General features: G+C 43.5%; 1 protein-coding gene and 1 long non-coding RNA gene across 6 annotated transcripts in view; both read right to left on the minus strand.

Moving 5' to 3' along the window:
• LOC123137099 (cytochrome b-c1 complex subunit 6) overlaps positions 1 to 588 on the minus strand; it is an 8770-nt gene extending 8182 nt beyond the window's left edge. Inside the window, exons 1-2 of the mRNA XM_044556684.1 lie at positions 456 to 588; positions 308 to 352 (exon numbers count right to left, since the gene is read on the minus strand). Of these exons, the coding sequence (XP_044412619.1) occupies positions 308 to 309 (2 nt within the window). The 5' untranslated portion in view covers positions 310 to 352; positions 456 to 588. The remainder of the gene's footprint in view (positions 1 to 307; positions 353 to 455) is intronic.
• Positions 589 to 17069: 16481 nt separating this feature from the next.
• LOC123137100 (uncharacterized) lies at positions 17070 to 24013 on the minus strand. Of its 5 annotated transcripts, none has more exons than XR_006467739.1 (10): positions 23629 to 24013; positions 23324 to 23544; positions 22433 to 22530; positions 22251 to 22325; positions 22034 to 22166; positions 21730 to 21832; positions 19578 to 21141; positions 18853 to 19023; positions 17444 to 18670; positions 17070 to 17355 (listed from the first exon to the last, which is right to left on the minus strand). It is a non-coding gene; the product is annotated as an uncharacterized lncRNA (long non-coding RNA). The 5 variants fall into 5 exon arrangements; XR_006467741.1 differs by lacking the exons at positions 22251 to 22325; positions 22433 to 22530 and adding an exon at positions 21226 to 21329 and having other exon boundaries at positions 19578 to 19704; positions 21009 to 21141; positions 23629 to 24011; XR_006467738.1 differs by lacking the exons at positions 22251 to 22325; positions 22433 to 22530 and adding an exon at positions 21226 to 21329 and having other exon boundaries at positions 23629 to 24012.
• Positions 24014 to 72089: the final 48076 nt, after the last annotated feature.

Consider the following 72089-nt stretch of genomic DNA (forward strand, 5'->3'; position numbering starts at 1 on the left):
ACAATAAGGCAGGCCATATGAACTGCTGCTCCTGAGCACGGACGCCTCAGCATCCATCAGCGGTTGAATTGCAACAAAATCGTAACACGCATCGTTCCCCAGAACAGATTGAACATAGGCAGACATTCGCAAATCTAAATGCCCTAGAATTAATGCTTAATTCGAGCACGGTAACAGAATCACACGATCAGCAGCACACGGATCCCCACCCACTACAATGCAGCGACCTGCTCAGCCTACCGTGACGCCTGCCCTACAGATGAGCGAGATAATACGGGAATATAATCAGTTGGATCGGATTACTCACATGCGTGCGACGCTTCCGGTGGCCCAAGAACTATCCCGCTTCCAACTGCAGAAAACGAGGACGATTAGCCTCAAAGGAAACGAATTTGGTAAAGACGAAGGGATTTAATCTCTCGTGGAATCGGATCTTGAGGAAGACGATGTGTTACCGGAGAGGGAGTCAAGGACGGCGATGTCGGGGGGCGGCGAGAACGGGAGGAGACGAGAGGCGATGAAAAAGCTTGGGGCGTGTTTGGTTGCCCGTATTAGGCCAGCCTGGCCCGCGCGGAAAGAATTTGGTCTGTTTGGTTTCCTGCATTCACTGTGCGGTCCGCATCGCACGAAATTTAAAGCACGTCCAGGCCAGATCCAGGGAAAATGCATGAATCGGCAGTAGCTCGTGAACCTGGCTCGGGCGAGGCAGGGGAGGGCGACGCGCTTCTCCCCTTGTGCGAGCAGGGGAGATGGCGCAAGCTCGCCCGCGTCGCCGAAAAATCGGCGGGAGGATTTCGGCTCACCTCCCGCCGAGTCCACCCCTATTTAGCCCCTCTCTCACCGCCCCAACTCCCGCCACCATTCTTCCTTCGTTCGAGCTTTCTCGCCGACGCGCAGGTAAGCGGCACATCTTCATCGGCCGACGGTCTACGGCGTTGGCGCTCCTTCATCAGCCGGCGTTCATCTTCCACGACCGTTCCCCCCCCCCTCGTCCTCAAGCTGCAGCCATGGCCTCTGTGAGTTCAATCCCCCTTTCTCTCTGTTCCTTCTAGCTAGATCTGAGGGTTTGATCTAGATGCATGGTTGATTAGTGGTCTGATCTGTGAGCCGATATGGTTGGTTGCTATGTTATGGTTGCAATTTGTGGTAGGGCTAGATGTTCAAGCATGTGGTAGGCTAGATTAGTAGTAGAGTTTGAAGTTCAACCTTGTGCTTGTGTTGAATCATGCTTAGATCTGTGATTTGTAGCTATTGATGGTCCATTTGTAGCATGTTGTTTATTGTAAATGTATGTTCCTGCTCATAGATTGTCCGGTATGCTTAGTATGATAGTGATGAAGCATGTGCTTGCTATGATAGTGATGAACCATGTACATGTATGCTCCGGCTTTCTTGGATTGTCCGGTATGTTGTGTGTTATGCTCACTGTCAATGCGTGCTACGATTGTAGCACATGACCACGCAGACGCAAGATCTTAGTCAGGCCTTTGCCGTGTCTGACAGCCAGTTTGCTCCATCGTTGGTCGAGGACTCGCAGCCTATGTCTGAGATGGCACCTGATTCAGAGGTGTTCGAGTCTGATTCCCTCTATGTGCCAGTAGTGCTCCTTGAGCCAACTCCTGCTGCTGCTGTTGCTGCTGCCGCTGCAATCAAGTTAGCAGCAGCAAAGGCAAAGAAGGATGGTAGGTTGAACAACATGAAGTGACAGCCGTTCATGTCCATGTTCGTGCTGAACAAGATGTGTGAGCTCATCTCTAGTGGAGCTGGGACTGACAAGGGCTTCATGGAGGTGCACTTGAACACCGTTGCGAAGCAAGTGTTCGAGTTCTATGGCAAGAGGTGTCTGCCACCCAGGTGTACAACCACCTGAGGAAGTGGACCACCCAAGGGACGTTGAGTTCCTTAACACACCCATCCAGAACTATAGCCAGATGCAACACATCTTCTCCTTCGGGCTGACAACTGAGAAGCATGCCATGGGCTCGGGTGAGCCTCTTGGTTCTCCCATGCCAGACTTTCCTGGGACACCGGACGTCGAGGTCCTTGATGGCCCTGACAAGCCCGTTGTGAAGCCCTTCGACAAGCCATTTGACCCCGTCCATGATAGGAAGAGGAAGAGAGGAGGCCTGATGGAGGGGGAGATCAATATCTTTTGCAGCATGACTGAGGCGGTGAAGGAGGTGGCAACAGCCATCAGGGAGTGCAAGCCCCTCGACGTCCACCCTAACCTGTATGGCGATGTCATGACCTACGGTGGCTTCAGCGACGAGGCTCTCATGGCAGCTCTCAGCCACCTGCTTGACAACAAGGCCCAGGGTGTTGGGTTCGTTGCCATGGCCGACGTTCACAGGATGCTGTGGCTCAGGAGCTGGCTGGGCAAGCACTACTACTAGAGTAGTGTTGCATGTGAGCGTGCATGATCCCCGACGGCAATGGCGGTGGCGACGACGATGACGATGACGACGTACATTTTGTGTAGCTAGGGCTCAAAAACTATTTGATGGTCTGTATATTTCGGTGAGGTGGTATATATTAACCCTCACGCTGATGGTGAACTTGTGGTGGTAGGACGACACCCTCTTTTGGATGTGGTGGTAGGTTAACACCAAGGTAGTGCTAGGTTGAACTTGCTATGCCGTATGATCATGCATGCTTTACTTCTGTTCTGCTCCATTGTTTTTTGTATGCTACTTTGCTTGCTACTTGTGCTCCATTGATTTACCGCTTCAACTCTTGCTCTTGTGCATTGCTAGGGCAAGTGGTATGCCGTGTTCATCGGTGAGGTTTCAGGGGTTTATATTTTATGTGAAGAAGCCAATGCACAAGTGGCATCGTATAGCAACAACAACTATAGAGGGTTCAAGACTAAGCAGGCAGCAGAACAAGCTTATTCCGCCTGGGTGCGAAAGCACGGAGACAGCTGTGTTGACAATGCCAAGGTTGGAGCTGTCAAAGTGGAAGCTGCTAAGGTGGATTGTCAGTCTGGGCTGAAGCTGAAGAACTTCATCATCTTTGCCCAGTTCGTCACCATTGCTGTGTTGTAGCATTGCTGTGCTAGGTGCGATCATTGTGGGTAAGCTCACCAACTAGGATACAAGGTAAGCACAATATGTACGCCGTATGCAACCAAACGACGTGTTCATGTGCCACTAGGGCCAATGCAGCCAACCAAACAAAGTGCACTTGCGTATTACCTAATGTAGGGACACTAGATGCGGGCAACCAAACTAGTTGCACATGGCGTATTAGGTCCTGTTTTTGCTCAACCAGACTGGGTTGAGAAGTGTATGCAATGCGACTATTGTTCAAAATTTGAACCAAACACGCACTTGGAGATGGTTCGAATAGTCTCTCTTTTTTTCTAGGGATCCGGGATGGCCGGCAAATCGAGAAATTCTAGAGAGCAACTAATTAACAGCGCTCCTTCGGAAGCCTCGCAACGATCAGCACCATTTGGCGCTCTCAGCGATTCGCCACGTGTCGCGTTCTGGGCGCTTCATCCAGATTTTGTTTTTTTAATTTTTCCGCATGCGTTTCTGGCTTTTTAAACAGTTTTTTTCCTGGTTTTTTCGATGTTTTGGTTTTCCACCGGTCTTCCCTAGCTTTTCGACAAAAAAAATTCAGAAAAACAATTTTTTGCACAAAAAAAGGTTTTTCCCCTTTTGCGAGAGTCACGGTTTTGTTTCCGCGAAAGGCACGGTTGTGCTTTCGCGAGAGTCACGGCCGTGCCTCTTGAAAACAGAAAAAAAACGCGTTTTCTGTTTTTTTTTCTTTCGCGAGAGGCAGGGTTTTGCTTCCGCGAGAGGCACGTTGTGCTTTCGCGAGAGTCACAGCCGTGCCTCCTCGGAAATGGAAAAAACACGTTTTTTCTTTTTTTCCTCTTGCGAGAGTCACGGTTTTGCTTCCGCGAGAGGCACGGCTGTGACTTCATCAGAGGCACGGGCGTGCCTCTTTTGGAAAAGAAAAAATCTATGCTCCCGGTTCATTTTTTTCATCTTTTTTTTTCGTGAAAAAAAAGTTTGTCAAAACATATCAACATGAGATCTAGTTTTGAACATCTCGACGCGAGGAATCAAACGGCGAAAGCGCTTCGAGATTTGGTCGCACGGTTTAAGAGATAAAATGTTTTAAATAAACGGGTCTACAAGAAAAGGGAAACTCCCATGTTGCGACAAGTGGCCCATATGCAGCGCGTCACTTGTCGCAATCTGGGGAATTGGAATGACCTTCGCAACGAGTACTCCTTAACTAGTAATTTTGAAAATTCTACTACCTGTAACACACAAGGGCTGCTATATGGCCCGAGCCGATAAGCTTTATAATTCTTTTATACCGATAATATTTTTGTCTCAAAAAAAATCCCAAAAATATTTCCTCAAGAAGATCCCGAAAATAAAATCCTTAACAAATGTAAGAGTGTTTAGATAATTAAAATGGTGATTTAAATGCTCTTATATTTATTTACAGAGGGAATACTGTAATTCTAGCTGTAGAGGATCTTTGTCTAAAAAAAGGTGCAGCGGATCATTTTCTAAAAAAAGCACCTCTAAGAAAAGAGTACCCCTCAGGAAAAAAAAACTGTAGCGGATCATACACGAGTACGATACTCATGTCGGAACAACATGACATCTTATCTGGGCTGTTCCACCCGACAATATTATCTTGGGCCTATATTCGATCGCTGCTAGCACTCACACAACAGAGATCTCAGTGTTACTCAAAAATGAAATAGAGATCTCAGCTCGACATTTTTAGTTGTATAACTTGCACGGGCTCAATCATACAGTGCTTCACACAATGCATTATCACAGTACATGTGTCACTCAAATATTGTGTTCTGAGCCGAAGCGTCGGCATCTGTCGGGGTGTGATAAACTCTTGGGCTTCTAGAACATAAGAGCATCCACAGTGTGCCCTTTTGCTGCCTCTATAGCTGCCTCTAAACCTTTAAAGGCTGCCTTTATACATTGCACACAGCTGCCTCTAACAAAAAATCCATGGCATCGCCTCTAAGCCTAGAGGTTGCCTCCAAAGAATAAAATAATATTATTTAAAGATGGCAGTTGAAAGCTGAACACACCAGCCGTTGCCTAGCAAGCCAAAAGCAACCATTATACAGTGCAAACTGGCAAAGCTCAGTTTGTTCTGAGCATACACATCCAATCCAATACAACCGTTGCATTTAAAAATAATAATAAACAACAAATTATGGCCGTTACAACAAGTGTGTGCATACACACATCTATCGGTATATATACTAGGGCTTTGAACAATAAGTTTGCACACACCCAAACCAACTGGGAGCCTAGACACCTCAAAAAACTTCACATTCATGGAGCACTCTCCAGGAAGTTTCACTAGGATGCTCAATAATTGCTCAAGCCAAGATCCAGAAAATCGAAACTATACCCCATCTGCCACCCCACCTCACCAGTTCACAAGTGCTTCATCCTCTCAGCATGGGCAATATTTGCATCCCATGTATGCACAAAACATGTATCCATTTCCACCTCCACATACCTCAGGTTTCCAAGCAGCACATGGAGTGTATGGAGGAGGTTCATATGGTCATTCATCTTCTGCAGCCGCCGGCTTCACCGGGATTGATCCACATGCTAGGATCAACCAAGATGCCGGATATTTTCATTATTCGCCTCAGCCTCCTGCATCAATACATAGGGCAGAAGAAGTAGATCAGCAAGAGTCAAGTGGAAGTAGTCCCGGTGAAGCAGAAGAACCTATTGCTAAGAGGAGAAATTGGACAGAGGAAGAAAATAAGCGGCTTGTCAATGCTTGGTTGGAAAATTCTCTCGATCCAGTAGATGGTAACTCCAAGAAATCAGACCAGTATTGGAAAGCAGTTGAGAAAGACTACAACAGCGTCACTCCGAAAAAGAGGCAAAGATCTGCCAAGATGTTGAAAGACCATTGGAGTAAGCAAAACAAATTTGTGACTCAGTTTGCTGGGTGTCATTCCGTGCAACACAGTGTGTATCCTAGTGGGTATGATGACAATATGTTTATGGATATGGTAAGAGCAGATTACAAGGAGAAATACAAAAAAAGATTCACGCTAGAATATTGGTGGGATATGGTGAAAGAAATGCCAAAGTGGAAAAATACTTACTTACTAGAGAAGGATGAAGCGAGAAAGAGAGGCAAGACCTCAGAAACAGGGGCTTACATTTCTTCTTCTAGTAAAGATGCTGAAGAATCAGTGGACAGACAATTGGAACGTCGTCCTCCGGGACAGAAGGGCGCAAAACGCAAAGGAAAGGCACCAGCAAAGGCCGACTCTTCTTCAAGCAACCTGCCAGATCCAACTATGCAACTATATCATGATGCCATAGCAAGAAAATCAGCTGCAATAGAGATGGCTGCAGAAGCAAGAAAGGAGAAGGCATCTGCAATGAAAGATTACGCTGCTGCCACACTTGAGAAGGCAAGAACCAAAAAATTGAGCAAGTATATGAAGTTACTGGAGACAGACACATCCGGATATGATGCAGCAAAGCTACAGCGATATAACCAGCTTCTGAATCTTCTAGGCATGGAGCTATCTATTTAATAATTAGTAGTACCATTTAGTTTCAGCCTCTCATCAATGTATCTTTCCATTTCAGCAATGTATCTTTTAGTTTCGGTATTGTATCATTTAGTTTCAGGCTCTCATCAATGTATCTTTCCATTTCTGTCAAAGATATCTTTTAGTTTCGGTATTGTATTATTTAGTCTATCATCAATGTATCAATGTTGAAAAGAGTTGTTGAAACCAGAATAAATGTTGCATGTTCAGAAAACTAGCCGCTGGAACAAGAATAAATGTGCAGAAAACTAGCCGTTGAAAAGAGCTGCATATTCAGAAAACTAGCTGTTGGAACCAGAATACATGTGCAGAAAACTAGCTGTTGGAACCAGAATACATTTGTGAAGACAATCCGCTTGCCCCCAACTGACAAGACAAAATTGTTTGCAAAGATGCAAGAAGGTGCAAGAAAAGATGTTGAACGTGCATTTTGGAGTTCTACAATCTCGATTTGCTATTGTACGTGGTCCGGTTAATCTTTGGTATAGGCAAGATATTGCTGATATCATGTATGCATGTGTTATATTGCATAATATGATAGTCGAGGATGAGCGGGATTCCTATGAGGTTCGCTTCGACTATGACTATGATCAGGGTACCTTTAACAACGAAATAGATAATCTGAACCATGGGCCAATTCATGAATTTGCCAGAGTGCTGGAGATAGGCTCAGCAATTTGTGATCGAGCTACACATCGACAACTCAAAGGCGATTTGATAGAGTATCTATGGCAACGATTCGGGGGTGGTCAGCCTTAGCTTGTATTAGAGGCCCAACAAATAATTTGTAATTTTATTTCTGGACTAGTTTATTCCAGATTTGTTCACCATGTACTCTGTATGCTGCCTGTTGGAAATATGCCCTAGAGGCAATAATAAAAGTATTATTATTATATTTCCTTGTTCATGATAATTGTCTTTTATTCATGCTATAACTGTATTATCCGGAAATCGTAATACACGTGTGAATACATAGACCACAATATGTCCCTAGTGAGCCTCTAGTTGACTAGCTCGTTGTGATCAACAGATAGTCATGGTTTCCTGGCTATGGACATTGGATGTCGTTGATAATGGGATCACATCATTAGGAGAATGATGTGATGGACAAGACCCAATCCTAAGCATAGCACAAAGATCGTGTAGTTCGTTTGCTAGAGCTTTGCCAATGTCAAGTATCTCTTCCTTTGACCATGAGATCGTGTAACTCCTGGATACCGTAGGAGTGCTTTGGGTGTATCAAACGTCACAACGTAACTGGGTGACTATAAAGGTGCACTACAGGTATCTCCGAAAGTATCTATTGTTTTATGCGGATCGAGACTGGGATTTGTCACTCCGTGTAAACGGAGAGGTATCTCTGGGCCCACTCGGTAGGACATCATCATATGCGCAAATGTGACCAAGGAGTTGATCACGGGATGATGTGTTACGGAACGAGTAAAGTGACTTGCCGGTAACGAGATTGAACAAGGTATTAGATACCGACGATCGAATCTCGGGCAAGTAACATACTGATAGACAAAGGGAATTGTATACGGGATTGATTAAGTCCTTGACATCGTGGTTCATCCGATGAGATCATCGTGGAACATGTGGGAGCCAACATGGGTATCCAGATCCCGCTGTTGGTTATTGACCGGAGAACGTCTCGGTCATGTCTGCATGTCTCCCGAACCCGTAGAGTCTACACACTTAAGGTTCGATGACGCTAGGGTTATAAAGGAAGCTTGTATGTGGTTACCGAATGTTGTTCGGAGTCCTGGATGAGATCCCGGACGTCACGAGGAGTTCCGGAATGGTCCGAAGGTAAAGATTTATATATAGGAAGTCCTGTTTCGGCCATCGGGACAAGTTTCGGGGTCATCAGTATTGTACCGGGACCACCGGAAGGGTCCCGGGGGCCCACCGGGTGGGGCCACCTGCCCCGGGGGGGCACATGGGCTGTAGGGGGTGCGCCTTGGCCTACATGGGCCAAGGGCACCAGCCCCTAGAGGCCCATGCGCCAAGATAAAGGAAAAAGGGGAGAGTCCTAAAAGGGGAAGGCACCTCCGAGGTGCCTTGGGGAGGATGGACTCCTCCCCCCTCCTTAGCCGCACCCCTTTCTTGGAGTAGGGGGCAAGGCTGCGCCTCCCCCTTCTCCCCTGCCCCTATATATAGTGGATGGGAGGGAGGGCATCCATACCTGAGCCCTTGGCGCCTCCCTCCCTCCCGTGACACCTCCTCCTCTCCCGTAGGTGCTTGGCGAAGCCCTGCAGGATTGCCACGCTCCTCCACCACCACCACGCTGTTGTGCTGCTGCTGGATGGAGTCTTCCTCAACCTCTCCCTCTCTCCTTGCTGGATCAAGGCGTGGGAGACGTCACCGGGCTGTACGTGTGTTGAACGCGGAGGTGCCGTCCGTTCGGCACTTGATCATCGGTGATCTGAATCACGACGAGTACGACTCCATCAACCCCGTTCACTTGAATGCTTCCGCTTAGCGATCTACAAGGGTATGTAGATGCACTCCCCTTTCTACTCGTTGCTGGTCTCTCCATAGATAGATCTTGGTGATATTCGTAGGAAAAATTTTGAATTTCTGCTACGTTCCCCAACAGTGGCATCATGAGCTAGGTCTATTGCGTAGATTCTTTGCACGAGTAGAACACAAAGTAGTTGTGGGCGTTGATGTTGTTCAATATGCTTACCGTTACTAGTCCAATCTTGTTTCGACGGTATTGTGGGATGAAGCGGCTCGGACCGACCTTACACGTACTCTTACGTGAGACAGGTTCCACCGATTGACATGCACTTGGTGCATAAGGTGGCTAGCGGGTGCCAGTCTCTCCCACTTTAGTCGGAACAGATTCGATGAAAAGGGTCCTTATGAAGGGTAAATAGCAATTGGCATATCACGTTGTGGTCTTGCGTAGGTAAGAAACGTTCTTGCTAGAAACCCATAGCAGCCACGTAAAACATGCAACAACAATTAGAGGACGTCTAACTTGTTTTTGCAGGGTATGCTATGTGATGTGATATGGCCAAAAGGATGTGATGAATGATATATGTGATGTATGAGATTGATCATGTTCTTGTAATAGGATTCACGACTTGCATGTCGATGAGTATGACAACCGGCAGGAGCCATAGGAGTTGTCTTTATTTTTTGTATGACCTGCGTGTCATTGAAGAACGCCATGTAAACTACTTTACTTTATTGCTAAACGCGTTAGTCATAGAAGTAGAAGTAGTCGTTGGCGTGACAACTTCATGAAGACACGATGATGGAGATCATGATGATGGAGATCATGGTGTCATGCCGGTGACAAGATGATCATGGAGCCCCGAAGATGAAGATCAAAGGAGCTATATGATATTGGCCATATCATGTCACTACTCTATTTGATTGCATGTGATGTTTATCATGTTTATGCATCTTGTTTACTTAGGACGACGGTAGTAAATAAGATGATCCCTTACAAAATTTCAAGAGGTGTTCTCCCCTAACTGTGCACCGTTGCTATAGTTCGTCGCTTCTAAGCACCACGTGATGATCGGGTGTGATGGATTCTTACGTTCACATACAACGGGTGTAAGACAGTTTTACACAGCGAAAACACTTAGGGTTAACTTGACGAGCCTAGCATGTGCAGACATGGCCTCGGAACACGGAGACCGAAAGGTCGAGCATGAGTCGTATAGTAGATACGATCAACATGAAGATGTTCACTGATGATGACTAGTCCGTCTCACGTGATGATCGGACACGGCCTAGTTTGACTTGGATCATGTAATCACTTAGATGACTAGAGGGATGTCTATCTGAGTGGGAGTTCATAAGATGAACTTAATTATCCTGAACATAGTCAAAAGGATTTTGCAAATTATGTCGTAGCTCGCGCTTTAGTTCTACTGTTTTAGATATGATCCTAGAGAAAATATAGTTGAAAGTTGAAAGTAGCGATTATGCAGACAGTAGATAGCTTATGTCCTTAATGCACCGCTTAGTGTGCTGAACCCCAAATGTCGTTTGTGGATGTTGCGAACATCAGACATACACGTTTTGATAACTACGTGATAGTTCAGTTAAATGGTTTAAGTAGAGGCACCAAAGACGTTTTCGAAACATCGCGGAACATATGAGATGTTTCGAGGGCTGAAATTGGGATTTCAGGCTCGTGCCCACGTCAAGAGGTATGAGACCTCCGACAATTTTCTTAGCCTACAAACTAAGGGAGAAAAGCTCAATCGTTGAGCTTGTGCTCAGATTGTCTGAGTGCAACAATCACTTGAATCGAGTGGGAGTTGATCTTCCAAATGAGATAGTGATGTTTCTCCAAAGTCATTGCCACCAAGCTGCTAGAGCTTCGTGATGAACTATAACATATCAGGGATAGATATGATGATCCTTGAAATATTCATGATGTTTGACACCGTGAAAGTAGAAATCAAGAAGGAGCATCAATTGTTGATGGTTGGTGAAACCACTAGTTTTAAGAAGGGCAAGGGAACTGAGGGATACTTCATGAAACGGCAATTCAGCTGCTGCTCTAGTGAAGAAACCCAAGGTTGAACCCAAACCCGAGACTAAGTGCTACTGTAATAAAGGGAACAGCCACTGGAGCAGAATTACCCTAGATACTTGGTAGATGAGAAGGCTGGCAAGGTCGATAGAAGTATATTGGATATACATTGTGTTGATGTGTACTTTACTAGTACTCCTAGTAGCACCAGGGTATTAGATACCGGTTCGATTGCTAAGTGTTAGTAACTCGAAATAAAAGCTACGAAATAAAACGGAGACTGGCTAAAGGTGAGCTGACGATATGTGTTGGAAGTGTTTCCAAGTTTGATGTGATCTAACATCGCACGCTCCCTCTACCATCAAGATTAGTACTAAACCTGAATAAGTGCTCTTGCACCTAAAGGAATGGTTTATTGAATCTCGGTCGTAGTGATACACATTTTCATGCCAAAAGATATAAGATAGTAATGATAGTACCACTTACTTGTGGCACTGCCATGTAAGTCATAATGGTATAAAACGCATGAAGAAGCTCCATGTTGATGGATCTTTGGACTCACTCATTTTTGAAAAGTTTGAAACATGCGAACCATGTCTATTGGTATATATGCATGAAGAAACTCCATGCAAATGGACTGTTTGAACTCACTTGATTTTGAATCACTTGAGATATGCAAATCATACCACATGGGCAAGATGACTGAAAAGCCTCGTTTTCAGTAAGATGGAACAAGATAGCAACTTGTTAGGAAGCAACACATTTTGATGTGTGCAGTCCAATGAGTGCTGAGGCATGCAGTGAATATCGTTATGTTCTTACTTCACAGATGATTCGAGTAGATGTTGAATATATTTACTTGATGAAACACAAGTCTGAATTATTGAATGGTTCAAGTAATTTCAGAGTGAAGTAGAAGATCATTGTGGCAAGAGGATAAAATGTCTATGATATGATCATAGAGATGAGTATCTGAGTTACGAGTTTTGGCACACAATTAAGACATTGTGGAAATTGTTTCACAACTAATACAGCCTGGAACACCATAGTGTGATGGTGTGTCCGAACATCATAACTGCACCCTATTGGATATGATGCATACCATGATGTCTCTTATCGAATTACCACTATTGTCCATGGGTTAGGCATTAGAGACAACCACATTAACTTTAAATAGGGCACCGCATAATTCTGATGAGATGACACCGTATGAATTATGGTTTAGAGAAACCTAAGTTGTCGTTTCTTAAAGGTTTGGGGCTGCGACGCTTATGTGAAAAAGTTTCAGGATTAAGCTCGAACCCAAAGCGGATAAAATGCATCTTCATAGGAAACCCAAAACAGTTGGGTATACCTCCTAATTCAGATCCGAAAGCAATATGGATTGTTTCTTGAATCGGGTCCTTTCTCGAGGAAAGGTTTCTCTCGAAAGAATTGAGTGGGAGGATGGTGGAGACTTGATGAGGTTATTGAACCGTCTCTTCAACTAGTGTGTGACAGGGCACAGGGAGTTGTACCTGTGGCACCTACACCAATTGAAGTGGAAGCTTATGATATTGATCATGAAACTTCGGATCAAGTCACTCCCAAACCTCGTAGGATGACAAGGACGCGTACTACTTCAGAGTGGTACGTAATCCTGTCTTGAAGGTCATGTTGCTAGACAACAATGAACCTACGAGCTATGGAGAAGCGATGGTGGGCCCGGATTCCGATAAATGGCTTGAGGCCATAAAATCCGAGAGAGGATCCATATATGAAAACAAAGTGTAGACTTTGGCAGAACGGCTCGATGGTCGTAAGGCTAATGAGTACAGATGGATTTCAAAAGGAAGACGGACAATGATGGTAAATGTCACCATTAAGAAAGCTCGACTTGTCGTTAAGATGTTTTCCGACAAGTTCAAGGAGTTGACTACGATGAGATTTTCTCACTCGTAGCGATGCTAAGAGTCTGTTGGAATTATATTAGCGATTACTGCATTATTTATGAAATCTTGCAGAAAGGATGTCAAAACATTGTTTCCTCGACGATTTTAATGAGGAAAGGTTGTATGTGATACAACCGGAAGGTTTTGTCAATCCCGAAAGATGCTAATAAGTATGCAAAGCTCCAGCAATCCTTCTAAGGACTGGAGTGAGCATCTCGGAGTTGGAATGTATGCTTTGATGATGATCAAAAATTTTGGGTTTGTACAAAGTTTATGAGAAACTTGTATTTCCAAAGAAGTGAGTGGGAGCACTATAGAATTTCTGATGAGTATATGTTGTTGACATATTAATGATCAGAAATGACGTAGAATTTCTGGAAAGCATATAGGGTTATTTGGAAAGTGTTTTCAATGGAAAACCTGGATTAAGCTACTTGAACATTGAGCATCAAGATCTATAAGGATAGATCAAAACGCTTAATAGTACTTTCAAATGAGCACATGCCTTGACGTGATCTTGAAGGTGTTCAAGATGGACCAGTCAAAGAAGGAGTTCTTGCCTGAGTTGTAAGGTACGAAGTTAAGACTTAAAGCTCGACCACGGCAGAATAGAGAGAAAGGACGAAGGTCGTCCCCTATGCTTAAGACGTAGGCTCTTCAGTATGCTATGCTGTGTACCGCACCTGAAGTGTGCCTTGCCATGAGTCAGTCAAGGGGTACAAGAGTGATCCAAGAATGGCTCACAGGACAGCGGTCAAAGTTATCCTTAGTAACTAGTGGACTAAGGAATTTTCTCGATTATGGAGGTGGTAAAAGAGTTCGTCGTAAAGGTTATGACGATGCAAGCTTGACACCTATCCGGATAGCTCTGAGTAGAGAGACCGGATACATATAATGGAGCAATAATTTAGAATAGCTCCAAGTAGAACAGTTGTTTGGAATAGCTCCAAATAGAGCGTGGTAGCTGCATCTAGGAGATGACATAGAGATTTGTAAAGAACACACGGATCTGAAAGGTTCAGACCTGTTGACTAAAACCTCTCTCACAAGCAACATGATCAAACCTAAAAACTCATTGAGTGTTAATCACATAGTGATGTGAACTAGACTACTGACTCTAGTAAACTCTTGGGTATTAGTCACATGGCGATGTGACCTGTGAGTGTTAATCACATGGCGATGTGAACTAGATTATTGACTCTAGTGCAAGTGGGAGACTGTTGGAATATGCCCTAGAGGCAATAATAAAAGTATTATTATTATATTTCCTTGTTCATGATAATTGTCTTTTATTCATGCTATAACTGTATTATCCGGAAATCGTAATACACGTGTGAATACATAGACCACAATATGTCCCTAGTGAGCCTCTAGTTGACTAGCTCGTTGTGATCAACAGATAGTCATGGTTTCCTGGCTATGGACATTGGATGTCGTTGATAACGGGATCACGTCATTAGGAGAATGATGTGATGGACAAGACCCAATCCTAAGCATAGCACAAAGATCGTGTAGTTCGTTTGCTAGAGCTTTGCCAATGTCAAGTATCTCTTCCTTTGACCATGAGATCGTGTAACTCCTGGATACCGTAGGAGTCCTTTGGGTGTATCAAACGTCACAACATAACTGGGTGACTATAAAGGTGCACTACAGGTATCTCCGAAAGTATCTATTGTTTTATGCGGATCGAGACTGGGATTTGTCACTCCGTGTAAACGGAGAGGTATCTCTGGGCCCACTCGGTAGGACATCATCATATGCGCAAATGTGACCAAGGAGTTGATCACGGGATGATGTGTTACGGAACGAGTAAAGTAACTTGCCGGTAACGAGATTGAACAAGGTATTAGATACCGACGATCGAATCTCGGGCAAGTAACATACCGATAGACAAAGGGAATTGTATACGGGATTGATTAAGTCCTTGACATCGTGGTTCATCCGATGAGATCATCGTGGAACATGTGGGAGCCAACATGGGTATCCAGATCCCGCTGTTGGTTATTGACCGGAGAACGTCTCGGTCATGTCTGCATGTCTCCCGAACCCGTAGGGTCTACACACTTAAGGTTCGATGACGCTAGGGTTATAAAGGAAGCTTGTATGTGGTTACTGAATGTTGTTCGGAGTCCCGGATGAGATCCCGGACGTCACGAGGAGTTCCGGAATGGTCCAGAGGTAAAGATTTATATATAGGAAGTCCTGTTTCGGCCATCGGGACAAGTTTCGGGGTCATGGGTATTGTACCGGGACCACCGGAAGGGTCCCGGGGGCCCACCGGGTGGGGCCACCTGCCCCGGGGGGCCACATGGGCTGTAGGGGGTGCGCCTTGGCCTACATGGGCCAAGGGCACCAGCCCCTTGAGGCCCATGCGCCAAGATAAAGGAAAAAGGGGAGAGTCCTAAAAGGGGAAGGCACCTCCGAGGTGCCTTGGGGAGGATGGACTCCTCCCCCCTCCTTAGCCGCACCCCTTTCTTGGAGTAGGGGGCAAGGCTGCGCCTCCCCCTTCTCCCCTGCCCCTATATATAGTGGAGGGGAGGGAGGGCATCCATACCTGAGCCCTTGGCGCCTCCCTCCCTCCCGTGACACCTCCTCCTCTCCCGTAGGTGCTTGGCGAAGCCCTGCAGGATTGCCACGCTCCTCCACCACCACCACGCCGTTGTGCTGCTGCTGGATGGAGTCTTCCTCAACCTCTCCCTCTCTCCTTGCTGGATCAAGGCGTGGGAGACGTCACCGGGCTGTACGTGTGTTGAACGCGGAGGTGCCGTCCGTTCGGCACTTGATCATCGGTGATCTGAATCACGACGAGTACGACTCCATCAACCCCGTTCACTTGAACGCTTCCGCTTAGCGATCTACAAGGGTATGTAGATGCACTCCCCTTTCTACTCGTTGCTGGTCTCTCCATAGATAGATCTTGGTGATATTCGTAGGAAAAATTTTGAATTTCTGCTACGTTCCCCAACACTGCCACCAAAATATTTGTATTGCTAGATCTTTTATTTTTCCTAATGTTTAATATAAGAAGGCTGTAATGGAGATCTGTGATATTCCCTACTATATTCAGCTCAAAAGCCACCAAAATACAAAGTCACATACTCACGTACAGGGAACCCATGAACAGCACATCTCACCTTGTGCTTCCGCGTGAACCCGCCCATGCTCCAGACCTGCGCCTAGTACTCGCACAATGCCGCTGCCGCCGCTATCAGCGTAGCGCTTCCTCGGCATCGCCGGCGCAGTTGGTCAGCAGGAATAGACCGGCGGCTGCGCCTCGACGCACTTGCCGGCGCATTTGCTGCACCCCCCGCCACCACCAGCAGTCCACATCCAGCTGCTAGATCAACCGCCTCCGTCGTCCGGCCTCGCGCGAGGTATTTGGTTCGCCTGGTCGCCGGAGACGGTCGAGACGATGGCGTGGTTCCTGCAGCCGCTAGGGATTGGAATCGATTGGGGATTTTTTTGCGCGAAGGGAAGAGTGTTCGGTGGTTAGAGGCAGCTGGTGGGCCCATGGGCTTAGAGGCTCACATTGCGGGAAGGATGCATTGGCTTAGAGGCAGGTGTATGGGGCCCACCTTAGAGGCTGGGTTGCCTCTACACACTGTGGATGCCCTAATGATACACTAGATCGAAAGTGCGCCCTGGCGCACGGTGCCTGGTCCAGTGTATTGTCCCAGCGGCCAAGCAGACCTATCGGTGCTCCCAAATAAAACTAATCATACATCGAGGATACACTAAATGTAGAGCATTGCCGCTGTCTGGGATAAGATAATATTTGCCAGTGTCATTGCAATTGCCAAGGCAATTATATATCAAATGCAAGGCAAGCATGACATTTTGTGAATGGAACTACTGACATGAGAGTTAATGGCACGTATTTCCTGCTTGATACTCTTATAAGATGCCAGTGAAACTTACCTCACAGTCATTCCCAAAAGGGCATTTTATATGATCCAAATCTGAAGCATGTACAAAACACATACAAGAATAGAGGAAATGGCATCCACAGGCAGAATGCATAGGTAAAATTTAGCTAATGAAACGTGTAGCAACATCCATAATCATAATAAGTATGGTAATCACACATACTTTCACATCAGCTAGCAACACACGGCTAAACTGATGGGATACATTAGTCAAAGATCCATGTCACACTAACTACTGACTGCAGCATTTGGACATTGACAGACAGTACATTCCACTTGGCCAGGATCAGCAAAACAGATCACTCTATTATAAGCGACAGGTCGCAACAAAAGCGATCCCAGATGGAAAAGGCCATCCATCCGCTAAATCAGCATTTTCTGCACATCGGCAACTGATACGCTACGATCCTGCAGAAATAGAATTCCAAACAAAAATCAAAACATATATACCACAGGGAGCAGTAAATTAGCAAAAAAAAGTACCGAACAAACGAACCAAAAGGGCGCGTTGCCTAAAGGCACTTGGTCTCCAACTTAGTCTTTTTACTTGCAAAGGGCACCTCCTCATTTCCCATCAGGTTTTCAGATACCTTGCTTCAAGTATAAATAAAAATTACATAAAAATAAAATCATGATGTATATACTGGTCCCAGAAAGAATGGGCAACAGTGGCAAATGAGAAAAACAATAAAAATAAAAATAATGGCAAAGCACTATGGATGAAAACCATTAAGTTGACAGGCGCACCTTTGACTGTGTCCCTGTGGGCACATGTTCATTGATTTGCTGGGAAGATCAATTGAGCAGAGCAAGGATTGTGGTTCACATCAATTTAGCAGAGCAAGGTTTGTGGTTCACATCAATTGAGCAGAGGAAGGATTAAACAAATCTATGAAAAAGATAGGTCGCCTAAAAATACTCGCTTAGAGCTTAGTTTTTTTGTTTGCAGAAGGCACCTCATCATCTACTGGCAGTTGTTTACTTGATTTGCTTCAAGGATAAACAATTATTTCAATCTACCCTAGACTACAGAGATAACTACATTATTTTAGCCTCAAACATGAAGGCTATTGAAACCTGCATCTTAATAACACAACATTGGCGGTCCACTAAGACTGCTTAGCCAGATGAATCATGAGCTTACCAAGGAATCCATATAGTTGTACCAATTTATTTTATTGTGTCCCAGTTACATAATTTCTTTTGACACCGTCCCAGTTAAAGATGGTTCTCATGGGTGAGCAAGTGGCACAACATTTTCTTTGCAGAAGAAGTAAGCACTACTTTTAGACATCAGTTTTACCAAGCAATTATATTTCAATCCAACCTAGCCACCAAACTCTGCTATTCTAGCATAAAAAGGCAAACATACTATGATAGGCTCCTGGAATCTACATCTCGTCTACCAAAACATACACATGACCACCATTAGCCAACTGGAGAGAGGGAGAGACCTGATATCTTGTGAGAGCACCTCAAACCAAACTATGTTGTTTTAGCCTAAAAGGGCAAACAAAATATGAGAGTTGTTGTTCTCAAATATTACCACACGCATGGGCTGCTGTATAAATGAAGATGCATATTGGCATGTCTATCTCAAACTATCAATACCTAGACACTAATGTCTGGCTTGTCCGCAATACACTATACCTGATGCAATAGTTTATCTCTGAAATGTCCATGTGTTGTTGGCCCAAAGGTCGTCACTGCAGACCAAGCACACCTGAAGAGAGGTCATTCAATCTTCAGAGGGATAAAACGAACCAAAATCAAGCAAATCGTAGCTATTATATGCACTGCTTATGATGGCACATAATGCGTTGTGCATTCTATGCACTTCAATGGGAACCCAAATTGTTTTTGCTCCATTTACTTGATTTAAGGCCTGGCTGCATGCACACGTACCTATCTGCGTGACGGCTCCGATGAACTGCACGCTAGAGTGGAGGCCACGCTCGAGTTGTCCGACTGCCAGTGTCAGGGCCGTGCTTGCCTTTAGAGCTCAACATACACCTTTCAATATAGCTCATCTTGCTTGGTGTTGTCCTCTCTATAAGCACATTATAGTACTATTTCCTGTAAATACGAGAAGTAATAACATCAGGTTTCATCACATCACAGTCCAAAGGAAAACAATAGTGCAAGTATGCATACAACAGATGTAGCTGCTCTCGCCTTTGGTTGACAGCGTCCTAAATATGTACAGTTCAACAGTGAATCAACCATGAATAGAAAAGAACATTCAGTTACACATTCATCTATTCACATGACAAACAGTATAGTAAAATATGGTGACCATTTAAGAAACACGACACTCAGTTTTTACTTTTTAGTCAAATTATACTTGGAAGAAGCTGGGATCAACTCTTCCTAAAAGGGAAATATCACATTCTTAAAACAATAAATATAAATTAAAAGATAACACTTTTCTGAAATGAAAAGTAGAACCAAGATCTAAAATATGTATAGTTCAACAGTGACTAATTAAATCTAAAACTCAGAACCATGCATCGTTATAACCTCAAAATGCATACCTAATTTGTGGTAATCTAATTGCTGATTAAGACATAGAAGCTTAAATAGATCATATCAGAGAGAGAGAGAGAGAGAGAGAGAGAGAGAGATGGTACCTTGCCTCTTACTGCACATTAACGCCTAGCTGAATTCATGTTAATTACGCAGCAAGAGAGAGAGAGCAAGGCATCCTCTTGCAGACCAACCCGGCGGGCAGCAACTTCCGATCGTAATTTCAGATATCTTGTCAACAATATTATTACGTAACAGAAACGCACACAACAATCATGTTAATAGAGCACCAACAGAATCTCCTATATCATTTGAAGATTAAAAGGAATGAGCATAAAGTACATATGAAACCAGTTGTATTCTTCGTCTTCTTCCTGGACCATGTTTTATATCAGCAAATTGCTTGATTGCTCAAGAAAGTACTTATATTAGCAGTGGTCAATCATCGTTGCCCCAAATCAGAATTCTATTAAAAAACATAGAAGACAAAATGCCTTCCTGAACCATGTTTTATCAATAGACAAACTTCTGGTGGTAACCAAATGGTAGCAAATTTTCATAATTCAAATAGTTGCTATGCCTAAATGAACAAAGTTCAACACTATTACAAGCTTGTCGGGAAGAGTGCAAGGCAAATCGATGCAAAACTATATGTACAAAGAAGGTGGCAACAAAACAAATTAACCCCAAATGCTTACTTAGCAAGGAAATAAGTTACAAAGCTAACAAAACATGCATCCTTCAAAGTTCACTTACATTTAGTCTGGTGCATGATCCACAAAATGCAGTGGTGACAGATAGAATTGGGGAAAGCTTCAGAACAAACCAAAGAAAACAAAAGGAAATGTCCGCTCAATGGCTCAGATTTATGGAAGATGGCTATAAACACTGGAGCATAAATAAGCAACACCTTTAGATATACAAGTAAAAAAGGGTCTATGGTTCATTGCATAGTGGGCTCAGATTCGCCTTTTCTCGATCATATAACCTACCCCCATCATCTCTTATCACCAGATCAATCTGTTTATACAATGGAGCTGCCCTGGTTATCACTCAGCAAGAATGACCATCCAAGGACAGATCAATAGGTATCACAGGATCAAAAAGGATTCCAGAGACAACAGGGAGGATCCAACTTGATACCCATAGGTGCCTTGATTGCTCAAAGGCACACTCATTCCAGCCACAGTTAATCATCATCACCCTAGCACGAACGCCACCGCCACAGACAAAGCGAAATGGCGAGAATGCCCCTGGCGGGGCAGGCTATTTACAAGCGATGGCACGAAACGGGAGTAACTATTCATTCCAGCAGTAACTTTTTTTTATCCGACGGACGAGGTCGTTACAGGGGTCGATCCGACGGCCCAGATCCGATCAAGCCACCCGATCCGACGGCCAGGAATCCCAAATCGCTGTGGTGCGGCCTGAGGAGCTTCTATTCTTATTTCTAGATGGATGTATGGATCAATATAGCCATGGCCATGTCCCATACAGTAGCCGAAGCAGAGGAGCAGGAGGAAGATGGAGCTCACCAAGGGAGGTTGTAGCCGAGGCAGTACTCAGTGCACGCCGGGGTTGCGCGTGAACGCCGTCCAACCGGCAAGGAACCGCGTCGGAGTTGCGCCTTGCACCGTCCCGCCGACGAGCACAAACACACCAAAAAACCTGTATAAGAAAGGCATGATTATTTATCAGAAACAATTATTTAGTAATTACTATTTAGCAGAATGATTAATAGGTAAGACATACAGGTGCAAAGATCTCGTGCTCTCATGGTTGAGCCTCTCTTTTTTGAGAAAAGACACCCCCGAGTCAATTAGATCACCTAGCGGTAGCCCAAGAGCGAGCTTGTCCTTCAATGGGCAAGAGTGGAGTATTACCTAACCGACATTGCTTACCCCATATTCATTTATGAAGTATATTTAATCTATATGCTCTGTACACATTTATTCGATGCGGTTACTCTGTACTAAACATATCTGATCCAACGGCCGAAACAGCCGTAGATTAGGAGCTGGCCTATTGGAAAATGCAGCTGATTCATAAGTAGATCTTTAAGCACTCGTAGGATGGTATATTAGCAATAGTTCTAAGCATTTTTTAGATATCAAGCTTGATGAAATTAAGGATTTTAGGTTACTTTTCAATTATAATGCCCAGGAAAGGTTTAAAGATTTTTTGTTTTAGCTATCCTATGACAATCTGCACTAAAATCCTATTACATCCACGAGCACATTAAAGAAAGAGAGTTACCTAGCCCACGACCGGAGGCGCAGGAGCATCCAAAGGTCCGCTCCATCAGAGAGGAGTGGTAGGTAGGGAAAGCCGATGCTAACGAGGAGCCCACCCAGCCTGCCTGCATGAGGAAGAAACCAAGCGCATGCATGAGAGGGAAGGTAAGTGAGAGTGGGAAGAGCAAACTGAAGCAGCCTGAGCTCTGAGAGAGCTCGGTGGATGCTTCATCTCTTAGTTCTGGATGGATGGATGGATCAATATAGCCATGGCCATGTCCCATACAGTAGCCGAAGCAGAGGAGCAGGAGGAAGATGGAGCTCACCGAGGGAGGTTGTAGCCGAGGCAGTACTCAGTGCACGCCGGGGTTGCGCGTGAACGCCGTCCAACCGGCAAGGAACCGCGTCGGAGTTGCGCCTTGCACCGTCCCGCCGACGAGCACAAACGCACCAAAAAACCTGTATAAGAAAGGCATCGTTATTTATCAGAAACAATTATTTAGTAATTACTATTTAGCAGAATGACTAATAGGTAAGACATACAGGTGCAAAGATCTCATGCTCTCATGGTAAATCCTATAATTAACCAGGGTCATCATTCTTAATCACAATCCACAACTACAAAACCAAGAAAAGCCTTAGTGATCATGAAGGGTATGAATGATTAGCAAAAAGTGGAACGGGCTGATGAGAGATACACAGAGTGAGAGGCATGAGATCCTCACAGTAGCACCACCATGTTTAGAGAGTTGCAGCTCAGCTTGCTGCTCAGCCGACGGACACGACACCGAGCTCTCACCGCATCAACGACTCGGTTGAAATTCTATTATTAAGACCAGTTCTATAAGCCATTAACCGACAGTTTTATTTATTATTCTATCATAATGGCTAACTATCCAAGAGCTATCACTCCCCCTAATTTTCTGTCTCGGAGAAGATGCACATTGGTCCATCAAAATAAAACACTAAAGCCTGGAACACATTAGTTACATTGGATATGGATGCTACTGCATACTTCTAATCTGAAACCACGAACATTTGACAAGCAAATAAATTGTAATATAACAGATGTATGAGCAGGTATAACTTGGAATATCCAGGACAACTATTTCTTAGAATATCAAATGATATTCATGATTCAGTAATATAAGTAAGGTCTCCCAATAAACATACTAAATCTGAATTTTGATGTCAATACAAATGTGACCATCGTACACTAAACAGAAAGGACTATCAGAACCTCCTTGATTCTCCTAATAGCAATGATGGCCTGCTTTTGAATAGTCCCAGGATTAATTAACCATGGAAAACAAAAGCAAGTTCTCCTAACAGAACCTCCTTGATTCTCCTAAACTCAAAACCAATCGTTGAAACTAATAGGAGGCTAAACTGCCTAAACACACATGCGCGCATACATCAGACATCTCTATAGTACCAATTCAGGTAGATCAAGAAAATGAAAAGCCGAATAGCATGGCATATATAGAATTGTAGATTATAATATTCAGCATAGGGCACACACTACAGTATCTCTGAATCCATATCTCAAGACTGTAGTTATTACTGAATGGCATATATATGAACAAAATGCTAAAACGGACATATATAATCCTTACTGGTATGGATATCAAGGAGGTCGGCCACCTGCCCTCTTTCATCAGTCACATGAGGTAGTTCAGACACACGTCTCGACACCCCATCAACAATAATCCTACAATGATGCACTCTCATCCATCCTATCTTCTACAGCAGCTGTAGGAGCACATCAATTGCTCTACTCCAAATTGAATTGAAGCACATGTGGAGCTGCAGGCTCAATCCCCTCTCCTCTCCTCTGCTGCTACAAAAGAAGAGAGGGATTAGAAAGAGATAGAGAGGAAGAGGAGGAAGAGGAGGAAGGAGGGGGAGGGGATGAACCGACCAGAGGCAGAGAGGAGGCGCAACCCCATGGCCGCCGGTGTTGGAGCCAACACCCGAAACCCTAACCACAAGGCGGGGTCACGGGTGAGCGGTGGTGGCCGTGAGTGGCGAATCCGGCAGGAGGAGAGGACGCAACGGAGCGAGACGAGCTCGGTGTTGTGCTGCGCGGGGCCGCGGTCATCGGCGAAGGCCACGGCGAGCGGGACGGGCGGGGCGGCCCGTTGCTCCCCCGTCGAGCTCGCGCTCGTCCATGGCCGTCGCGGCAGGCAGGGCGGGACGGCGGGGCCGCGGTCATCGGCCACGGCCACGGCGAGCGGGACGGGCGGGGCGGGGCGGGGCGGGGCGGGGCAGGCGAGACGGCGGGGCAGTGGGACGGGTGAGACGGGCAGGGCGGGGCGAGCGGCTAGGAAGGGGAGAGAAGGACCCCATCGAGGAGGTGGCTAGGGTTCTACGGGAGCTGGTGAGCTTTTATACCCAATGGTGAAATGACGAAAATGCCCTGGCACGGTCGAGGTGAAACTGTTCATTGCAACAGTAACTATTTTTTATCCGACGGACGCGGTCATTCCAGGGCTCGGTCCGATGGCCCAGATCCGATCAAGCACGCAGATCCAACGGCCAGGAATCGAAACGGCCGAGGAGCCGGGAGGATGACTCTCATTCTTATTTCTCGATTCCTATGTAAGAAAGATAACCAACGGGTCAACAACTAATTCGTCGAACCCCACACACGACGTGCACTTTATAATCATACACGCATCATGCACGTCCTGCGGTGGAACAACATGTATCACAACATAAACTCTATGGTTCAAAGCATATATTTAAAGGTTCTATTGAGCAAAATATAACAGTTATTATAGGCAGGGGCACATGACCCAACACTCAAGCTACAAACAACAATGCCGCGACTGCTCCGAAATTTTAGGATCGGGCCCTCCCACATCGCTCCCATGGGCGACGGGGAGGGCACTCTCGTCGTTGCCGCTAGCACCCTCCTCCCTTGCCGCCGCCAGAGGACATGGTCGGGCAAAGTCTAGCCGGCGGCAGCGGGGCGTTTCACCTTCTCGTGCAGGGCCTCTGCCATGGGACGGCACAGCTGGGCTGGGACACTACAATGGCGAGGGTCGTGGTGGTGCGGCGGCAGTGCTCGGGACCAGCGGCGTACGACGTGCTTCGAAGTGGCGAATCGTGCAGGCTAGGGGGTGCCAGCGGATCGGATATGCCTCGTTCTGACCTCCTTCTTCAGCCGGCGGCGCAGGCTGTGGGCAGCACTGGCCGATGTCCTTTGATACATCTCCATCGTATCTATAATTTTTTATCGTTTCATGCCAATATTCTACAACTTTCATATACTTTTGGCAACATTTTATATTATTTTTTGGACTAACATATTGATCAAGTGACCAATGTCAGTTCAAGTTTGTTGCATGTTTTTTGTTTCACAAAATATCCATATCGAACGAAGTCCAAACGCGACAAAAAATTACGAAGATTTATTTTGGAATGTATGTGATTTTTGGAAAGAAGAATAAACGCAAGACGTTGTTCGAGGGGGACCTCGTAAGTTGGTTGCATCCCTTCTTTCACCGCAAGAAAGATAATATCCGGAAGAAAATCATGTTAAAATTTCAGCCCAGTCAGAGTTACGGATATCCGTGAATTTAAGAAACAGTTTTCGGCCAAAAAACACAAACGCGAAACAGAAGAGAACAGAGAGAGATCCAAGCTAGGAGGGGCTCCTGCCCTCCAGGAGCCATGAAGACCAAGGACTAGAGGGGAAACCCTCCTCCCATCTAGGGGGAGGGGGTCAAGGAAAAAGAAGAAGAAGAAGGAGGCGGTCTCTCTCCTCCTCTCTTCCGGTGGCGCTAGAACACCGCCAGGGCAATCATCGTGTGACAGTGATCTACTCCAACAACTCTGTCATCTTCACCAACACCTCCATCACCTTCCCTCATCTATATTCAGCGGTCTCTCCCTCCCGCAATCCGTTGGACCCTCTAGTTGAACATGGTGCTTTATTCTTCATATTATTATCCATCCTATGATGTTTGAGTAGATTTTTTTGTCCTCTGGGGTAATTGGTGAATTGCTATGATTGGTTTAATTTGCTTGTGGTTATGTTGTTGTTCTTTGGTGCCCATCATATGAGCGCGTGTGTGGATCACACCATAGGGTTAGTTGTATGTTGATAGGACTATTCATTGGAGGGCAAGAGTGACAGAAGCTTCTTCCTACCATAGAACTTGATTCATACGGTATTGAAGAGGGACCAATATATCTTAATGCTATGGTTGGATTTTACCTATAATGAACGTTAGTAGTTGCGGATGCTTGATAATAGTTCCAATCATAAGTCATAGAATTCTAAGTAAGGGATGGCATGCTAGCAATGGCCTCTCCCACATAAAAACTTGCTATCGGTCTAGTAACTTAGCCAATTGCTTAGGGACAATTCTGCAAATCATACCACCACTTTTCCACACTCGATATACTAATTTAATCGTTCTTTTAGTAAAACAACACCTAACTTTTATTCTCACGTTCTTTACTGTCTTGCAAACCTATTCCTTTACACCTACAAAATACTTCTAGTTTCATACTTGTTCTAGGTAAAGCAAATGTTAAGTGTGCGTAGAGTTGTATCGGTGGCTGATAAAACATGAAGGGAATATAAATTCTACCTTTAGCTCCTCATTGGGTTCGACACTCTTATTTATAAAAAAGCAACAATTCATCCCCTTGTGGGTTGTCATCCTCTGTCGTGGCAGTGATGGTCTCGGCGTGGTGGAGGAAGCGGTGTGGTGGCGGTCCTAGTGCTCTTATCGCATCACGGCCACTGTTCAAGAATTCATCTGATTAATGAGTTAATTGGCCAGTTAATTGCTACCCATCGGGTGGTCGACTCGAATAACACCTATTTATCGTGTTAACTTGCCAGGTCGATTAAATGGTCTGTTAGACCGATTAATCGGTTGTTAAGTTGACTAATCATTGCTAGCGAGTTAACTCGTGGGAAAATGAATCCCGATTATTAGCCCATAACCCTCCCAGCTCCCTCCTGTTGGGGAACATTGCATGGGAAACAAAAAATTTCCTACGCTCACTAAGATCAATCTAGGAGATGAACATCTACGAGAGGAGAGATTGCATCTACTTACCCTTATAGATCGCTAAGCAGAAGCGTTGAGAAACGCGGTTGATGTAGTCGAATGTCTTCGCGATCCAATCATGATCCGTCCATGATCTCCTGATCCAAGCGCCGACCAGATGGCACCTCCGCATTCAACACACATAGGGCTTGACGACGCCTTCTGTGACACCCCGAGACCGACGCTCCAGAAGACTTCCAATTATTCTGAGTTTCTCCATGTGTTTGTTTTGCTTGTTGCATTCATCACTGCATCATTTGCATTGCATCATGTCATCATGCAACCCCCTTTTTAAAAACTCACCTAAATAAATTGCATAGATCTTTGATCTATTTAAATCGAGGGAATTCAAATGGTGATTTCTCTTTATAACATATATCCTCCCAATATTATTAGGGAGCTATAAAAATTATATTCCATTAATTTGGAATTTACCACAATACACGTGCATGTTAAATCCCTTGGCCTTTCCTTCTTCGAGTTTTGACTCTGTAACCTTGCCTATAATTCTTTTCCCCTTTATTGAGGCTCCTCCTTAAATCTCAACATTTTTGACCACACCAAACCTAGTACCAATTCAAACCATTTGAATGATATTCAAATGAGTTTGAATTTAAATCTTGCATTCGTGCCTCTTTTCTATTTTTCTTGGATCAAGCTCATTTTTATGAGTCTGAGAAAAATACCCTCCTGCTCAAGCTCCACCTCTAACCTCCTTTTCTTTTCTCTTCTCATCTTTGTTTTGTTTTTATTTTTTAGAGTGAGAGAGAGCCGAGCAGGCCATCTAGGCCCATCCGTAGCCCAGCTCCTCCATGGCCCAAGGCCCAGTTCACCCTAACTCTTAACCCTAGCGAGCATCTCCCCTTGTTCCCTCATCTCGTTCCCCCTCCGCCGCCACCCACACGCACGCACGCAGAGGGCAGCGCTCGCGCCCGTTCCCCTCACTAGCCACCGACCGGATTCGTCCGTTTTCACCGTTCCCGGCGCTACCGGAGCCCCAAGGCCCTTGTACCAAGTCCGTCGCCGCGCCATCTTCAAGCCATCGGGCACCGGGTTCCCTGCCTGGCCCGCTCGTTCTCTGCATGAGGGAGATGCAACGCCAGCGCCTCATCTGCCTCCCCTGCATCAAGCCTTGTCGCCAGGAGCTCATCCCCAAGTCTCGCCAAGCTGTCGCCATCCCTTCTCCAGTGCCCCGTCCCCGTCGGATTTGCTCAAGCTCACCACCCCTGCGCCTCAAGACTCTCCCGTCGGAGCCCCCGCAGACCCGCGCCATCGCCTCCTCTACATCGAGCGGGAGGACGGCGAGCAGTGCATTCTCTGCGCCCGAGTTTCCCCTCACTCGAGGTCATCGTCCTCGACAGCGCCAAGTCCCTTGTCACGCCGCCCTTCGCCAAGTCCCGCTCGCCGATGCTCCTTGACTCCGTCCTTCCCGCGCAGAACCCGCCTCGCTAAGCCCCTATTGCGTCGTTGTTTCCTCTCCTTCAACCCGCGTCGCCTTTGCCAGCCCTGTGCTGCTGCTTGCATCCGCCAAGCTCCTCTTCCCCATTTCGCTTGGCCTCGACTGAGGAGGACGAGCAGCATTGTTGCCTGCTTGATCTGCCTGCACGCGCACCTTGCGTGTTGACCGCGACCAGCTCCATGCCCAAGCAAGCACGCTCCTGATCCCGATGCCCAACACCGCCCAAGTTGTCGCCTCTACGCACCATGCAGTGTTACCGTGGACGCATGCACCCCCGGATCGGAACCTCAAGCACCAAGTACACCACCGACAAGACCCAGACTCCGAACGCCAAGTACAACTACGAATCGAAGACCTCGGATGCATCAAGTTCCTCTACGACCTGTGTACAACTACCGTCCCCAAGACCAGACCGACAAGTACCCCGACAACGTGTGTACCACTACCGTCGACCCTCGAAGACTCTGTGGACGTCAAGTTCCTCGCCGTGACCCCGAACATCTACGAAACGTGAATCCACTACTTCCACTACTGTCGTCGTGTACCACTACTTCCACTACCGTCACGAGAACGTCTACTTCCATCTACTCCGCATTGAACTCGTTCCGCCCCGAAAAGACACGCTTCGAAGGTATAACCGCCGAGACGACCGCCGAATGCATGTGTGTGTGAGATGCACCCTATGTTTGCACTGTGTCCGAGTTGTCATTGCACGTCCCTCCTCGTTTGCCATGCCGTCGACCCGTGGGAACCCGATTACCAGGATCACCCCACCATCCTTACATGACTCGCTCACGTCTCACGTCCTTTTGCACCGGTATCTCCATGAGCTACCGGAACCGATATGTTGCCGTGGCATCATTTTTGGATTCGTTGTCGTGGCACCCCTTTTGTTCTGCCATGGTGACCAAATACTTCATAACATGCTCATGTTAACATTTTCATGAAATTGCATATAACTTGTATATGTCATCCGCATCATGATAACAACATTTATATGCTTAAAATTTGTTGTTGCTTTAAATTGCTAAATGACATGTGGGGATTTTCCGGAATTCTTGTTTCTTGTTCCGGCCTCATTTAAATTTGCTTAAATAGTTAGTTTACTTATGCCTCACCTCTTGCCATGTTTAACAACATTTAATATTGTTGAGTAGCTTATAACGAGATCAAACTAAATAATTGCATGTGGTGTTTTGTCAATATGCAACTCGTTGCATATTGAGCTCCACTTAACTTGTAGTATTGTTTGTTGCACTTTGCCATGCCATGCCTCATTAAACCGGGCATGCATCATATTTGATTGTGCATCATGCCACGATTATGCTTGTGTGTTTACCATGTTGTTTCCTCCTTTTCGGTTTGCTTCTCTCGTTAGCTTCGGTTTCATTCTAGAGTTGTGAGGATTCGTTCGAAGGTTCGAAACCGAAGCTAACGAGGGAAGCAAACCGGAAAGGAGGAAACAACATGGTAAACACACAAGCATAATCGTGGCATGATGCACAATCAAATATGATGCATGTCCGGTTTAATGAGGCATGGCATGGCAAAGTGCAACAAACAATACTACAAGTTAAGTGGAGCTCAATATCCAACGAGTTGCATATTGACAAAACACCACATACAATTATTTAGTTTGATCTCGTTATAAGCTACTCAACAATATTAAATGTTGTTAAACATGGCAAGAGGTGAGGCATAAGTAAACTAACTATTTAGGCAAATTTAAATGACTCCGGAACAACAAACAATAATTCCGGAAAATCCCCACATGTCATTTAGCAATTTAAAGCAACAACAAATTTTAAGCATTTAAATGTTGTTATCATGATGCGGATGACATATACAAGTTATATGCAATTTCATGAAAATGTTAACATGAGCATGTTATGAAGTATTTGGTCACCATGGCAGAACAAAAGGGGTGCCACGGCAACGAATCCAAAAATGATGCCACAGCAACATATCGGTTCCGGTAGCTCATGGAGATACCGGTGGAAAAGGACGTGAGATGTGAGCGAGTCATGTAAGGATGGTGGGGTGATCCCGGTAACCGGGTTCCCACGGGTCGACGGCATGGCAAACGAGGAGGGACGTGCAATGACAACTTGGACACGATGCAAACATAGGGTGCATCTCACACACACATGCATTCGGCGGTCGTCTCGGCGGTTATACCTTCGAAGCGTGCGTTTTCGAGGCGGAACGAGTTCAATGCGGAGTAGATGGAAGTAGACGTTCTCGCGACGGTAGTGGAAGTAGTGGTACACGCCGACGGTAGTGGAAGTAGTGGATTCACGTTTCGTAGATGTTCGGGGTCACGGCGAGGAACTTGACATCCACAGAGTCTTCGAGGGTCAATGGTAGTGGTACACACGTTGTCGGGGTACTTGTCGGTCCGATCTTGGCAACGTAGTTGTACACAGGTCGTAGAGGAATGATACGTCTCCAACATATCTATAATTTTTGATTGTTCCATGCTATTATATTACCCCTTTTGGATGTTTATGGGCTTTATTTTACACATTTATATCATTTTTGGGACTAACCTACTAACTGGAGGCCCAACCCGTATTGCTTTTTTTTTGCCTATTTCAGTATTTCGAAGAAAAGGAATATCAAACGGAGTCTGATAACCCACAATTGTAGGGGATCGCAACAATTTTCGATAAGTAAGAGTGTCGAACCCAACGAGGAGCTAAAGGTAGAATAAATATTCCCTCAAGTTCTATCGACCACCGATACTACTCTACGCACGCTTGACGTTCGCTTTACCTAGAACAAGTATGAAACTAGAAGTACTTTGTAGGTGTGATAGGATATGTTTGCAAGAATATAAGGAGCACGTAAATAAAAAGTAGGGGCTGTTTAGATAAAGATGCAATAAAGTAAATATTAGTAGAGAGCTTTTTGTTACGAGAAAGTTATTTGTCCAAGGCAATCGATAACTAGACCGATAATCACTATTGTAATTTTATTTGAGGGAGAGGCATAAGCTAACATACTTTCTCTACTTGGATCATATGCACTTATGATTGGAACTCTAGCAAGCAATCCGCAACTACTAAAGATTCATTAAGGTAAAACCCAACCATAGCATTAAAGCATCAAGTCCCCTTTATCCCATACGCAACAACCCCCTTACTCGGGTTTAAGCTTCTCTCACTCTAGCAACCCACTATAAGCGAATCATGAACATATTGCAACACCCTACAGCGGGAATCCCTCACGCTTGCGCGACACGGAGGGCACCATAGGACAGCACCAATAATAAAACATGCCACTCAAACCAATCACGATCATCAATTAACCCATAGGACAAAACGGATCTACTCAAACATCATAAGATAGCCATACATCATTGGGAAATAATATATAGCGTTGAGCACCATGCTTAAGTAGAGATTACAGTGGGTAAGAGAGAGGTTACACCACTGCATAGAGGGAGGAAGAGTTGGTGATGAAGGCGGTGAAGTTATTGGTGAAGATCGCGGTGATGATGATGGCCCCCGACAGTGTTCCGGCGCCACCGGAAGCAAGGGGGAGAGGGCCCCCTTCTTCTTCTTCTTCCTTGACCTCCTCCCTAGATGGGAGAAGGGTTTCCCCTCTGGTCCTTGGCTCCCATGGCGTGGGAGGGGCGAGAGCCCCTCCGAGATTGGATCTATCTCTGTGTTTCTGCATTCTCAGATTCTGCCCCTTCACCATTTCTTTTATATCCGAAGATCCGTAACTCCGATTGGGGTGAATCTTTCGCCCATATCTGATACGTCTCCAACGTATCTACTTTTCCAAACACTTTTGCCCTTGTTTTGGACTCTAACTTGCATGATTTGAATGAAACTAACCCGGACTGACGCTGTTTTCAGCAGAACTGCCATGATGTTGTTTTATGTGTAGAAAAGAAAAGTTCTCGGAATGTCCTGAAAATCCACGAAGGCACTTTTTGGAAAAAATAAAAAATACTGGCGAAAGAATCAAGACCAGGGGGCCCACACCCTGTCCATGAGGGTGGGGGGCGCGCCCCCTCCCCCTGGGTGCGCCCCTGTCTCATGGGCCCCCTAGACCTCCACCGACCTCAACTCCAACTCCATATATTCACATTCGGGGAGAAAAAAATCAGAGAGAAAGTTTCATCGCGTTTTATGATACGGAGCCGCCGCCAAGCCCTAATCTCTCTCGGGAGGGCTGATCCGGAGTCCATTCGGAGCTCCGGAGAGGGGGATTCGTCGCCGTCGTCATCATCAACCATCCTCCATCACCAATTTCATGATGCTCACCGCCGTGCGTGAGTAATTCCAACATAGGCTTGCTATATGGTGATGGGTTGGATGAGATTTACCATGTAATCAAGTTAGTTTTGTTAGGGTTTGATCCCTAGTATCCACTATGTTCTGAGATTGATGTTGCTATGACTTTGCTATGCTTAATGCTTGTCACTAGGGACCGAGTGCCATGATTTCAGATCTGAACCTATTATGTTTTCATGAATAGATGTGTGTTCTTGATCCTATCTTGCAAGTCTATAGTCACCTATTATGTGTTATGATCCGACAACCCTGAAGTGATAATAATCGGGATACTTCTCGGTGATGACCGTAGTTTGAGGAGTTCATGTATTCACTATGTGCTAATGCTTTGTTCCGGTTCTCTATTAAAAGGAGGCCTTAATATCCCTTAGTTTCCGCTACGACCCCGCTGCCATGGGAGGGTAGGACAAAATATGTCATGCAAGTTCTTTCCATAAGCACGTATGACTATTTACGGAATACACACCTACATTACATTGATGAACTGGAGCTAGTTCTGTGTCACCCTATGTTGTAGCTATTACATGAGGAATCACATCCAACATAATTATCCATCACTGATCCATTGCCTATGAGCTTTTCACATCTTGTGTTTCGCTTATTTATTTTTCCCTTGCTTTTGTTACAATCACTACAAAACCCAAAAATATTACTTTTGCTACCGTTACCTTTATTATCATACTACTTTGCTACTAAATACTTTGCTGCAGATACTAAGTTATCTAGGTGTGGTTGAATTGACAACTCAACTGCTAATACTCAAGAATATTCTTTGGCTCCCCTTGTGTCGAATCAATAAATTTGGGTTGAATACTTTACCCTCGAAAGCTGTTGCGATCCCCTACACTTGTGGGTTATCAAGACTAATTTCTGGCGCCGTTGCTGGGGAGCATAGATCTATTCTCTGAGTCACTTGGGATTTATATCTGTTGATCACTATGAAGAACTTGAAAGACGACAGAACTACGATTTTCCCCTCAACTACGAGGGGAGGTAAGGAACTGCCATCTAGCTCTGCACTAGATTCTCCTTTTGTTTTGAGTAAACTTGCGACACCTAAACCTACTACTGCTATGAATTCTGATATGTCGCATGTTATTGATGATGCCACCTCTTCTATGCATGATACTTATGATGAAACTACTTCTATGCGTGATACTACTTTGCCATTAGGTGAACTTTTGGATGAACAACTTGCTAGAGTTAGGGGGAATAAAATTACTGAAGATGCTATTATTGATGATAGTGATGGTGAAAATTCTCCCAATGATTATGAATTGCCTGTTTTTCCTGAGGGTTATGTTATGAATGAAGAAGCTGCTAGAGCCATCTTTGCTTGCAATGATAGATATGATCTTAAGAAATTATTAGCTAAATGGAAGCAGCAGTCTCTTAATGCTAGAATGAAACCTGACCCTGCTTTTGCTACTTCACCTATCTGTGTTACTGATAAGGATTATGAATTCTCTATTGATCCTGAGATTATTACTTCAGTTGAATCTGATCCTTTTTATGGCCTTGAATCTGAAACTGTTGTGGCACATCTTACCAAGTTGAATGATATAGCTACCCTGTTTACTCATGATGATAGATCTCGCTATTTTTATATCCTTAAGATATTTCTGTTCTCATTAAAGGGTGATGCTAAGACTTGGTATAATTCTCTTGCTCCTGGTTGTGTGCGTAGTCCCCAGGATATGATTTATTACTTCTCTGCTAAATATTTCCCTGCTCATAAGAAACAAGCTGCCTTGCGGGAAATATATAATTTTGTGCAAATCAAAGAAGAGAGTCTCCCACAAGCTTGGGGGAGGCTTCTCCGGTTACTTAATGCTTTGCCTGGTCATCCTCTCAAGAAAAATGAAATACTTGATATCTTTTATAATGGACTAACCGATGCTTCCAAGGACTACTTGGATAGTTGTGCTGGTTGTGTTTTCAGGGAAAGAACAGTTGACGAAGCTGAATTGCGATTGAATAATATGTTGACTAATGAAAATAATTGGACTCTTCCTGAGCCAATTCCTGAGGCAATTCCTGAACCAATTGAGCCAACTCCTGAGCCTATTCCTAAAACCACTCCGAAGAAGCGAGGTGTTTTATTTCTCAGTCCTGAAGATATGCAAGAGGCAAAGAAATCAATGAAAGAAAAAGGTATTAAAGCTGAAGATGTTAAGAATTTACCTCCTATTGAAGAAATACATGGTCTTAATATACCGCCTATTGAAGAACCACATTGTCTTGATAACCCGACACAGGTAGTAAAGGTAAATTCTCTCTATAGATATGATAAAGTTGAAATCCCCTCTACTAAATTTCATAGCCCATGCTTAGATGAATTTGATGATTTTATGGCTAAACAAGAAAGTTTTAATGCTTATGTTGGTAGAGAGTTAAAGAATAATGCTTTTGAGGTAGGACGTGTGAGCGATAACATGGCTAGAGTTAAAGGTGAACTCAAACTCATTAGCAAATATACTTCTATGGTTGCTACTCAAGCTGAGCAAGTACTTAAAGCTCAAAATGATTTGCTTGATGAAATAAATAATAAAAATGACTTTGTTGTTAGAGTGGCTACTAGAGCTGGTAGAATGACTCAGGAACCTTTGTATCCTGAAGGCCACCCTAAGAGAATCGGGCAAGATTCTCAGAGAAAGAATTTAGAGGCACCTAGTTCTTCTAAAAAGAAGAAAAAGAAAAACGATAGAACTTTGCATGCTTCTAGTGAACCTACTGTAGACACACCCGAGAATCCCAATGATATTTCTATTTCTGATGCTGAAACTCAATCAGGTAATGAACATGAACCTAGTGATAATGGTAATGATAATGTTCATGTTGATGCTCAACCTAGCAAAACCAATGAAGTAGAGATTGAACCTGTTGTTGATCTTGGTAACCACAATCAAAGAATCAATGTTATGATAAGAGAGATTTTGTTGCTAGGAAGCACAGTAGAGAAAGAGAACCATGGGTTCAGAAACCCATGCCCTTTCCTCCTAAACCATCCAAGACAAAGGATGATGAGGATTTTGAGCGCTTTGCTGAAATGATTAGACCTATTTTCTTACGTATGCGCTTAACTGATATGTTTAAAGTAAATCCTTATGCTAAGTATATGAAGGATGTCATTACAAATAAAAGAAAGATACCGAAAGCTGAAATTTCCACCATGCTTGCTAATTATACTTTTAAAGGTGGAATACCTAAGCAACTTGGAGATCCAGGGGTACCAACTATACCGTGCTCCATTAAAAGAAATTATGTTAGAACTGCTTTATGTGATCTTGGAGCCGGTGTTAGTGTTATGCCTCTCTCTTTATATCGTAGACTTGAATTGAATAAGTTGACACCTACTGAAATATCTTTGCAAATGGCTGATAAATCAACTGCTATACCTGTCGGTGTTTGTGAGGATGTGCCTGTTGTGGTTGCAAATGTCACTATCTTAACGAACTTTGTTATTCTTGATATTCCCGAGGACGATAGTATGTTGATTATCCTTGGTAGACCTTTTCTAAATACTGCAGGGGCTGTTATTGATTGCAACAAAGGCAATGTCACTTTTCATGTTAATGGTAATGAGCATACGGTACACTTTCCGAGGAAACAATCTCAAGTCCATAGCATCAATTCTATTGGAAAAGTTCCAACTATCATTATTGGAGGTTTTGAATTTCCTCTCCCTACTATCAAGAAGAAGTATGATATTCTTATTGTTGGGGATTTTCATATCCCCGTTGAGGTAACTTAGTGTTATTCGAAATTTCTCTAGTTCTGTGTTATTCGGAATGAGTTTGTTAACAAGACTTGATCAACCTTGTTAGCGGATTCATTTTGATGATCATGAGATGAATGAAACTAGAAGCACAACCTTCTGTACCCTCTTTTTACTTTCTGTTATTTAGAATAAATAAAGCAAAAATAGTATTATCTGTCTGTTTTCTGAATTATCCGTGCATTAAAAAATATCCCTAAAAAAGTGCTCCAAATGCCCTGCAAATTTAGTATGATTTTTTATGGAATATTTGAGGATTTTAGGCACTGAAATCAGTGCAGGAGGGGCAAGCACCAGGCCACGAGAGTGGAGGGCGCGCCCAGGTTGATTTTTTATGGAATATTTGAGGATTTTAGGCACTAAAATCAGTGCAGGAGGGGCAAGCACCAGGCCACGAGAGTGGAGAGCGCGCCCACCCCACCTGGGCGCGCCCCCTGTCTCGTGGGCCCCTGGTGGCCCCCCTCCACTTATGCCAGCACCCACACACTTCATCTTCTACCAAAAAAATCCCCATCCAGCTCAAGCACGAGTTCTAGCTCATTTTGCTGCGATTTTCGATCTCCTTGCTCAAAGCTCCATTCACAAAACTGCTTTGGGAGATTGTTGCTTGGTATGTGACTCCTCCATTGGTCCAATTAGTTTTTGTTCTAGTGCTTTATTCATTGCAAATTTTTGCTGCATAGGTGACCATGTTCTTGAGCTTGCATGTTAAATTTATGAGGTCCCAAGCAATTCTAATGCATGATATAGGCTCTAGGCACTTGTAGGAGTGGTTGCTACCAATCTTGTGTAATTTTATTCACTTTTATTTTGAAGTTACTAAAATTTCAGAAATTTTTCAGAAAAAGAATTATGTCTAGGAGAATGTACCAAGGTGGTTCCTTGGTAAAGAAAGGACCCAGAATTGCTATACATGAGCAAGATGTTGAATTACCGAGGGACGTGGATGTACGAGCTTGTGAGTGGCCATCCGATGCTTTTATGGTCGAAGCAGGCTTCAAGGAGGAATTTGACGCGTATGTGCATAATGCTGAGCTGGAGGACTTCTTACAAGATAAATGTCCTCAGTACTATCAATTGACTGATTCCTTTGTGCGGCGGTTCAAATATAACTGTACGCGTAATTCTCCTAGTGTCCTATTTGATATTTATGATACATCTTATACCATGGACTTAGAGGATTTTCGACTGCTTGCAAACTCCCGCAGTGGGGTAATATTAATGATCCTCACAAATCTGAATTTAGAGATTTCCTTTGGTAGTATTACTGTGGGAGAATCTAGGGACATAGCACAAGCTACCATAGAGAGCATTCATTTTCCTACCGTACATTATTTTGCTCTCTTCATTGGTAGATGCATTAACGGTAAAGATGAAGCATGTCACATGTGTGTCCCTGATCAGTGTGTCCTCAAGAGTGCTATGTTAGGATATAAAGGTTATAACTTGGGGGCAATAGTTGCACGTAGGCTGCAGAATAATAATAGAAAGGGAGATTTATTTGGAGGAATTTATGCAACCCGTGTGGCTAATTATCTTGGTATAGCCCCACGAGAGGGAGATATGTTGATACCTCCTGTTTATTTGAATTATGAAGCTATGGTCAATCATCAATTTCTAAGGAGGAATGAACGATTCCTCCAATATCGACTAATCTATAACAGACGCAACGTCGTCCATGTTACTCTTCCTGCTCCCCACCTTTTTGATTACCAGGCAAAGGGAAGATATGTTGTCACCAGGGAGGAAGCAGCTAAACACGAGGGGAGAGCGGAGGCAGCTCGCCAACATGCCGCAGCTCAGGAGGCAGTTGCTGCTGCATCTCAGTACGACCCCAGCTACAACTACGGATATCAGCCAGGCGGTCCTTGGTATTAGACCAACTTAGGCCAAAAGCCTAAGCTTGGGGGAGTACGTATTTCTCACCGACTTTACATTCATGTTCACACACTAGTCATCGGTTCTCATACTCTTTCATTGTATTATCCATGATAGTTTAAATTTCTTTTTCTAGTTTTCTTCTTGTGTGTTTGATAAACCTTAAGAAAAACCAAAAAAATTAGTTAGTTTAATTTCCATGCTTGTAGTAGAAATTAAAATGAAAACCGAAAAAGATTTCTTGTTCTTCTTTTTTACTTGTTGGGAGCTTTCCCGTGTAAATAGTTTCCTTTCCTTTCCTTTCCTTTGGGGGTCTAGAAGACCATATTGAAAATGTTTAGTGGCTCTCATATGCATAATTGTTTATTTAACTTAGAGCCCATATTATTTTGTCTTCTCTCTTGGTCCAATGCACGTGCACTCTTATTATTATACACATCGTTCGGTCCTGCAATTGAAAGGCAATAATGACGATATATGATGAACTTATTGAGATGAGAAAAGCTGGTATGAACTCGACCTCTCTTGTTTTTGTAAATATGACGAGTTCATCGTTTCTGATTCAGCTTATTATTAAGTAAACATATTTGCAATGACATTTAGAGATTATAGTTGCTTGTGCCATGCTTGATTAGCTATGAGTTATAATGGTTTACCTTGCGTGCCAACATGCTATTAGAATGATTATGACGTGGTATGATGGGATGGTATCCTCCTTTGAATGTATTGAGTGACTCGACTTGGCACATGTTCACGCATGTAGTTGAAACAAATAAACATAGCCTTCATGATATTTATGTTCATGGTAGATTATATCCTACTCATGCTTGTACTCGGTGTGAATTAATTTTAATGCATATTTATGACTATTGTCGCTCTCTCAGTTGGTCGCTTCCCAGTCTTTTGCTAGCCTTCACCTGTACTAAGCGGGAACACTGCTTGTGCATCCAAACTCCTTAAACCCCAAAGTTGTTCCATATGAGTCCACTATACCTTCCTATATGCTGTATTTACCTGCCGTTCCAAGTAAATTTGTATGTGCCAAACTCCAAACCTTCAAATGAAATTCTGTTTTGTATGCTCGAGCAGCTCATGTTTCAACTAGGGCTGCCTATATCTTCCATGCTAGGTGGGTTATTCTCAAGAGGAGTGGACTCCGCTCCTCATTCACGAGAAAGGGTTGGTAACCGGGATGCCCAGTCCCATGATCCAAAAAGATCAAAGCAAATCAAAATAATTAAACAAAACTCCCCCAGGGCTGTTGTTAGTTGGAGGCACTCGTTGTTTCGAGCAAGCCATGGATTGATGCTTGTTGGTGGTTGGGGGAGTATAAACCTTTACCATTCGATTTGGGAACTGCCTATAATGCATGTAGTATGGAAGATACAACCATCTCATAGTTGTTGCGTTGACAGCAAAAGTATGCCGCTCAAAATGTTATTCAATCTCTATTTTAAAATCAAGCTCTGTCACCTCTACAAATCCCTGCTTCCCTCTGGAAGGGCTATCTATTTACTTTTATGTTGAGTCATCACCCTTCTTATTAAAAAGCACCCGCTGAAGAGCACACTATCATTTGCATTCATTACTATTAGTTTATATTGGGTATGACTTGACTGGATCTCTTTTACAATGAATTACAATGTTTAGTCAGTCCTTGATCTTTAAAGGTGCTCTGCATTTATGTTTTGCGGTCTCAGAAAGGGCTAGCGAGATACCATTTTGTTATATCATGCTATGACTGTTTTGAGAAAGTGTTGTCATCCGAGTTTTATTATTATGGCTCGCAGCTGATTATGCTATTGATATGAGTAGTTGTGAGACCTGGGTGTTATTATGAGTATGGTTAGTTCATAATATTTGCTGAAACCTGAATGATGGCTTTGCATGTTTACAACAACAAGAGCAAACAGAGTTTGTAAAAGGTTTTCTTTATCACTTTCAATTTATCAACTGAATTGCTTGAGGACAAGCAAAGGTTTAAGTTTGGGGGAGTTGATACGTCTCCAACGTATCTACTTTTCCAAACACTTTTGCCCTTGTTCTGGACTCTAACTTGCATGATTTGAATGAAACTAACCCGGACTGATGCTGTTTTCAGTAGAACTGCCATGATGTTGTTTTATGTGTAGAAAAGAAAAGTTCTCGGAATGTCCTGAAAATCCACGGAGGCACTTTTTGGAAAATATAAAAAATACTGGCGAAAGAATCAAGACCAGGGGCCCACACCCAGTCCACTAATGACCCACAAGTATAGGGGATCTATCGTAGTCCTTTCGATAAGTAAGAGTGTCGAACCCAACGAGGAGCAGAAGGAAATGATAAGCCGTTTTCAGCAAGGTATTCTCTGCAAGTACTGAAATAAGTGGTAACAGATAGTTTTGTGATAAGATAAATTGTAATGAGCAACAAGTAACAAAAGTAAATAAAGTGCGGCAAGGTGGCCCAATCCTTTTTGTAGCAAAGGACAAGCCTGGACAAACTCTTATAATAAGAAAAGCGCTCCTGAGGACACATGGGAATATCGTCAAGCTAGTTTTCATCACGCCCATAGGATTCGCGTTCGGTACTTTGATAATTTGATATGTGGGTGGACCGGTGCTTGGGTGCTGTTCTTACTTGAACAAGCATCCCACTTATAATTAACCTCTATTGCAAGCATCCGCAACTACAACAAACGTATTAAGGTAAACCTAACCATAGCATGAAACATATGGATCCAAATCAGCCCCTTACGAAGCAACGCATAAACTAGGGTTTAAGCTTCTGTCACTCTAGCAACCCATCATCTACTTATTACTTCCCAATGCCTTCCTCTAGGCCCAAAAAATGGTGAAGTGTTATGTAGTCGACGTTCACATAACACTACTAGAGGCTAGACAACATACATCTTATCAAAATATCGAACGAATACCAAATTCACATGACTACTAATAACAAGACTTCTCCCTTGTCCTCAGGAACAAACGTAATTACTCACAAAGCATATTCATGTTCATAATCAGAGGGGTAATAATATGCATAAAGGATCTAAACATATGATCTTCCACCAAATAAACCAACTAGCATCAACTACAAGGAGTAATCAACACTAGTAGCAACCTACTAGCACCAATCCCGGACTTGGAGACAAGAATTGGATACAAGAGATGAACTAGGGTTTGGAGATGAGATGGTGCTGGTGAAGATGTTGATGGAGATTCCCCACTCCCGATGAGAGGCGCGTTGGTGATGACGATGGTGATGATTTCCCCCTCCCGGAGGGAAGTGTCCCCGACAGAACAGCTCTGCCGGAGCCCTAGATTGGTTCCGCCAAGGTTCCGCCTCATGGCGGCGTAGTCTCATCCCGAAAGGTTTCCTTCTATTTTTTTCTCATCGAAAGACTTCATATAGGAGAAGATGGGTGCTAGAGAGCCACCAGGGGGCCCACGAGGTAGGGGAGCGCGCCCCAGGGGGGCGCCCCCACCCTCGTGAGCAGGGTGTGGGCCCCCTGGCCTTCATCTTTGGCGATGATTTTTCTTTATTTATTTTAAGATATTCCGTGGAGTTTCAGGACTTTTGGAGTTGCACAGAATAGGCCTCCAATATTTGCTCCTTTTCTAGCCCAGAATTCCAGCTGCCGGCATTCTCCCTCTTCATGTAAACCTTGTAAAATAAGAGAGAATAGCCATAAGTATTGTGACATAACGTGAAATAACAGCCCATAATGCAATAAATATTGATATAAAAGCATGATGCAAAATGGACGTATCAACTCCCTCAAGCTTAGACCTCGCTTGTCCTCAAGCGAAAAGCCGATAACAATAAATATGTCCTCATGTTTAGAGGTAGAGGCGTCGATAAAAATAAGATACGGACATGAAGGCATGATGATTATTTCCATAAAAACAACATATATAGATTTTGTCATATGATTACTTATGTTCAAGTGATGATCTTTTCACAATGCAAGAGTATGAATCAGAAACCTTATTGAGCACCAACAAATTATAACCTCAGTCATTGAAGCAATTGCAATTTATCATAACATCGGAAAGAGTCTATGTCAGAGCTTAAAACCAAGTCCACATACTCAACTATCACTTAGTCCTTCATAATTGCTAACACTCGCGCAATACTTGTGGTTACGGAGTTTTAATCGGACACATAGAAAGATAGGGGCTTATAGTTTTGCCCCACAACCTTTTACCTCAAGGGTAATGTCAACAATAATAATTCATGCTCCCCTACATACAATTAGATATATATATATCATGTTCTTTCCAACATGCTGAGCTTGCCAAAGGATAAAATGAAAAAGGAAAGGTGAAGATCACCGTGACTCTTGCATAAGGTAGAGGATAATAATATAAGATAGGCCCTTCGCAGAGGGAAGCAGAGGTTGTCATGCGCGTTTAGGGTTGATGCACAAAATCTTAATGCAAAAGAACGTCACTTTATATTACCCCTTGTATGTGGACCTTTATTATGCAGTCCGTCGCTTTTATTACTTCCACAACAAGTTCGTACAAAGCTTATTTTCTCTGCACTAATAAGTCATGCATATTTAGAGAGCAATTTTTATTTCTTGCACCGATGACAACTTACTTGAAGGATCTTACTCAATCCATAGGTAGATATTGTGGACTCTCATGGCAAAACTGGTTTAAGGGTATTTGTAAGCACAAGTAGTATTTCTACTTGGTGCTGAGAATTTGGCTAGCATGAGGGGGAAAGGCAAGCTCAACACGTTAGAGTATCCATGACAACATACTTTATCTCAGATGTAAGAAAACATAACTCATTATGTGGTCTTCCTTGTCCAACCTCAACTCTTTAGCATGTCATATTTTAATGAGTGCTCCCAATCATAAAAGATGTCAATGATAATATATCTATATGTGAAACCTCTCTTTCCTTATTACTTCCTATTAATTGCAACGATGACCAAAGCTATATTTGCCAACTCCCAACAACTTTTAATCATCGTACTCTTTCTATGTGAAGTCATTACTTTCAATAAGATCAATATGAACTCTTTGATTCTTTTTATTCTTTTTATTCTTTCTATTTACCCAAGATCATGGCAAAATAATCAAGCCCTCGACTCAACACTAATCTTTATTATATAGCTCACGGACTCGATTACAAAGAAGGATCATAAAGCAAAACTCAAAACTAGATCATGCCATGACTTTATTCTACTAAATCAAGATACTACTAATAGGATCGAACTAAGAAAAAGGGTAAAGATAGGAGTTGTGATGGTGATACGATACCAGGGCACCTCCCCCAAGCTTGGCAGTTGCCAAGGGGAGTGCCCATACCCATGTGATTATGTCTCCTTATTTGTTGTTGGTGAAATATTCTTGGCGATGATTCCCCTCAAGATACGGTTCTCCTCCTCGAGCTTATTGACTTGCTGCTTGAGGTCCATTATTTCCTTGCGAAGCTTTCCTGTAACGGCTAAAGCTCCTTGCACCCAAGGGTGTTGCATAGCTGTGGGAGAACAAGAGACACTCCTCCTCATATTTTCATAGGAAAGAAATCTAACATTGGAAGGGATAACCGAGTTTGGAATAGCTGAGCTATGTAGTTCCCCATCGTAAACCCAGCTCGGAGGCGAGAGGTGACTTCTTGATCTTCCATGGCATATACCCTCATCAGGTCAGCCTCCATCTCTTCCTCCGTTGCTGGCCCAAAGTGGTCAGCATCGCTGTTTGCCCTTGGTTCCGGTGCCGGGTTAGATACCCGGCTCTCCCCGACTGACTCTTGAGAAGGCATCTTGCTCTAATCTGCAGCAACAACAGCTCGAAACAAAAACAGGGGAGATTTGCGTGATACGAGAGTCAAAACCTTCGGGAGAATATATAATGAATTTTTACCGACCAAAATACGTATCATGAAAGAAAATGGAGTCCGGAGGGCACACGAGGTGCTCACGAGGTAGGGGGGCGCGCCCAGGGGGTAGGGCGCGCCCACCACCCTCGTGGAGGCCTCTTGTCCTTCCCGGACTGCTACTTATTTTTCTATTTTTCTGAATATTCCAAAATGGAGAAATATTGCCTTAAAAATTGTTTTGGAGTCGGTTTACTTACCGTACCACATACCTATTCCTTTTCGGAGTCTGGAACGGTCTGGAAGGTGTCCCTTATGTATTCTTCCGGGGTTATGGTTTCAATAATATTGGTTTCAACATTTATAGGATTACCTGAGATATAATGTTTGATCCTTTGACCGTTTACCACCTTCGGATTTGTGCCCTCTAAGTTGTTGATTTTTATGGCACCGGAATGACAGACCTCCTCGATAACGTAGGGACCTTCCCATTTGGAGAGAAGTTTTCCTGCAAAAAATCTTAGACGAGAGTTGTATAGCAATACATAATCACCTACATTAAACTCACGCTTTTTTATCCTTTTGTCATGCCATCTTTTAACTTTTTCTTCAAACAACTTGGCATTTTCATAAGCTTGGGTTCTCCATTCATCAAGTGAGCTAATATCAAATAACCTCTTCTCGCCGGCAAGCTTGAAATCATAGTTGATCTCTTTAATAGCCCAATATGCCTTATGTTCTAGTTCGAGAGGTAAGTGACATGCTTTTCCATAAACCATTTTATACGGAGACATACCCATAGGATTCTTATATGCAGTTCTATACGCCCATAATGCGTCATCCAGTTTCTTGGACCAATTATTTCTAGACCTATTAACAGTCTTTTGCAAAATTAATTTGAGCTCTCTATTGCTCAATTCTACTTGACCACTAGACTGCAGGTGATATGGAGATGCAATTCTATGATTAACGTCATATTTAGCAAGCATTTTACGGAAAGCACCATGAATAAAGTGTGGACCACCATCAGTCATTAAATATCTAGGGACTCCAAACCTCAGAAAAATAACTTCCTTAAGCATTTTAATAGAAGTGTTATGATCAACACTACTAGTTGGAATAGCTTCTACCCACTTAGTAACATAGTCAACAACAACTAAAATATGTGTATATCCATTAGAGGCAGGAAAAGGTCCCATATAATCAAAGCCCCAAACATCAAATGGTTCAATAACAAGTGAATAGTTCATAGGCATTTCTTGACGTCTACTAATATTACCAATTCTTTGACATTCATCGCAAGACAAAACAAACTTACGGGCATCCTTGAAGAGAGTGGGCCAGTAAAAACCGGATTGCAATACCTTATGTGCAGTTCTATCTCCAGCGTGGTGTCCTCCATAAGCTTCAGAGTGACACTTGCGTAGGATCTGTTCCTGTTCATGCTCAGGTACACAACGTCTAATTACACCATCTGCTCCTTCTTTATAAAGATGTGGGTCATCCCAAAAGTAATGTCGCAAATCATAGAAAAACTTTTTCTTTTGTTGGTAAGTGAAGCTAGGTGGTATAAATTTAGCAACAATATAATTAGCATAATCAGCATACCATGGGGTGCTACGAGAAGTGCTTATGACATTTAATTGTTCATCAGGGAAGCTATCATCAATAGGTAGTGGGTCATCAAGAACATTCTCTAACCTAGATAAGTTATCTGCAACGGGGTTCTCAGCTCCTTTTCTATCAACAATATGCAAATCAAATTCTTGCAGCAAGAGAACCCATCTAATAAGTCTAGGTTTTACATCTTTCTTTTCCATAAGATATTTAATAGCAGCATGATCAGTGTGAATAGTTACTTTAGAATCAACAATATAGGGTCTGAATTTATCACAAGCAAATACAACTGCTAAAAGTTTCTTTTCGGTAGTAGCATAATTTCTCTGAGCATTGTCTAGAGTCTTACTAGCATAATGGATAACATTTAGTTTCTTATCAACTCTTTGCCCTAGAACAACACCTACAACATAATCACTAGCATCACACATAATTTTAAATGGTAAATTCCAATCCGGTGGCTGAACAATAGGTGCAGAGACTAATGCTTTCTTAAGTATTTCAAATGCTTCTACACAATCATCATCAAATACAAATGGTACATCTTTTTGTAGTAAATTAGTCAGAGGCCGGGAAATTTTTGAGAAGTCCTTAATGAACCTCCTATAAAATCCGGCGTGACCAAGGAAACTTCTTATACCTTTGATGTCCTTGGGACATGGCATCTTTTGAATAGCATCAACCTTGGCTTTATCAACTTCAATACCTCTTTCAGAAACTTTGTGCCCCAAGACAATACCTTCATTGACCATAAAGTGGCACTTTTCCCAATTCAAGACAAGATTAGTTTCTTCACATCTCTGCAAAACTCGATCAAGATTACTCAAGCAATCATCAAAAGAGGAACCATAGACGGAAAAATCGTCCATGAAAACCTCACAAATTTTTTCACAAAAATCAGAGAATATAGCCATCATGCATCTTTGAAAGGTAGCAGGCGCATTACATAAACCGAAAGGCATACGTCTATAAGCAAAAGTACCAAAAGGGCATGTAAAAGTAGTCTTTGATTGATCCCTAGCCGACACAAGTATTTGAGAGAAACCAGAATAACCATCTAGAAAGCAATAATGTGTATGTTTGCATAATCTTTCTAGCATTTGATTAATAAAAGGTAAGGGGTAATGATCTTTCTTAGTAGCCTTATTTAATTTGCGGAAATCAATTACCATCCTATAACCTGTGATAATTCTTTGCGGAATCAATTCATCTTTATCATTAGGGACAACAGTAATACCTCCCTTCTTAGGGACACAATGGACAGGACTTACCCACTGACTATCAACAACAGGATAAATTATACCTGCATCCAGAAGCTTGAGTATTTCTTTTCTTACCACTTCTTTCATTTTAGGATTCAAACATCGTTGAGGATCAAGAACTGGTTTGGCATCCGCTTCCAAATTTATTTTATGTTAACATAGAGTGGGACTGATGCCCTTAAGATCATCAAGAGTATATCCAATAGCGGCACGGTGCTTCTTCAGAGTTTTCAATAATCTTTCTTCTTCATGCTATGAAAGGTTAGCACTAATAATGATAGGATATATTTTCTTTTCATCAAGATAAGCATATTTAAGATTATCAGGCAATGGTTTAAGCTCAAACACGGGATCACCCTTGGGTGGAGGAGGATCCCCTAGGATTTCAACAGGCAAATTGTGTTGCAGAATAGGTTCCTGTTTAAAGAATACTTCATCTATTTCCCTTCTTTCATTCATGAACATATCATTTTCATGGTCTAGCAAATAGTCTTCTAAAGGATCACTAGGAGGTACAACAATAGAAGCAAGACCAATAATTTCATCTTTACTAGGCAATTCTTCCTCACGATGTTGTTTACTAAATTTAGAGAAATTAAACTCATGAACCATATCATCCAAGCCAATAGTAACAACATTCTTTTCGCAGTCTATCATAGCACTAACAGTATTCAAGAAGGGTCTACCAAATATAATGGGACAAACGCTATCTTGTGGAGAACCAAGAACAAGAAAATCAGCGGGATATTTGGTTTTTCCACACAAGACTTCAACATCTCTAACAATTCCCATTGCAGATATAGTATCTCTATTGGCAAGTTTAATTGTAACATCAATATCTTCTAACTCAGCAGGTGCAATATCATTCATAATTTCTTTGTATAAGTCAATGGGTATTACACTAGCACTAGCACCCATATCACATAAGCCATGATAACAATGATCTCCTATTTTAACAGAAATAATAGGTACGCTTACCACAGGTCTATGTTTATCTCTAGCACAAGGTTTAGCAATTCTAGCAGTTTCACCACAGAATTGAATAACATGCCCATCAATATTATCAGTCAGGAGATCTTTAACAATAGCAATATTAGGTTCTACTTTAACTTGCTTAGGAGGTGTATAAGTTCTAATATTGCTTTTACGAACAACAGTTGAAGCTTTAGCATGATCCTTCATTCTAACAGGGAAAGGTGGTTTCTCAACATAAGAATTGGGAATAATAGGATCATTATAAGTGACAGCCTTTTCTTCAACTTTAATAGGTGCAGCTACTTTTACTTCTATGGGAGGATGATATTTAAACCATTTCTCCTTGGGGAGATCAACATAGGTAGCAAAAGATTCACAGAAAGAGGCTACTATCTCAGAGTCAAGTCCATATTTAGTGCTAAACTTACGGAAAATATCGGTATCCATAAAAGATTTAACACAATCAAACTTAGGTGTCATACCTGACTCCTTACCTTCGTCGAGGTCCCAATCTTCAGAGTTACGTTTAATTCTATCCAATAAATTCTATTTAAATTCAATAGTATTCATCATAAAAGAGCTAGCACAAGAAGTATCGAGCATGGTGCGATTATTATCAGAAATCCGAGCATAAAAACTTTGCATAATTACTTCTCTTGGGAGATCATGATTGGGGCATGAATATAACATTGATTTAATCCTCCCCCAAGCTTGAGCGATGCTTTCTCCTTCGCGAGGCCAAAAATTATATATATAATTGCGATCACGATGAACAAGATGCATAGGGTAATACTTTTGATGAAATTCCAATTTCAATCTTTTATAGTTCCATAATCTCATATCATTACATAGCCTATACCATGTCAGTGCGTCTCCCTTCAAAGATAAAGGGAAGGCCTTCTTCTTAACAACATCATCGGGTATACCTGCAAGCTTAAATAGTCCACAAACTTCATCCACATAGAGTAGATGTTCATCAGGATGCTTTGTTCCATCTCCTGTAAAAGTGTTAGCTAGCAGTTTTTCCATCATACCCGAAGGAATCTCAAAAGGAGTTTCATTTTCAATAGGTTTAGTAGGTTGAGGAGCAACTCTTTGCTCTACTGGACGGGGTGAAGATACCCCGAACAAGCTCCTCAGAGAATTAGTTTCCATAGTAACAAGTGACAGAAAATTTCAGCACACTATATAATTTTTTCCTTACCAAATTCCACCTACCAAAGGCGCTACACTCCCCGGCAACGGCGCCAGAAAAGAGTCTTGATGACCCACAAGTATAGGGGATCTATCGTAGTCCTTTCGATAAGTAAGAGTGTCGAATCCAACGAGGAGCAGAAGGAAATGATAAGCGGTTTTCAGCAAGGTATTCTCTGCAAGTACTGAAATAAGTGGTAACAGATAGTTTTGTGATAAGATAAATTGTAACAAGCAACAAGTAACAAAAGTAAATAAAGTGCAGCAAGGTGGCCCAATCCTTTTTGTAGCAAAGGACAAGCCTGGACAAACTCTTATAATAAGAAAAGCGCTCCCGGGGACACATGGGAATATCGTCAAGCTAGTTTTCATCACGCTCATATGATTCGCGTTCGGTACTTTGATAATTTGATATGTGGGTGGACCGGTGCTTGGGTGCTATTTTTACTTGAACAAGCATCCCACTTATGATTAACCTCTATTGCAAGCATCCGCAACTACAACAAAAGTATTAAGGTAAACCTAACCATAGCATGAAACATATGGATCCAAATCAGCCCCTTACGAAGCAACGCATAAACTAGGGTTTAAGCTTCTGTCACTCTAGCAACCCATCATATACTTATTACTTCCCAATGCCTTCCTCTAGGCCCAAATAATGGTGAAGTGTTATGTAGTCGACATTCACATAACACCACTAGAGGCTAGACAGCATACATCTTATCAAAATATCGAACGAATACCAAATTCACATGACTACTAATAGCAAGACTTCTCCCTTGTCCTCAGGAACAAACATAATTACTCACAAAGCATATTCATGTTCATAATCAGAGGGGTAATAATATGCATAAAGGATCTGAACATATGATCTTCCACCAAATAAACCAACTAGCATCAACTACAAGGAGTGATCAACACTACTAGCAACCTACTAGCACCAATCATGGACTTGGAGACAAGAATTGGATACAAGAGATGAACTAGGGTTTGGAGATGAGATGGTGCTGGTGAAGATGTTGATGGAGATTTCCCTCTCCCGGTGAGAGGAGCGTTGGTGATGATTTCCCCCTCCCGGAGGGAAGTGTCCCTGGCAGAACAGCTCTGCCGGAGCCCTAGATTGGTTCTGCCAAGGTTCCGCCTCGTGGTGGCGGAGTCTCGTCCCGAAAGGTTTCCTTCTATTTTTTCTCATCGAAAGACTTCATATAGGAGAAGATGGGCGCCGGAGAGCCACCAGGGGGCCCACAAGGTAGGGGGCGCCCCCACCCTCGTGAGCAGGGTGTGGCCCCCCTGGCCTTCATCTTTGGCGACCATTTTTCTTTATTTATTTTAAGATATTCCGTGGAGTTTCAGGACTTTTGGAGTTGCGTAGAATAGGCCTCCAATATTTGCTTCTTTTCCAGCCCAGAATTCCAGCTGCCGGCATTCTCCCTCTTCATGTAAACCTTGTAAAATAAGAGAGAAGAGCCATAAGTATTGTGACATAACATGAAATAACAGCCCATAATGCAATAAATATTGATATAAAAGCATGATGCAAAATGGACGTATCATCCACGAGGGTGGGGGGCACGCCCCCTCCCCCTGGACATCCACCGACCTCAACTCGAACTCCATATATTCACATTCGGGGAGAAAAAAATCAGAGAGAAAGTTTCATCGCATTTTACGATACGGAGCCGCCGCCAAGCCCTAATCTCTCTCGGAGGGCTGATCTGGAGTCCGTTCGGGGCCCCGGAGAGGGGGATTCATTGCCGTCGTCATCATCAACCATCCTCCATCACCAATTTCATGATGCTCACCGCCGTGTGTGAGTAATTCCATCGTAGGCTTGCTGGACGGTGATGGGTTGGATGAGATTTACCATGTAATCAAGTTAGTTTTGTTAGGGTTTGATCCCTAGTATCCACTATGTTCTGAGATTGTTGTTACTATGACTTTGCTATGCTTAATGCTTGTCACTACGGCCCGAGTGCCATGATTTCAGATCTGAACCTATTATGTTTTCATGAATATATGTGTGTTCTTGATCCTATCTTGCAAGTCTATAGTCACCTATTATGTGTTATGATCCGACAACCCCGAAGTGACAATAATCGGGATACTTCTCGGTGATGACCGTAGTTTGAGGAGTTCATGTATTCACTATGTGCTAATGCTTTGTTCCGGTTCTCTATTAAAAGGAGGCCTTAATATCCCTTAGTTTCCGCTAGGACCCCGCTGCCACGGGAGGGTAGGACAAAAGATGTCATGCAAGTTCTTTCCATAAGCACGTATGACTATTTACGGAATACATGCCTACATTACATTGATGAACTGGAGCTAGTTCTGTGTCACCCTATGTTATAGCTATTACATGAGGAATCGCATCTGGCATAATTATCCATCACTGATCCATTGCCTACGAGCTTTTCACATCTTGTGTTTCGCTTATTTACTTTTCCGTTGCTTTTGTTATAATCACTACAAAACCCAAAAATATTACTTTTGCTACTGTTACCTTTATTATCATACTACTTTGCTACTAAATACTTTGTTGCAGATACTAAGTTATCCAGGTGTGGTTGAATTGACAACTCAACTGCTAATACTTAAGAATATTCTTTGGCTCCCCTTGTGTCGAATCAATAAATTTGGGTTGAATACTTTACCCTCGAAAGCTGTTGCGATCCCCTACACTTGTGGGTTATCAATATCTTTCTCATAAAATTAGCTTTCTTGCGGCAAAAGAAGAGCGTCAACCACCTTACGAGGGGCCCAAGAGAGTCCAGGGCGTGCTTGCCTCCCTGGGGCGCCCCCCCTATCTCCTGGCCCCCTCGGGCACCGTCTCGCGTTGATTTTACTTCTGAAAAATCACAAATATTCCAAAATAATTCTCCGTCCGTTTTTATCCCGGTTGGACTCCGTTTGATATGGGTTTTCTGCGAAACATAAAACATGCAACAAACAGGAACTGGTACTGGGCACTGGATCAATATGTTAGTCCCAAAAATAGTATAAAAAGTTGCCAAAAGCATATGAAAGTTGAATAATATTGGCATGGAACAATCAAAAATTATAGATACGATGGAGACGTATCAGAGTCCAAACTGAATCAAACCTTCGGGAGTGTGATTTTTGGAACGAACGTGATCCAGAGGACTTGGAGTGCAAGTTAAGAAGCAATCAAGGCGGCCAGGAGATAGGAGGGCACGCCCACCCCTCCTGGGGGCGCCCCCTGTCTCCTGGGCCCCTCGAGCGGCCACCAACATACTTCTTCCTCCTATATATACCCACGTATATACCCACCAACATACTTCTTCCTCCTATATATACCCACGTACCCCGAAAACATCCAGGGAGCCAACGAAAAACAATTTCCACCGCCGTAACCTTCTGTATCCGCGAGATCCCATCTTGGAGCCTTCGCCGGCGCTCCGCCGGAGGGGGAATCGACCATGGAGGGCTTCTACATCAACACCATAGCCCTTCCGATGAGTTGTGAGTAGTTTACCACAGACCTTCGGGTCCATAGTTATTAGCTAGATGGCTTCTTCTTGCTTTTTGGATCTCAATACCATGTTCTCCCCCTCTCTTGTGGAGATCTATTCGATGTAAACTCTTTTTGCGGTGTGTTTGTCGAGATCCGATGAATTGTGGGTTTATGATCAGGTTTATCTATGAGAAATATTTGAATCTCTTTTGAATTCTTTTATGTATGATTGAGTTATCTTTGCAAGTCTCTTCGAATTATCAGTTTGGTTTGGCCTACTAGATTGATCTTTCTTGCCATGGGAGAAGTGCTTAGCTTTGGGTTCAATCTTGCGGTGTCCTTACCCAGTGACAGAAAGGGTTGCAAGGCACGTATTGTATTGTTGCCATCGAGGATAAAAAGATGGGGTTTATATCATATTGCTTGAGTTTATCCCTCTACATCATGTCATCTTTCTTAATGCGTTACTCTGTTCTTATGAACTTAATACTCTAGATGCATGCTGGATAGCGTTCGATGTGTGGAGTAATAGTAGTAAATGTAGGCAGGAGTCGGTCTACTTGTTGCGGACATGATGCATATATACATGATCATGCCTAGATAATCTCATAATTATTCGCTTTTCTATCAATTGCTCGACAGTAATTTGTTCACCCACCGTAATACTTATGCTATCTTGAGAGAAGCCACTAGTGAAACCTATGCCCCCCCGGGTCTATCATTTATCATATAAGCTTCCAATCTACTTTTATTTGCATCTTTACTTTTTGCATCTATATTATAAAATACCAAAAATATATTTATCTTATCATACTATCTCTATCAGATCTCACTTTTGCAAGTGGCCGTGAAGGGATTGACAACCCCTTTATTGCGTTGTTTGCGAGTTCTTTGTTTGTTTGTGTAGGTGCGTGGGACTTTTGAGGAGCCTCCTACTGGATTGATACCCTGGTTCTCAAAAACTAAGGGAAATACTTACGCTACTATTGCTGCATCACCCTTTCCTGTTCAAGGAAAACTAACGCAAGCTCAAGACGTAGCAAGAAGTATTTCTGGCGCCGTTGCCGGGGAGGTCTTTGCTCAAGTCAAGACATACCAAGTACCCATCACAAACTCATCTCCCTCGCATTTACATTATTTGCCATTTGCCTCTCGTTTTCCTCTCCCCCACGTCACCCTTGCCGTTTTATTCGCCCTCTCTTTCCCAATCTTCTCCTCTCTTTCCCGCTTGTCTTTTTGCGTGCTTGTTTGTCCTTATGGCTTTACCTAAGGGTACCGACCTCCTTCTTAGGAGATTGGAAGAGATTGAATCAAACATTAGAAGTTTTATGACCTTGCAATTTGAGCATAATAATTTCTTCAGAAAAGAGCTTAAGGAACAAAAAGGTTTTTTGGATTTTATGAACAAGGAGCTTGATGATATGTCTAAAGAATTTTATGGTGTGAACTCCCAAATTACCCGGCTTGAAAATGCTATAGCCCAAATTTCTGATAAGCAAGCTACCTTAGTCAATAAGATGGCTGCCAAACCAGAAAAACTAGGTGAAAATAATGATGAAGATCTTAAAGTTATGGATGTGTCTCCTATTAGATCTTTGTTTTGCAATATGAATCTTAATAACAATGGGACTGGAGATGAGTCAACTTTAGTAGAAGGCGTCCCAATAATTCGGAGTTTTTAGATCTTGATGCTAAATTTGGTAAAAGTGGGATTGGAGAGGTCATGACTTTAAATAGCATTGAACCCACTATCTCGGATTTCAAGGAATTTGATTATGATAATTGTTCTTTAGAAGGTTGTATTTCCTTGTTGCAATCCGTTGTTAATTTTCCTCATGCTTATAGTCAAAATAAAGCTTTTACCAAACATATCATTGATGCCTTGATGCAATCTTATGATGAAAAACTTAATTTGGAAGTTTCTATACCTAGAAAACTTAATGATGAGTGGGAACCTACTATAAAGATTAAAAATTAAAGATCATGAGTGTTTTGCTTTGTGTGATTTGGGTGCTAGTGTTTCCACGATTTCGAAAACTTTATGTGATATTCTAGGTTTCCACGATCTTGATGATTGCTCTTTAAATTTGCACCATGCGGATTCCACCATTAAAAAGCCAATGGGAAGGATCAATGATGTTCTCATTGTTGCAAATAGAAATTTGGTGCCCGTAGATTTTATCGTTCTTGATATTGATTGCAATCTTTCTTGCCCTATTATTCTTGGTAGACCTTTCCTTAGAACGATTGGCGTGATTATTGATATGAAGGAAGGGAATATTAGATTCCAATTTCCATTAAGGAAAGACATGGAGCACTTTCCAAGAAAGAAAGTCAAATTACCTTATGAATCTATCATGCGGGCTACTTATGAATTGAGTGCCAAAGGTGGCACTACTTAGATCTATCTTCGCTTTTATGCCTAGCTAGGGGTGTTAAACGATAGCGCTAGTTGGGAGGCAACCCAATTTTATTTGTGTTTTTTGTTTTTGTTTCTGTTTAATAATAAATTTTGCATCTACCTTCTGTTTAGATGTGTTTTTATGTTTTAATTAGTGTTTGTGCCATGTAGAACCTATAGGATAACCTATGATGATAGTTAATTTGATTCTGCTGAAAAACAGAAACTTTGCACGCACAAAATTAGTTTTGTTAAATCACAGAAACATGCTTTTGCGTTGATTCTTTTTTCTACCGATCAATAGACAAATTTTACAGGACTTCCTATTTTGGTAGGATTTTTAGAGTTCCATAAGTTTGCATTAGTTACAGATTGCTACAGTCTGTTCTGTTTTTGACAGATTCTGTTTTTCGTGTGTTGTTTGCTTATTTTGATGCATCTATGGCTAGTAAAATAGTCTATAAACCATAGAGAAGTTGGAATACAGTAGGTTTAACACTTAAATAAATAAATAATGAGTTCATTACAGTACCTTATGTGATGGTTTTGTTTTCTTTCACTAACGGAGCTTATAAGATTTCCTGTTGAGTTTTGTGTTGTGAAGTTTTCAAGTTTTGGGTAAAGCTTTGATGGACTATGGAATAAGGAGTGGCAAAAGCCTAAGCTTGGGGATACCCATGGCACCCCAAGATATTCAAGAATAGCCAAAAGCCTAAGCTTGGGGATGCCCCGAGAAGGCATCCCCTCTTTCGTCTTCATTCATTGGTAACTTTACTTGGAGCTATATTTTTATTCGCCACATGATATGTGTTTTGCTTGGAGCGTCGTGTATTATATTAGTCTTTTCTTTTTAGTTTACCACAATCATCCTTGCGGTACAAACCTTTTGGGAGAATCCTACTTGATTGAAATTTATTAGAATATGCTATGTGCTTCACTTATATCTTTTGAGCTTGATAGTTTTTGCTCTAGTGCTTCACTTATATCTTTTAGAGCATGGTGGTGGCTTAATTTTGTAGAAATTGCTAGTCTCTCGTGCTTCACTTATATTATTTTGAGAGTCTTTTATAACAACATGGTATTTGCTATGGTTATAAAATTGGTCCTAGAATGGTAGGCATCCAAGTTGGGTATAATAAAAACTATCATAGGAAGTGAATTGGATGCTATGATCAATTTGATGCTTGATAATTGTTTTGAGATATGGAGGTAGTGATATTAAAGTCATGCTAGTTGGGTGATTATGAATTTAAAGAATTCTTGTGTTGAAGTTAGGAAGTCCCGTAGCATGCACGTATGGTTAAAGTTGTGTAACAAATTTGAAACATGAAGCGTACCTGGCTTGTGCATCCTTATGAGTGGCGGTCGGGGACGAGCGATGGTCTTTTCCTACCAATCTATCCCTCTAGGAGCATGCGCGTAGTGCTTGGTTTTTTATGACTTATAAATTTTTGCAATAAGTATATGAGTTCTTTTGACTAATGTTGAGTCCATGGATTATACACACTTTTACCTTTCCACCATTGCTAGCCTCTTCGGTACCGTGCATTGCCCTTTCTCACCTTGAGAGTTGGTGCAAACTTCACCGGTGCATCCAAACCCCGTGATACGATACGCTCTATCACACATAAACCTCCTTATATCCTCCTTACAACAGCCACCATACCTACCTATTATGGCATTTCCATAGCAATTTCGAGATATATTGCCATGCAACTTTCCACCATTCCGTTTATCATCATGACACGCATTACTTTTGTCATATTGCCATTGCATGATCATGTAGTTGACATCGTATTTGTGGCAAAGCCACCATGCATAATTTTTCATACATGTCACTCTTGATTCATTGCACCATCCCGGTACACCGCCGGAGGCATTCATATAGAGTCATATCTTGTTCTAGTTTCGAGTTGTAATTCATATGTTGTAATCAATAAAAGTGTGATGATCGTCATTATTACATCATTGTCCCCAAAAAGAAAAAAAAGAAAAGAAAAAAGGAAGGCCTAAAAGAAAAAAAGAAAGGCCAAAGCAAAAAAGAAAAAAAGAAAAAAAAAGAAAAAGAAAAAAAGAAAAAAAGAAAAAAAAGAAAAAGGGGCAATGTTACTATCTCTTTTTCCACACTTGTGCTTCAATGTAGCACCTTGTTCTTCATGTAGTGAGTCTCATATCTTGTGCTTCAAAGTAGCACCATGTTTTTCATATAATGAGTCTCATAGGTTGTCATTTTCATATACTAGTGGGATTTTTTCATTATAGAACTTGGCTTGTATATTCCTACGATGGGCTTCCTCAAATGCCCTAGGTCTTCGTGAGCAAGCAAGTTGGATGCACACCCACTAGTTTTCTTTTTGTTGAGCATTCATTTATAGCTCTAGTGCATCCGTTGCATGGCAATCCCTACTCCTCATGTTGACATCAATTGATGGGCATCTCCATAGCCCGTTGATTATCCTTGTCAATGTGAGACTTTTTTTGTCTTCTCCACACAATCCCCATCATCATATTCTATTCCACCTATAGTGCTATATCCATGGCTCACGCTCATGTATTGCGTGAAGATTGAAAAAGTTGAGATTATTTAAGTATGAAACAATTGCTTGGCTTGTCATCGGGGGTGTAGAATTTGGGAACATTTTTGTGTGACGAAAATGAAGCATAGCCTAACTATATGATTTTGTAGGGATGAACTTTCTTTAGCCTTGTTATTTTGAGAAGACATGATTGCTTTGATTAGTATGCTCGAAGTATTACTATTTCTTTTATCAATATGAACTTTTATTCTGAATCATTTGGATCTGAACATTCATGCTACAATAAAGAAAATTACATTGAGAAATATGCTAGGTAGCATTCCACATCAAAAATTCTGTTTTTATCATTTACCTACTCGAGGACGAGCAGGAATTAAGCTTGGGGATGCTTGATACGTCTCCAACGTATCTATAATTTTTTATTGTTCCATGCTATTATGTTGACCCTTTTGGATGTTTATGGGCTTTATTTTACACATTTATACCATTTTTGGGACTAACCTACTAACCAGAGGCCCAGCCCGTATTGCTGTTTTTTTGCCTATTTCAGTATTTCAAAGAAAATGAATATCAAACGGAGTCCAAACGGAATGAAACCTTCGGGAGCATGATATTTGGAACGAACGTGATCCAGAGGACTTGGAGTGCAAGTCAAGAAGCAATCGAGGCGGCCACGAGATAGGAGGGCGCGCCCACCCCTCCTGGGCACGCCCCCTATCTCTTGGGCCCCTCGAGCGGCCACCGACGTACTTCTTCCTCCTATATATACCCACATACCCTGAAAACATCCAGGGAGCCAACAAAAAACAATTTCCATCGTCATAACCTTCTGTATCCGCGAGATCCCATCTTGGAGCCTTTGTCGGCACTCTGCCGGAGGGGGAATCGACCATGGAGGGCTTCTACATCAACACCATAGCGCCTCCGATGAGTTGTGAGTAGTTTACCACAGACCTTCAGGTCCATAGTTATTAGCTAGATGGCTTCTTCTCTCTTTTTGGATCTCAATACCATGTTCCCCCCTCTCTTGTGGAGATCTATTCGATGTAAACTCTTTTTGCGGTGTGTTTGTCGAGATCCGATGAATTGTGGGTTTATGATCAAGTTTATCTATGAGAAATATTTGAATCTCTTCTGAATTCTTTTATGTATGATTGAGTTATATTTGCAAGTCTCTTCGAATTATCAGTTTGGTTTGGCCTACTAGATTGATCTTTCTTGCCCTGGGAGAAGTGCTTAGCTTTGGGTTCAATCTTGCGGTGTCCTTACCCAGTGACAGAAAGGGTTGCAAGGCACGTATTGTATTGTTGCCATCAAGGATAAAAAGATGGGGTTCATATCATATTGCTTGAGTTTATCTCTCTACATCATGTCATCTTTCTTAATGTGTTACTCTGTTCTTATGAACTTAATACTCTAGATGCATGCTGGATAGCGGTCGATGTGTGGAGTAATAGTAGTAGATGCAGGCAGGAGTCGGTCTACTTGTTGCGGACGTGATGCCTATATACATGATCATGCCTAGATAATCTCATAATTATTCGCTTTTATATCAATTGCTCGACAGTAATTTGTTCACCCACCGTAATACTTATGCTATCTTGAGAGAAGCCACTAGTGAAACCTATGGCCCCTCGGGTCTATCTTTTATCATATAAGCTTCCAATCTACTTTTATTTGCATCTTTAATTTTTGCATCTATATTATAAAATACCAAAAATATATTTATCTTATCATACTATCTCTATCAGATCTCACTTTTGGCAAGTGGCTGTGAAGGGATTGACAACCCCTTTATTGCGTTGGTTGCGAGTTCTTTGTTTGTTTGTGTAGGTGCGTGGGACTTTTGAGGAGCCTCCTACTGGATTGATACCTTGGTTCTCAAAAACCGAGGGAAATACTTACGCTACTATTGCTGCATCACCCTTTCCTCTTCAAGGAAAACCAACGCAAGCTCAAGACGTAGCAAGGAACTTGATGCATCCGAGGTCTTCGTGTTCGTGTTGTACTTGGCATTCGGAGTCCAGGTCTTGTCGGTGGTGTACTTGGTGCTTGAGGTTCCGATCCGGGGGTGCATGCGTCCATGGTAACACTGCATGGTGCGTAGATGCGACAACTGGGGCGGTGCTGGGCATCGGGATCAGGAGCGTGCTCGCTCGGGCATGGAGCTGGTCGCGGTCAACGCGCGAGGCGCGCATGCAGGCGGATCGAGCAGGCAGCAACACTGCTCGTCCTCCTCGGTCGAGGCCGAGGCGAAACGGGGCAGAGGAGCTTGGCGGATGCAAGCAGCAGCACAGGGCTGGCAGAGGCGATGCGGGTTGAAGGAGAGGAAACAACGACGCGATGCAGGGGCTTGGCGAGGCGGGTTCCGCGCAGGAAGGACGGACTCAAGGAGCATCAGCGAGCGGGACTTGGTGAAGGGCAGCGCGACAAGGGACTTGGCGCTGTCGAGGACGACGGCCTCAGGTCAGGGGAAACTCGGGCGCAAAGAAGGCACTGCTCGTCGTCCTCCCGCTCGATGCAGAGGAGGCGACGACGCGGGTCTGCGGGGGCTCCGACGGGAGAGTCTTGAGGCGCAGGGGTGGCGAGCTTGAGCAAATCCGACGGGGACGGGGCACTAGAGAAGGGACGGCGACGGCTTGGTGAGACTTGGGGACGAGCTCCCGGCGACAAGGCGTGATGTAGGGGAGGAAGATGAGGCGCTGGCGTTGCATCTCCCTCGTGCAGAGAACGAGCGGGCTAGGCAGGGAACCCAGTGCCCGATGGCTTGAAGATGGCACGACGACGGATTTGATACAAGGGCCTTGGGGCTTCGGTAGCGCCGGGAACGGCGAAAACGGACGAATCCGATCGGTGGATGGTGAGGGGAACGGGCGCGAGCGCTGCCCTGTGCGTGCGTGCGTGTGGGTGGCGGCAGAGGGGGAACGAGATGAGGGAACGAGGGGAGATGCTCGCTAGGGTTAAGAGTTGGGGCGAACTAGGCCTTGGGCCATGGAGGAGCTGGGCTGCAGATGGGCCTAGATGGCCTGCTGGGCTCTCTCTCACTCTAAAAAATAAAAACAAAACATAGATGAGAAAGAAAAGAAAAGGAGGTTAGAGGTGGAGCTTGATCAGGAGGGTATTTTTCCCGGACTCATAAAAATGAGCTTGATCCAAGAAAAATAGAAAAGAGGAACGAATGCAAGATTTAAATTCAAACTCATTTGAATATCATTCAAATGGGTTTGAATTGGGACTAGGTTTGGTGTGGTCAAAAATGTTGAGATTTAAGGAGGAGCCTCAATAAAAGGGAAAAGAATTATAGGCAAGGTTACAGAGTCAAAACTCGAAGAAGGAAAGGCCAAGGGATTTAACATGCATGTGTATTGTGGTAAATTCCAAATTAATGGAATATAATTTTTATAGCTCCCTAATAATATTGGGAGGGTATATGTTATAAAGAGAAATCAACATTTGAATTCCCTCGATTTAAATAAATCAAAGATCTATGCAATTTATTTAGGTGAGTTTTTAAAAAGGGGGTTGCATGAGGACATGATGCAATGCAAATGATGCAATGATGAATGCAACAAGCAAAACAAACACACAGCGAAACTCGAAATAGCTGGAAGTCTTCTGGAGCGTCGGTCTCGGGGCGTCACACCTTCACCTCCTCAATCCAACGAGCGATGGTGAAGTGGTAGCTCGAGTCCTCTGTTAGCATGACGGTGTGGCAGCGATGGTGGTGGGGCAATCCGAGCAAAGCTTCGCTAAGCTAGCGAATAGAGAGAGAGAGAGAGGGGAACTATGAGGGAGAGGGAGGGCAGCGTCGTGGCATAGATGGTTGCAACTGCCCTTCCTCTACCCCTCTATATATAGGGGGAAGGGAGGAGGGGGCGCCTAGGGTTTGGGTGGCCCCCTAGGTGGCTTGCCCCCCAAGAAAGGGGGAGGCAGCCCTAGGGTGCACAACAACCTTCTGGTGCTCATGGGATGGGTGAGGGGGGCGCACAACCCGTTAGTGGGCTGGTGTGCTCCCTCCCCTTGGTCCATGAGCCCCCAACACTTGTCTGGGGTCCCCGAAACCCCTTTCGGTCCTCCTGGTCATAGCCCAGTGGCCCCCCAGGTGGCTTGCCCCCCAAGCAAGGGGGAGGCAGCCCTAGGGTGCACAACAACCTTCTGGTGCTCATGGGATGGGTGAGGGGGGCGCACAGCCCCTTAGTGGGCTGGTGTGCTCCTCCCCTTGGTCCATGAGCCCCCCAACACTTGTTGGGGCCCCCCGAAACCCCTTTCGGTCCTCCTGGTCATAACCCAGTACCCGCGGAACACTTCCTGACTCTAATACCCTTCGTCCTATATATAAGTCTTCACCTCCGAACTATTCCAGAGTTACTCGTCATGTCCGGGATCTCATCTGGGACTCCGAACAACCTTCAGTCACCACCATAACAACTCAACTATGCTTATATCATCACCAAATGTTAAGTGTGTAGATCCTGCGGGTTTGAGAACTATGCAGACATGACCGAGACACCTCTATGGTCAATAACCAATAGCGGAACCTAGATGTCCATATTGGTTCCTACATATTCTACAAAGATCTTTATCGGTCAAACCTCAATGTTAAGGATTCAGATAATCCCGTATGCAGTTTCCTTTGTCTATCGGTATGTTACTTGCCTAAGATTCGATCATCGGTATCACCATACCTAGTTCAATCTCGGTACTAGCAAGTCTCCTTACTCGTTTCACAATACAAGATCCCGTGGCTAACCCATTAGTCACATTGCTTGCAAGATTATTGTGATGATGTATTACCGAGTGGGCCCTGAGACGCCTCTCCGTCATATGGAGTGACAAATCCCAGTCTTGATCCATGCCAACTCAACAGACACCCTCGGAGATACCTGTAGAGCACCTTTATAGTCACCCAGTTATGTTGCGACGTTTAGTACACACAAGGTACTCCTCCGGTTTGAGTGATTTGCATGATCTCATGGTCATAGGAACATATACTTGACATGCAGAAAACAATAGCAATAAACTTGATACAATCATATTCTACGTTTATAGTTTGGGTCTTGTCCATCACATCATTCTCCTAATGATGTGATCCCATTATCAAATGACAACTCATGTATATGGCTAGGAAACCACATCCATCTTTGATCAACGAGCTAGTTCGGTAGAGGCTCACTAGGGACATGTTGTTGTCTATGTATCCACACATGTATTTGAGTTTCTGATAATAAAATTATAGCATAGATAATAAACGATTATCATGAACAATGGAATATAATAATAACCACTTTTTTATTGCCTCTAGGGCATATTTCCAACAGTCTCCCACTTGCACTAGAGTCAATATTCTAGTATTACATGGTAATGAATCTAACACCCATAGAGTTCTGGTGTTGATCATGTTTTGCCCTTGGAAGAGGTTTAGTCAACGGATCTGCAACATTCAGATCCGGATGTACTTTGCAAATGTTTATGTCCTCCTCCTTGACTGCATCACGCATGGAGTTGAAGTGTCGCTTTATGTGTCTGGTCCTCTTGTGAAACCTTGGTTCCTTGGCTAGAGCAATGGCACCAGTGTTGTCGCAGAAAGAGTCATTGGGTTCAGTACACTGGGCACAACTCCAAGATCTGTCATGAACTGCTTCATCCAGAGACCTTCCTTCGCTGCCTCCGAGGCAGCTATGTACTCCGCTTCGCATGTAGAATCAGCTACCACGCTTTGCTTGGAACTGCACCAGCTTACCGCTCCCCCATTTAGAATATATACATATCCGGTTTGACACTTAGAGTTATCCGGATCAGTGTCAATGCCTACATCGATGTAACCCTTTATGACGAGCTCTTGATCATGTCCATAAACGAGAAACATTTCCTTAGTCCTTTTCAGGTACTTAAGGATATTCTTCACCATTGTCTAGTGATCCATTCTTGGATTACTTTGAAACCTTCCGGGCATACTTATGGGAAGGCTAACATCCGGTCTTGTGCACAACATCGCATATATGATAGAGCCTATGGCAGAAGCATAGGAATGCACTCATCTTTTCTCTATCCTCTATAGTCGCTGGGCATTGAGTCTGACTCAACTTCACACCTTGCAAAATATGCAAGAACCCCTTCTTGGACTGATCCTTTTTGAACTTCTTCAAAATCTTATCAAGGTATGTGCTTTGTGAAAGTCATATTAAGCGTTTGATCTATCTCTATAGATCTTGATGCCTAAAATGAAAGCAGCTTCTCCTAGGTCCTTCACTGAAAAACTCTTGTTCAAATATTCATTCACGTTTTCCAAAAGTTCTATATTATTTGCAATCAACAATATGTCATCCACATATAATATTAGAAACGCTATAGAGCTCCCACTCACTTTCTTGTAAATACAAGATTATCTGAAAACTTGTATAAACCCAAATGCTTTGATCACCTCATCAAAGCAAAGATTCCAACTCCGAGATGTGTGCATGTGACGCCCTGAGTCTGATGCGCCAGGTGTCTTCCATTTATTCGCCGTCATTGCCATGTCATTTGCTTGTGTGTTGCATCGTGCCATGTCATCATGTGCATTTCATCTGCATGTTTTTCAAAACTTGCATAAGTTCGGGTTCCCCCGGTTCTCTCCATTGTCCGTTTGGAGCCCAACCACACTCACACGTGCCCGCGGCACCTCCAAAATATTATTTTATAAGTGGCATAAAAATATTCTCGGAATGGGATGGAAGTTGGCATGAGGTCTTATTATAGTGTAGGTAGACCTCCTGCCAAGTTTCGTCGCATTCGGAGTCTGTTTGATAGCCCAACCGTTAAACATATAGTGGTACCGTTGCCGGTATCTTCGTCGGATGTTTTTGGTCTCCGGAAACCGTGCCGGGCCGCATTCCCCCCCTCTCTTCTCAGCCCGAGGCCTTCTACACAGTCACTTGCAGCCCACCTAAGCCCATCCTAAAACCCCCCTCCGACCGAAGCCATCGGATCGCGATCGGAGGGCTCTGAATCACCCCAAAACCCCTAACCCTAGACCCCCTACTCTATTTAAACACACCCACATGCCATTTTTGGCCTTCTCCTTCCTCCTTCTCGAAATCCGTGCCCCCAATCATCCCCTAGCCTCCTCCGACCTCGGGGGCCGCGCCACTAGCATCCCACCATCGTGCCGCCACCTTCCCCTCCAGATCCGGCCCGCGCCCGCCACTTGGCGCGACCTGATTCACAGCGCCGCCACCCGCCAGCACCCGCAGCCAACCAGGGGCGGCCGCGTCCCCTCCCCCTCAGCCCCCGCCGCGACGGCCCGCAGGGCCCGGATCAGGCCCGCCCGAGCCCATCTGGGGCCCGGGTCAGCCTGCGTCGCGCCGCCGCCTCCGAGCTCCCGCTCCAGCTCCTGTGCGCTGTCCCTGTTGCCCGGACCTCATCGGAGGCCGCGCCCCGCCGCCTGGCGGCCCCCGGCGAGCCTCGCCGTCGACTCCCCTCGCCATCGCCTCGCTTCGCCGCCCCAGCCACCAGGGCTTCGCCGGAGTTCCGACTGCGCACCGTCCCGGGCTCGAACCTCCGCCCCGCATCTCGTCGCCGACCCCTCCTCTGGCCGGATCCGGCACCCCGGCGACCGGATCCGCCCGTTCCGTGCCTGTGGCCCTCGCCGAAGGCCCACTTCGCGGCTCCTCTTGTCGCCGGAGCCGGCCGCCGCCCTTGCCCTCCCCGATCCAGGCGAGATCAGGAGGAGGACGAGCGCCTCCAGCGCCCGTGCGTGGGCCCACGGCCCAGCCCGACCTCCTCTACTTCCAGCCCAAGGGCCCATGGGTGAGAAACCCCCAGATCCCGCCTGTGCGTCATTTTACTAAACTGCGCTCACTCCATTTTTTTCCTGAAAAATGACCGTCCCAGAAACTCATATCATATGTGTGCATGTTTGAGTGATGATATTTTTGTGCATGTTGCTCCATTTTGAGTGTATGATATGTCAAAATGTTCATATCAGAGTGCTCTTCATGATGGAGTAGTTTGCATGCATGTTAGTATTCAGCTTGATGCCTTAACCTTTGTTGCAAAACTGCTATATGATATTAACTGCTGGAATCTGCTGATTGTCAACATCATTTGTGCATCTTGTGAGTGCCACAACTTTGTCCCTGTTGATGCTATGTTGATGATCTTGATATGCAAATATTATGCTCTTCATGCTCTACATGTTGGTATGCTTTGCATTCATGTTAGGGTGCATCTTAATATCTTAGTCTCTGTTGCAAAAGTGCATGTTGCTGTTAACTGCTGAAAACTGCTGTAACTTGCTAATTTGTCATTTTTGTTGCATTTTGTGCGTGCATCCTTTGAGCATGAGGTCTACATGTTTTAGAAGCATTTTCATGCCATATTTACAGTGGTGCCATCCATGTATTTATATGTGTCCTGTAGTGAGTGCATCAATCTTGTGAAGTGGGCTACTTGTTGTTAACTTTCTATCAAGTCTGTTTCTGCCATATCATGATGCCATCTTTGCTTCATGCTACTAATTAATCCATGCATATTCTGGAGATTATTAGATCACATGTTTTGATGTATATATTATCCTATATCATGCCATGCCTTTTGATGCCCTATATATTTCCTGTAGCATATGTTTTCATTGCCATGAACATGCTTATATAATGTTCCAGATTTCTGTTAACTTCATGATGTCTTGTTGTGAACTTGTTATTGAGTGATCCATGCATCTTCTGGAGATTCTCTAGTTACATGTTTTGTAGTATATTATGGGTACTCTGTTCACATGCCATGTTTGATAATTTTGGATGTCATATGCCTCTGTTCTATGCTTGCAAACATGCTATCATAATGTTGTTGTATTACACTTGCTGAAACTGTTTCAAAATTCAAACTTGTCTTGTTGGTTCCCACTAATCCATAAGCCATATGTATATTATTCCATGATTTTATTTGCTATTTTTATGTGTACTTTGATTCCATGCCCTTGGTTGCTATGTTAACTTGCTGTAGCTTGTCTATTTCTTGCTCTCTAGTTTCCATCATATTAACTCTGCTCATGTATATACTCATGTGTTATAAAGTTGCATTTTGCATTGTTCATATTGGTTTAATCTTGATGCCTATGAACCCGAACCTTAGTGATATTTGAAGTATGTTATCTGTACTTGAAGTGCATGTCAAGTTTGTGCTCATAAGGTTCATGTAGCATGTTGTTTCGATGCTTGCAAAGTGCCTACTTGCTGTTTTGGGCAGATTGTTGTTATATCTTGTTTGGACTGTATGTGTTGCACCGTTGCTCTGTTTTGAGCATGCTCTATATGAAACTTGCTTAGAATTGCATGTAGTTTCATATTATCATGTTGCATCCTTGTTTTGAGGTGTTTGCTTGATGTTTGGATGCATTTTGCATCAATGCCATGTTTAACTTGTTTTGCTCATATCTTCTAGGCCGTAGCTCCGAACTAAATGAACTTTATATGTAACTTGACTAGAATTTCATGTAGATCATCATGGTGCTCTTTAACTTGCTGACTAACCACTTCAACTTAATGTTTGTTCATTTCTGGACCAATTTCGAAATTTGCATATAAGGACTTACCGGATTTGTTATATGTTGGTTCCGGCCTCATTTAAACTTGCTTTGATGTGTTGTTCTTGTATGCATCATCTCTTGCCATGAGTAGCATCATATAGCCTTGTCATGCATCATGCTTGGTTGTGCATCATGTCATGTTTAAGTGTTGTGTGTTTACCATGTTGTTTGCTTCTTTCCGGTTGTGCTTCTTCTCGATACTTCCTGTTTCGTTGCGATCGCGAGGATTCGTTCGTCTACGCTTGGTTCATCTTCACCCATTCATCTTCTTCATGGACTCATTCTTCTTCCTAGTGGGATTTCAGGCAAGATGACCATTACCCTGGATCTCACTACTATCATTGCTATGCTAGTTGCTTCGTTCTATCGCTATGCTGCGCTACCTATCACTTGCTTATCAAGCCTCCCAAACTGCCATGTCAGCCTCTAACCTTTTCACCCTACCTAGCAAACCGTTGTTTGGATATGTTACCGCTTTTGCTCAACCCCTCTTATAGCGTTGTTAGTTGCAGGTGAAGTTGAAGATTGCTCCATGTTGGGACAAGATTATTTTGGGATATCACAATATCTCTTATTTAATTAATGCATCTATATACTTGGTAAAGGATGGAAGGCTCGGCCTTATGCCTGGTGTTTTGTTCCACTCTTGCCACCCTAGTTTCCATCATATCGGTGTTATGTTCCTTGATTTTGCGTCCCTAACATGGTGTGGGTTTATGGGCCCCTCTTGACAGTTCGCTTTGAATAAAACTCTTCCAGCAAGGCCCAACATTGGTTTTACATTTGCCATAATAATAATTAAACTAAATAATTAATTGGCATAGGGCGTCATGAACCCGAGGATTTTTCTACATAGCAGGGGGACCACTGCTGATGGTGTTGGTCCCAAACTAGAGCAGCTTGCGGCGCCGCCCCTTGGCAACTTGGGTTATTTTGGTCGCTGTAACCATAGCTCATCCGTCGTGGCCTGAGACAAGATACGTGCGGCTACTATTAGGGTGTTGGCACGTCAGGAGGTCTTGCTGGACTTGTTTTACCATTGTCGAAATGTCTTGTGCACCGGGATCCCGAGTCTGATCGGATGTCCCGCGATGGAGGATTGTCTCCGCAGATCGTGAGCTTATAATGGGCTAAGTTGGGACACACCTGCAGGGTTTAAACTTTCGAAAGCCGTGCCCACGGTTATGTGGCAGATGAGAATTTTTAATGTCCGGTTGTAGAGAACTTGACACCAGATTCGAATTAAAAAACACCAACCGTGTGCATAACCGTGATGGTGTCTTTTCGGGTGAGTTCGAGAAGAGAACACGGTGGGGTTATGTTTGGACATAAGTAGTTCAGGATCACTTATTGATCATCACTAGTTTGCGAACGTTTGCGTAGCTTCTCATCTTATTCTTGTACTCGTAAGTTAGCCACCATATCATGCTTAGTCGCTTGCTGCAGCCGCACCACTTATCCATTCCATACCCCTTTAAGCTTTGCTAGTCTTAATACCCATGGAAATGGGATTGCTGAGTCCTCGTGGCTCACAGATTACTACAACAATAGTTGTAGGTACAGGTAATGCGATGATCATGACGTGAGAGCGATGCTTGCCTGTTTTTGAGTTCTTCTTCTGCTTCGTCGTTCAGGGGATAGGTTCCTGGTCGGCAGCTTGGTCTAGCAGGGTGGATGTCGTTTGAGTTTCTGTTTGTGTTTCATCTGTAGTCGGATGTTGCTCTTATGTATGACGTTGTTGAATTCATGTGGCATTGTATTCCTTTTGTATGTATCCCCAACTATTATGTAATGGTACGTTGTAATGATATCCACCTTGCAAAAGCGTCTCCAATATGGGCTTCTATCCTTGGTGGGACCTTCGAGTTCCTTTAGGATATGGTCGCATATTGGGCGTGACAGTGCACCAGTCCATAAATGGATCCTGGAGTTTGCACACTTTGTCAGCATTCCCTGGATTGACAAAACCTTCTGGTTGCATCATATACAACTCTTCCTTAAGGAAACCATTAAGGAACACTGTTTTGACATCCATCTGCCAGATTTCATAATAAAAAAATGCAAGTATAGCCAACATGATTCTGACGGACTTAAGCATCGCTAGGGGTGAGAAAGTCTCATCATAGTCAACTCCTTGAACTTGTGAAAAACCTTTTGCCACAAGTCGAGCTTTATAGACGGTGACATTACCGTCCGCATCCGTCTTCTTCTTGAAGATCCTTTATTCTGAATGGCCTTTCGCCCTTCAGGTAATCATTCCAAAGTTCATACTTCATTTTCATACATGGATCCCATCTTAGATTTCATGGCCTCTAACCATTAATTGAAATTTGGGCCCACCATCGCTTCTCCATAGCTCGTAGGTTCACCGTTGTCCAACAACATGACTTCTAAGACAGGGTTACCGTACCACTCAGGAGTTGTACGTACCCTTGTCGACCTATGTGGTTCAATAGTAACTTGATACGAAGCTTCATGATCATCATCACTAGCTTCCTCTTCAACTGACGTAGGTGCCACGGAAACATCTTTCTATGATGTGCTACTCTCTGGTTGAAGTAAAGGTTCAACAACCTCATCAAGTTCTATCTTCCTCCCACTCAGTTCTTTCGAGAGAAACTCTTTCTCAAGAAAGGAACCATTCTTAGCGACAAACACTTTGTGTTTGGATGTGAGATAGAAGGTATACCCAACCATCTCTTTTGGGTATCCTATGAAGACATATTTGTCTGCCTTGGGTTCGAGCTTTTCTGGCTGAAGCCTTTTGATGTAAGCATCGCAGCCCCAAACCTTAAGAAACAACAACTTAGGTTTCTTGCCAAACCACAGTTCATACGGTGTCGTCTCCACGGACTTAGATGGTGCCCTATTTAAAGTGAATGCAGTTGTTTCTAATGCATAACCCCAAAAAGATAGTGGCAAATCGGCAAGAGACATCATTGAACGAACCATATCCAATAAGGTATGATTACGATGTTTGGACACACCATTACACTATGGTGTTCCAAGTGGTGTCAACTGCGAAACAATCCCACATTGTTTTAAGTGATTGCCAAACTCATAACTCAGATACTCCCCCTCGATCAGATCGTAGGAATTTGATCTTCTTGTTATGATGATTCTCGAGTTCACTCTGAAATTGCTTGAACCTTTCAAACGTCTCAGACATGTGCTTCATTAAGTAAATATACCCATATCTACTCAAATCACCGATGAAGGTGAGAAGGTAACAATATCCATCGCGCGCATCAACGCTCATCGGACCGCACATATCAGTATGTTTGATTTCCAACAACTCACTTGTCCGTTTCATTGTTCCGAAAAATGGGGTCTTAGTCATCTTGCCCATGAGGCATGGTTCACATGTATCAAGTGATTCAAAATCAAGTGACTCCAAAAGTCCATCAGCATGGAGTTTCTTCATGCGCTTTACACCAATTTGACCTAAGCGACAGTTCCACAAGAAAGTGGTACTATCATTATCAACTCTACATCTTTTGGCATCAATGTTATGAACATGTGTATCATCACTACTGAGATTCAATAAGAATAAACCCCTCACAATGGGTGCATGACCATAAAAGATATTATGCATATAAATAGAACAACCATTATTCTCTGATTTAAATGAGTAACCATTTCGCATTAAACAAGATCCAGATATAATGTTCATTCTCAACGCAGGCACTAAATAACAATTATTCAGATTCATCACTAATACCGATGGTAATCAAAGAGCGAGCGTGCCGACAGCAACCACATCAACCTTGGAACCATTTCCCACGTGCATCATCACTTTGTCCTTCGCTAGCATCCTTCTATTCCGTAATTCCTGCTCTGAGTTGCAAATGTGAGCAACCAAATCGGTATCAAATACCCAGGCACTACAACGAGAGTTCGCAAGGTAGACATCAATATATCATATATACCTTTGTTGACGTTGCCCCCCTTCTTGTCAACCAGATACTTGGGGTAGTTCCGCTTCCAGTGGCCAGTTCCCTTGCAATAGAAGCATTCAGTCTCCGGCTTGGGTCCAGCCTTGGGTTTCTTCACGGGAGGAGCAACTGCCTTGCCACCTTTCTTGAAGTTTCCCTTCTTTCCCTTTGCCTTTCTTGAAACTAGTGGTTTTATTCACCATCAACAGTTGAGTCTCCTTCTGGATGTCTGACTCAGCAACTTTTAGCATCGCGAATAGCTCGGAGACTGACTTGTTCATCACCTACATGTTATAGTTCAACACAAAGATCTTGTAGCTAGGTGGTAGCGATTGAAGAACCCTGTCAGTGACAGCCTCTAGCGGGAGCTCAACTCCCAACTCAGCCAGACGGTTGTAGTACCCAGACATTCTGAGTATGTGCTCATTGACAAACCCGTTCTCCTCCATCTTACAGGCATAGAACTTATGGGCGGTCTTATACCTCTCGATCCGGGTATTTGATATGTCTCCAATGTATTTATGATTTTTGATTGCTCCATGTTGTTATATCATTCTTGTATGTTTTACAATCATCGTATAGCAACTTTATATCATTTTTTGGGACTAACTTATTGACATAGTGCCCAGTGCCAGTTCCTGTTTTTTGCTTGTTTTTTACTTCGCAGAAAATCAATACTAAACGGAGTCCAAACACAGCAAAACTTTTTGGAGAATTTTTTGGGGCCAAAAAACAGGGGATGGGCCAAAGAAGTACCAGAGGGGTGCCCCGAGGGGAGCACAACCCACCTGGGCACGCCTGGGGGCCCAGGCGCAGCCTGGTGGGTTGTGCCCACCTCGGTGGCCTCCCGCACCGCCTCTTTGCTTTATAAATACCCCAATATTCTAGAAACCCTAGGGGAGTCGACGAAAAACAATTCCAACCACCGCAAGTTCCAGAAACCATAGATCCAATCTAGAAACTACCACAGAGGGGTTCATCATCCTCATTTGTGCCTCTTCGATGATGCATGAGTAGTTCGTTGTAGACCTACGGGTCCATAGTTAGTAGCTAGATGGCTTCTTCTCTCTCTCTTTTAATTTTCAATACAATGGTCTCGTGGAGATCTTTTTG

The sequence above is a fragment of the Triticum aestivum genome, chromosome 6B (assembly GCF_018294505.1).
Source record: "Triticum aestivum cultivar Chinese Spring chromosome 6B, IWGSC CS RefSeq v2.1, whole genome shotgun sequence".
Classification (NCBI taxonomy): Eukaryota; Viridiplantae; Streptophyta; class Magnoliopsida; order Poales; family Poaceae; genus Triticum; species Triticum aestivum.